This window comes from Pseudophryne corroboree, chromosome 9, assembly GCF_028390025.1.
Source record: "Pseudophryne corroboree isolate aPseCor3 chromosome 9, aPseCor3.hap2, whole genome shotgun sequence".
Lineage (NCBI taxonomy): Eukaryota > Metazoa > Chordata > Amphibia > Anura > Myobatrachidae > Pseudophryne > Pseudophryne corroboree.
In genome coordinates, this window is record NC_086452.1 from 276,652,261 (window position 1) to 276,724,349 (window position 72,089).

Consider the following 72,089-nt stretch of genomic DNA (forward strand, 5'->3'; position numbering starts at 1 on the left):
AGGGTCTTCAGTGATTTTAATATGTCCTTAATATCCACAATCATGTACTGAATGCTCCTTGCCAATATTGGATCTAATCAGGAAACATTATGGTCGACATAGGAATCAGTATCCGTGTCAGTATCAGTGTGTAGTAACTGGGCAAAATAACATTTTTGCGACCCCGCGGGGCCTGAGGGAAAAGAAACATAGCCATGAACATCACAACTATTCTCTACGTCTGTGTCTGGGACACAGATTTATCCAACCTTACTCTGATATTACTGAAACTTTTACCCAGTCAGTTATTGGTGCTGCCAACAGGGCCACCATCATATGTCTGCATTCCTAATATAGTTTCCTCTTGGGACAAACATTCAGCCACCGACATGTTGACACACATGTACCAAGTACCCACAGACACACCGGCTTATGGGGGACAGACCGTCAGTAAATCTGTCAGAGGGACACAGAGGATTTTTCAGCTCACAATTCAGCGCCAAAAGTACACAGTCTGGGAAATAATAAACTCTATAGTGATAGACTTGTAATGCTCTAAAGATGTTCTGGTGAGGTGAGGAAGAAGCCCCGCCGCTGTAATGGCGTGTATCTGTCCCGCTCAGAAATAATTAATTACGCTAGCGGGGTAAGGACAGTGCCCAGGCACTAATGTCCACTTTTTCCAGCCTTTTGTGAGGAATTTATGCTGCCCAGGGTGCCCCCCCCCCCACCGTGCCCTGCACCCTGCAGTGCCTGTGTTTGTGTGGGAGCATGGCGCGCAGCGTTCCGCTCGCTGCTCGGTACCTCAGAATGCCGTCACTGGAGAAGAAGTCTTCTGTTCTTCTGCTACTCACCTGTCTTCTGGCTCTGTAAGGGGGTGACGGCAGGCTGCGGGAGTGTGCATCTAGGCGTACCCAGCGATCAGCACCCTCAGGAGCTAATGGTGTCCTGTCAGCCTGAAGCAGAGCCATTGAACTCACTAGAAGTTTGTCATACTTCTCTCCCCTACGTCCCACGAAGCAGGGAGACTGTTGCCAGCAGCCTCCCTGAAAATAAAAAAAACTAACAAGTCTTTTCAGAGAAACTCAGTAGAGCTCCCCTGTAGTGCATCCAGTATCACTGCGCACAATACTAAAACTGGAGTCTGGAGGAGGGGCATAGAGGGAGGAGACAGTTCACACCCTTTGAAAGTCTTAAAGTGCCCATGTCTCCTGCGGATCCCGTCTATACCCCATGGTTCTTAATGTGACCCCAGCATCCTCTAGGACGTATGAGAAAACAAATAACGCACACACGAGGAGGAGAGAACTAAGGAAGCTATAAGGAGAAGAGGGGAGGGAGGGGGGGTTGAAAGGTAAGGTAGTAAAGGCATATTGGATAAACTACAACCTTATACATATTCATTAATGTACCAGTAGTTAGAAGTAGAAGAGCTCTAACAGAAACCACAAAGCTTATCTAAAGCCACACCACACTGGATATGCCCAATCTCATTTGATTTTTGAAGCAAAGCAGTATTGGACTTTGTTAATACATGGATGGGAGACTGCTTTGTAGTATCAGATTCTTTAGGTGTTTTTAAACTACCAACACCCTTTTCTTGGTACATTTAATTTTTACATGTATTCTTTTATGTACCAGAAGTTAGAAGTAGAAGAGCTGTAACAGAAACCACCAGCTCATCTACAGCCACAGCACACTGGATTTGCCCAATCTCTCCTGATCATGGAAGCTGAGCAGTGTTGGTCCTGGTTTTAGTACCTGGATGGGAGACCACCAGGAAATACCAGGAGCTGTGTGTATTTTTACAATACCAACACCGTTCTCTTGATGCATTCCATTTTGAACCATTGGGGCAGATCTATTAAAAGAAAGAAAGCCAGGGCCAGAACTACCCTATTAAATCGGGCGCTAATAAATTAATTCAAGAAAACACCTGATATAGAATAATTGGTATAATAGCAGCTCCTACAGGGCAACTGGATGCCTTAATCAAAAGATGTATAGTTAATGTTCTATGGAAAACATTTAAGGAGCGCTGATATCAAATAGAAAATCATTTAATAATAAAAACGGTGGAAAAAAAACACTTTAGATGATTAATTTGTAAATTAAAAACATAGGCAGTGCAAATGCATATACATATATAAATAATCACATTCACAATAAAAATGAATTAACTGTAATCGGCTTGTACGCCAATTATATTAATATTGCAGTCCACAATCATAAATTAGGCTGGTGGCATCCGTACTGATAGAGGGATAGGTGAAATGTCTCCACAAGATATTTGAAATTTGTTAGTAGAATTAAGCAAAGGGGTTGTTATAATTGTAGTGTGCTATTGCTCACCCCTAGCATTAGGATCCGTTTTTCACTCGTAGTTGTAAGCGCTGATTCCCGTCAGTAGCAGTTTACGGAGGTGACTCTCAACTTTTGAAGCACCTCAGCAGATCGGGGCTTTTCCAAGCACAGCAGAAAGAGTTGAGCAGCAGTAGATCCAGTAAACGTGATAGAGAGAGATCATCCTAATCCCTCAGTAGCAGTAACGGATGGTCCGTGAGAGTCTCCAGCAGTGGACAAGCAATTAGAATGACCCTCTACGCGTTTCTCCGCCCACAATATCGGCGGTTTCCTCAGGAAGTGTGAATACCCATTTTGGCAGGTGTGGATGTATTTAAGTGGGTATCAGCCAACCAGCTTTAGAGTCTCTTTATTCACACCTGGAGATTGTAATTGGGTTTCACACTATGTTGGGTCATTTGCACAGATTGAGTTCACTGGTTTTAATCAGGTGTAAGCATTATATAGATTCCAAGTAATACTACAAAATAGACTAGAGCAACAGAAATAGTATATAAAAATGTGAACATTGTATTGTCGTTGTCGGTAAAAGGTGTTGAGAATATGTGCATAGATAGTCTAATAAATATATATATATATTTTTGGTATATAAAGAAACTTGCTAAGTGCAAAATAAACTTAGCGCTCCCACATTATAGATTATAGTAAGTTTCATATGGGGGATTAGAGAACATTAACTTGTTGATCATTTTTAATGCATCATAGTTAGATTTTATTTTTTTACTTTATAGTAATCAACATTATTTCATCACCTTTATATCGAAAAACGGCTATTGGCATAAATATGGCATCCCAGAGTTTATACATATAAAAAACCAATATTTATTCTCATGGCTACAATAGCCCAGTGGATAAAGAAACGAACTACGGCCAAAAGGTCACCGGTTCAAGATCGGAACCAAAGAAGATACCCTCACATTTTATTTTCTAGTTTTTTATTATTATTATATGGATGAAGTAACTATTGTTATATAGAGGAAAGAATTATTATACAGAAAAAGACTTCAATTGGTAGAGTAAAAAGGCTCAAATAAAGGCCAGAGCCGCACAAACTAAGGGAAAGTGATCTATAGGAAAGAGACAGAAAGGCATCTTATTTATAGACAGCAGCGGTTTATAGCTCATGTCCTATTATGTGCTATCATTTAGCATGGTTAGAATTCAAAAATAAGACTATTAAAAATAATAATAATAAAAACAATTTTAGTAGTAGTAATAATAATAGTGGTAAATATGGGAGGAAGACCATTAGAGGAGAGGATTGACTTTAATTAAAAAAGGGAAATAATACCTACCCCAATAAAGAGGAAGGTTAATTTATTATAAGAAACTATGACAAACCCACAGAATAGATACATGGGCATCGAAAAGGAGGAGAGGAACACCTACAGCTAATATGTGTGTGGACCCCAAGGACAACAAATACATCTGTATACATCAATATACATCAAGTGCACATGTAAGCCTATGGGTTCACACACATATATATCCACACCCACACAACCCCACAAGAGAAACAGATTCAGATACCATTAAGTTCAATATTTTCATTAAGGCCCATAGGATGTAGAGTTTCTAGATTATAAATCCAGTAAGCTTCTCTATTACAAAGGTGGTTATATCTGTCACCACCTCGTGAAGTTTTGTGGATGTGTTCTATCCCCTGTAGAGATAAGACCCTGCAGTCTCCATCATGAAAGGAATTGACGTGTCGTGGTACACTATGCTTCATTGATTTATTGAGGACCAATCTTCTATGTTCTAGAAACCTAGTATTTAGTTGTCTGGTGGTCCTCCCGACATATTGTACCCCACAATTGCAGGTAATTAGATATATCACAAAAGTCGTTTGACAAGTGATTCGACCCACAATGTCAAAAGTCTTCCCAGTTTTAAATGAAGAGAATTGGTTGCTCTCATTAATGAACCTACAAGTCATGCATCTGGATCTTTTGCATCTTTGGCATCCTGACCTCAGTTTTCCATGTCCAAGGATGGAGGTGGACCCCAACGACCTAGCCCCTGATTTCGAGATGCCAAGACAAGAGCCCAGAGGATCATTTGATCCAACAAAATGGCTGGGAGACAGAAGATTTTGCAGGTTCCTATTTTTCTTAAAGATAATCTTTATTTCCTTTTCTAAGGAGCCTGCCAAGATTTTATCCATTTTGAGTATAGGAAGGCTTTTGTTAAGAATCTTCCTTATCGAGTGCGAAGCACTGTTGTATTTTGAAACAAAAATAGGTTCACTATCTCTAAATTCTAGAGGAGGAAGGGTGTCAATAGCTTTTATTTTTAATAGTTCATCTCTGTTTCTTTGCTGTGTTTCAATGAGAGCTCTATCCAAAACCTCTTGGGGGTAACCTTGATCTAAAAATGACTGAGTTAATTCAATGCTCTGTGTTAGGTAATCAATTTCATTCGAACAGTTTCTTTTGAGTCTCAAATATTGGCTCTTAGGAATATTCGTTACCCATGGGCGATGATGGCAGCTTGAATAATTTAAGAGGGAGCTGCAGTCGATTACAGTTAATTAATTTTTATTGTGAATGTGATTATTTATAGATGTATATGCATTTGCACTGCCTATGTTTTTAATTTACAAATTAATCATCTAAAGTGGTTTTTTTCCACCGTTTTTATTATTAAATGATTTTCTATTTGATATCAGCGCTCCTTAAATGTTTTCCATAGAACATTAACTGCAGATCTATTAAGCCTGGTGAACTGATAAAGTGCAAGGTGATAAAGTAACAGCCAGTCAGCTCCTAACTGTCATTTTTCAAACCCAGCCTGTGACATGGCAATTATGAGCTGATTGGCTGGTACTTTATCACCATGCAAATTATCATTTCACCAGGTTTAATAAATCGGCCGCTTACTCATTTATGTACGAGTAGTTAGAAGTAGAAGAACTCTAACAGAAACCACTAAGCTCATCTACAGCCACACCACACTGTATATGCCCAATATCACCTGATTTTAGGCCTGGTTTGTTCTTGGATGTGAGACCACCTGGGAATACCAGGTGCTGTAGGTAGTTTTATACTACCAACACCGTTCTCTTGATGCATTCTATTTTGAAACTTATTCATTGATGTACCAGTAGTTAGAAGTAGAAGTTAGAAACAGCAAAAATCATCTACAGCAGCATCACACTGGATATGTCCAATCTCATCTGATGTTGGAAGCTAAGCAGTGTTGTGCCTGGTTAGTTATTGGATTTCAGGTCCTGCCTTCTGGTTTGGCCACGGCACCTCAGATATTCACCAAGTCATGGCCATGATGACGACCCTTCACCATCGGTGGACCAGGGAGGAATCTCTCCTCCCGATAAACATTCTGGAATTGCGGGCAGTGTTCAATTCACTGACACTGGCCCTGCCTCTAGTACAGAACAGGCCTGTTCAAGTACAATCGGACAACGCCACCACGGTAGTGTACACAAATCATCAAGGCGGCACTCGAAATTGCATGGCAAAGCTGGAAGTATCAAAAATCCTCAGTTGGGTAGAACGTCATCTGCCAGCAATATCGGCAGTGTTCATTCCCGGAGTCCTCAACTGGGAAGCGGATTTCCTCAGTCGTCAGGACGTTCACGCTGGAGAGTGGAGAGGCCGCAGCAGAAATGTCTGCACTGGTGTCAGTAGGTGACTGAGGCAGGGATGACTGGGAGATAGTGGGTGACTGAAGCATGTATGAGTGGGAGATAGTGGGTGACTGAGGCCGGGGTGACTGGGAGATAGTCAGTGACTAAGGCAGGGGTGATTGGGAGAAAGTGGATGACTGTGGCAGGGGTGACAGGGACAGTAGAAGACTGAGGCAGGGGTGACAGGGATAGTGGGTGACTGAGGCAGGGGTGATAGGGTGACAGTGGGTGACTGAGGCAGGGGTGACAGGGATAGTGGGTGACTGAGGTAGGGGTGATATGGAGATAGTGGTTGACTGAGGCAGGGGTGACAGAGATAGTGGGTGACTAAAGCAGGGGTGACTGGTATAGTGGGTGACTGAGGCAGGGGTCGCAGGTATAGTGGTTAACTGAGGCTGCGGTGACTGTGAGATAGTGGGTAACTGGGGCAGGGGTGACAGGGAAAGTGTGTGACTCGGGCAGGGGTGATAGGGAGATAGTGGGCAGCAGATCACTGCCTCGCTGACAGCAGCACATCCCTGCTTCACTGACAGCAGCACATCCCTGCCTCATTGACCGCAGCACATACCTGCCTCACTTATAGCAGCACATCCCTGCCTTACTGACAGCAGCAGATCACTGCCTCACTGACAGCAGCACATCACTGCTTCACTGACAGCAGCAGATCCCTGCCTCACTGGCAGCAGCAGATCCCTGCCTCACTGGCAGCAGCTGATCCCTGACTCACTGGCAGCAGCAGATCCCTGCCTTACTGACAGCTATATATAGGGCCTAATTCAGACCTGATCTCTGCTGTGCATATTCACACAACAGGAGATCAGGTCTGAAGTGTGTGTGTGTGTGTGTGTGTGTGTGTGTGTGTGTGTGTGTGTGTGTGTGTGTGTGTGTGTGTGTGTGTGTGTGCTGGTGCCGTAGTGCACCGGCACATGCCAGAGATGCGATCAGCATCTCTGCCCAGTGAGCGCCTCTGCCAACACATACTTATCTTGCATATGAGATCTCTTGATCATGAAGATAGTTCTCACAGGGTGAGGTTCATCCATTACATTTTAAAGTAGGAAGGTACAAATTACATATTCAAATTACATATATGTGCTGGATTCAAATGTTTTCCCCCCTTCCTTTCTCAATTGTGCCCATCAGCAGCTATTCTAATGTTGCTGCCAATGGGTGTGACACATTCATTTCTTCTGTGGGGTACACTGGACTCCACAAGGATTCATATTGGGGTGTAGAGTAGGATCTTGATCTGAGGCACCAACAGGCTCAAAGCTTTTGACTGTTCCCAAGATGCTCAGCGCCCCCTGCTCTATAACCTCGCTTCCATGAACAGGGAGCTCAGTTTGTAGTTGGTGCCTTCAGTAGCAGGCCACTTAACAGGGGACTGCCTCAGGCAGCCTATTCTTAGCTATTAATTTTGACAAGAAAAGAAGAACTTTTTTTATAAGAATCTACAAGGGCTGCAGCAGGCTAGGTCTAATAGACATCTTTACTGCAGCTCCATCACTCCCAGCGGCGCAGTATACTCCCGTGCCCTGGTTGCTGGGTCACTGCAGCGGAGGCTCCGGTTTCTTCCTAAGGTCAGTCACACACACACCGCCCTCCGGGATCACGAGGCCGCTGATGAAAGGGAGGTAAGGGGCTTCTGTGCCCACACTATACCGTGATCCAGCGTGGCTGTAGGGGGCGGGCCGTGTGCGCACTGGCGTGAACACTGATTACTGGGCAGCCGCTCCACTAGCCACCAGGGACAGTTAAGGAGCACAGCTCTGGGGGTTTTTCTCCTATATTAACCCCATTTTGTACTACCTGCAGTGCATTGTGATAGGTAATAGAGCCTGATTCAGGTTGGATTGCAATCGCAATAAGCAATCCAACTGCAAAAATTGCTAAGAGCATACGCATGCGCCTGCATTTTCTGTGGCACCCCGCAGATAATGCGATCGCCTCTGACTGTCAATCGGTGCGGGGGGGGAGGGGGGTCAGCAACACTCCATTTCAAAGTCGGAGATGAAGCGGTGCGGGGGCAGGGCTTCAAAATGGGGTCGGCAACGGAGAAACAGGAGGCGTGGTCAGAGCGGCTGCATGACATCACATGCATGACATCACATGCAGCCGCTGCGATCACAAAAATGGTGGCGGCTTCTGCGCACACATACAGTCTGCACCAACAGGAGGCTAACCCATTTTTTATGATCACGCTGAACTGCACTGAGACTGCAATTTCAGCGTGGTCAAGAAGGGAGGCGTCATGCTGGGTGGCCATGCCCTGTGATGGGTGGCCCCAGCATGCGAACCAAAGGATTGCAAATTCTGTTACTTAGCAGAATTTGCAATCCTTACTGAATTAGGCCCATTAATTACAAAATTGTAAACAATATTTGAAGTTTTTCTTCAGGGACTAACACAAAAGATGCTTGGGGCTACTAACACATGGGTAAGCCACGTAAAGCTTCCCATGGGTCAGTGGCATCACAACGGGGTTGCGGCACACACCCGAGTGTCACCCGCCAAGGGGGGTGACACCAAAGTGCCGGCTCTTCTTCAGTGACAGAATATGGGTGTTTCACTGTGACATTACGTGCAACACCCAGTTTCTGTCACTGTGCAGGAGCCAGCACCACTCACACACTAGTCCCCGGGTGCAGCCCCCAACCCCCGGGATACCCGGAGCAACAAAATGGAGATTCAGGCCATGCCCCTACCTATGAGACCATGCCTCCTTTTTACCATTGCGCTGCTTATCTGCGCGCACTGCATTACAATCTCCCTCACCGCCTCTCTGGGTGTCACCAGTGATAGTGACACCTCTGCCATGCTTGTAGCAGCTGGTCCTAAGATCTACGCCTCCAGCCCTGAGTGTTTGCCCTTGTGACTTGTTGATCATCATAGCGAAGCAGATGCTTACAGAAAACTGCAGGGGCTTAGATTGAAAAGAAAAACATTGACGAACCCATCATTTCAGCGACAGGGTCTGCCACACGACTGACTGAAATGACTGGTTGGTTTGGGCCCCCACCAAAAAAGAATCAATCAAATCCACCATCTCAGATCCCTGTGTACTTTCTGGAGGCAATTGCTGGTGAATGTCTCCACGGAGGAATTGATTATAATTCATTTTGATGATCATCATCTTTTCCACATTTTCTGGAAGTAACCTCGTACGCCGATTGCTGACAAGGTGAGCGGCTGCACTAAACACTCTTTCGGAGTACACACTGGAGGGAGGGCAACTTAGGTAGAATAAAGCCAGTTTGTGCAAGGGCCTCCAAATTGCCTCTTTTTCCTGCCAGTATACATACTGACGTGCCTACCTGGATGCAGTCACTCATATAATTCTCCACCATTCTTTCAAAGGTGACAGAATCATATGCAGTGACAGTAGACGACATGTCAGTAATCGTTGCCAGGTCCTTCAGTCCGGACCAGATGTCAGCACTCACTCCAGACTGCCCTGCATCACCGCCAGCGGGTGGGCTCGGAATTCTTAGCCTTTTCCTCGCACCCCCAGTTGCGGGAGAATGTGAAGGAGGAGCTGTTGACGGGTCACGTTCCGCTTGACTTGACAATTTTCTCACCAGCAGGTCTTTGTACCTCTGCAGACTTGTGTCTGCCGGAAAGAGAGATACAATGTAGGCTTTAAATCTAGGATCGAGCACGGTGGCCAAAATGTAGTGCTCTGATTTCAACAGATTGAATCCTGGTTAAGCGAATTAAGGGATCCATCCACAAGTCCCACATGCCTAGTGGAATCACTCTGTTTTAGCTCCTCCTTCAATGTCACCAGCTTCTTCTGCAAAAGCCTGATAGATTGTAATCTCCTACTGACTGGCATTCCTGACAAATACCTCTCTCCACTCCAATCTATCCTCAATGCTGCTGCCCGGCTCATTTTCCTCACCAAACGCACTACGTCCACCTCTCCTCTCTTACTAGTCCTTCACTGGCTCCCCTTCCCTTTCAGAATCCATTTCAAGCTTCTCACACTTGCTTACAAAGCCCTCACCCACTCCTCTCCCATCTACATCTCTGATCTTATCTCGCTTTACACTCCCACCCGTCCTCTTTGCTCTGCTAATGCACGCCGACTCTCCTGCCTACGGATTACTTCCTCCCACTCCTACCTCCAAGATTTTTCACGTGCTGCACCACTTCTCTGGAATTCCCTACCTCTCCCCCTCAGACTCTCCACCTCTCTACAAAACTTCAAATGGGCTCTCAAGACCCACTTCTTCACCAAACCCAGCCAAATCTCATCCTAAACCTCTGTTCCACGCTCTCTATGTACCCCATCTGTCTCACCCCTGTCTGTCTACCCCTCCCCTTTAGAATGTAAGCTCTCACGAGCAGGGCCCTCTTCCCTCATGTGCTTACTCTTTTCTTACTTTAATAATCTTCAGCTGCACCAAATCCAGCAGTCTTCTGCCACCTGATACTTATTCCAGTGTCATCTGCTGATGTAGCTATGTTTATTTACCCTGTACTTGTCCTATATTGTCATCAACTGTAAGTTGCTGTTTTCCTGTTTGATTATTTGTTTATGTACTCTGTAATTGGGCGCTGCGGAACCCTTGTGGCGCCATATAAATAAAGGATAATAATAATAAATAATATAATATGATATAATATATAGCAGTACGGTACAGTAGGCCACTGCTCTACCTACCTCTGTGTCGTCAAGTATACTATCCATCCATACCTGTGGTGCATTTTAGAAAAAAACATGTCTCGGCAGAGCAATCTATAAATCCATCATTTTTCAGACCGCAACAGTGGGTATTGTAATAGTCACCCAATCCATCACTTTTATAGGGTTACATGCACCCACATGCTACAGCCTGTCTCAATAATTTTACTGTCATGGTGTGTGTGTTTGTGTTTTTATTTGGGTATTTTTTGTTGTTGTAGAACTACAGGTACCAGCGAGCCCGTTATTTCCCTGCCTGCTGGTACTTGAGGTTCTCCAAGTACCAGCAAGCGGGGGAAGGCTTGCTGGGCCTTGTAGTTTCACAACAAAAAAACAATATTCTTTTTTTACACATATGGCTATCAGCCCAGCACCCACCACCCAGGGGTGCTGGGGACAGCCTCAGGCTTCACCCTGGCCCTTGGGTGCCTCGAGGGGAGGAACCTCTTGATTTAAGGGGTCCCCACTCCTCCAGGGAACCCCGGCCAGGGGTGACTAGTTGGAGGGGTAATGCCAGGGCCGCAGGGACCTACATAAAAGTGTCCCCCGGCTGTGGCATTATCTCTCTGGCTAGTGGAGCCCGGTGCTGGTTTTAAAAATATGGGGGACCCCTACATTTTTTGTCCCACGTATTTTTGGAACCAGGACCGGTCTAAGAGCCCGGTGCTGGTTGTCTAAATACGGGGAATCCCTGTCCAATTTTCCCCCCATTATTTAAATAACCAGGACCGGCTCAAAGAGCCCGAGGCTGGTTATACTAAGGAGGGGGGACCTCACACATTTTTTTTTAACCCATTCAGACCCTTCTCCTTTAAGTTAATGGAAGCCCTGGACAACAAAATTGCATTCATGTCCTCCTCCCTCACCCTTCCCAGTCCCAGACACTCATTTTTCTTTCTTTAAAAATTTATAATATATCACAAGAACAATGAGCAGGCAGGCAGCGGGCATTGGCGGCATCGGACTGAGATAGAAATTAGTGGTGGAGGGCTGGGTCAGTTGATTGTGGGAGAGTTTGTAAGCCATTGGCGGTGGCAGCGGGTATCGGCTCAGAGGCAGTAGCGGGCATTGGCTAAGGGTCATCGGCAGGATTCAGCGGACATTATGGCTGTAGTGCCTTACTAGCCACTGACCTCACCGCACGCCACTGTGGGACAGATGTAACATGCAGAGAGAGGTAGATTTGGGAGAGGGAATGTCCTAGCATAACTGTTAATTGCAGTGTAATACTGTAATTCAGCTGTGCAGCATTTGTGGCTAAATGTCAAAGAAGCCAGTATTTACCCTGCATGCAAAACTTTCTGCTCAGCGGTTGACCGAAAGTGACCTCACCGCTGACCTGAAAGTTCCCACCATTGGTTACAATGGAGCGCATAGGCGCTACATTGTAACACTGCCGTGTGCCGCCTGTCAGACAGTACAGGAGCACACAGCCGATCAGGAGGGTGCCTCAACGTGGCGCTCCCTGATTGGCTGAAGAAACCCACTTAGACATCAGTCAGAGTGGGTTTCTGGCATTCGGGGAAAGGGGACCCATGTGAAAACATGGGGCCCCTTTCAGTGCGTGGCTCGGGTCTCCGTTTTATTTTTTTAATCAAGTACGTGGATTACAAAAGGATTATCCGAGGAGCCTGGTACCCTGGATCTGGTGAGTATAATTTATTCAACAGGTACCCCATGGATTCTACTGGAGAAGAGAACCGACCTGCGTGTGAACATAAGGTAAGTATGTATGTATGTTTGTGTGGATGGATGTAATAAAACTTTACTTTCAAGGTGTGTGTGTATTGTCTTTTTTTGGGTATTTTTTTAGTAGTAGTACTACAGGTACCAGCGGGCCCGTTTTTCCGCCGCATGCTGGTACTTGTGGTTCTCCAAGTACCAGCATGTGGGGGAGGCTTGCTGGGCCGTGTAGTACTGCTACTAAAAACAATATCTTACACTTTTACAAAAAGGCTATCAGCCCCCCATCCGCAGCCCATTGGATGGGGGGGACAGCCTCGCGCTTCACCCCTGGCCGTTGGGTGGCTGGGGGGGGGGACCCCTTGATTGAAGGGGTCCTTACTCCCCCAGGGTACCCCGGCCAGGGGTGACTAGTTGGATATTTGATGCCACAGCCGCAGGGCACTGTATAAAAGTGACCCCCGGCTGTGGCATTATCTGTCCAGCTAGTGGAGCCCGGTGCTGGTTTTAAAAATACGGGGGACCCCTACGCTTTTTGTCCCCCGTATTTTTGGAACCAGGACCAGGCGCAGAGCCCGATGCTGGTTGCTTAAATATGGGGGAACCCCTGTCATTTTTTTCCCCATATTTCTGCAACCAGGATCGGCTCAAAGAGCCCGAGGCTGGTTATGCTTAGGAGGGGGGACCCCACGCAATTTTTTTTCAACAAATTAACACTTTCCCACCCCTTCCCACTGATATACATGCACGGATCTCATGGATCCGTGCATGCCTATCCAATCACGGCTCAAAAAAGCAGGTCTGTTTTTTTTTAGCACTTTTTTACGAGTTGTATTTTTTCACGGCAGTGTTTTTTTTTTTTTTGCTTTGCACTACTTAGTAAATGACCGAGATTCATACTTAAACAGCCGCGTTTTGACCGATGGTGTATTCATTCGTATTTTTTTTGTTGGACTTGCAAAAAAAAACGAATGGCCTCATCACTGCCGTGATTTCTGCTTAGTAAATTACCGAGATGACACTTTGAAGAAAAAACGGCATCTCAGACAAAATCGGGACCTTAGTAAATATACCCCATTGTGGGTAATTCAGACCTGATCGCTAGGTTGTGTTTTTTGCATCCCTGTGATCAGGTGGTTGCCGCCTACAGCGGAAGGGAAAATTTGCTGTGCAGGTGTGTGATCACATGTGCACAAGAGCTGCACAGCTCAGCACTTACTCAGCCATTGAGGTGACGTCACAAATCCTCCCACAAAACGCCGGGTCCCTCCAGTGTTTTTCCGGACACTCCCTAGAAACATTCAGTTGCCACCCACACAAACACCCTCTTCTTGTCAATCTTCTTGTGATCTCCGGACCGTCGCACCTACGCATTGTGGCGCATACGCATGTGCAGTGCAGACCTGATTGCCCGCTGGGTGAAAATAAATTGAAGCGATCTGGTCTGAATAAGCCCCAATGTCTATTCACGGGAGACAGAGGGGCTGGGGCATGGCCAGCAGCTCACAGAGCACCTATAATGACAAAAATGGGAGACATGGCTCATGATCGCGATATACCTGCGAAGTTACGCCCTCTACTGATTGACAGGCAGAGGCATTCGCATTTTCTGTGGGGCACCCAGAGAAAATGTAGGCACATGCAAAGGATGGACCCTGCGTATATGCCCCCATCCTCTTCATAGTTTTTGCGGTTGGAACGAGCAGTGTGAAAACATCAATCGATGGGGGTAATTCCAAGTTGATCGCAGCAGGAATTTTGTTAGCAGTTGGGCAAAACCATGTGTACTGCAGGGGAGGCAGATATAACATGTGCAGAAAGAGTTAGATTTGGGTGAGTTATTTTGTTTCTGTGCATGGTAAATACTGACTGCTTTATTTTTACACTGCAAATCAGATTGCAGATTGAACACACCACACCCAAATCTAACTCTGGTGGTCATTCAGAGTTGTTCGCTCGGTAATTTTCTTCGCATCGCAGCGATTTTCCGCTTATTGCGCATGCGCAATGTTCGCACTGCGACTGCGCCAAGTAAATTTGCTATACAGTTAGGAATTTTACTCACAGCATTACGAGGTTTTTTCTTCGTTCTGGTAATCGGAGTGTGATTGACAGGAAGTGGGTGTTTCTGGGCGGAAACTGGTCATTTTATGGGCGTGTGGGAAAAAACGCTACAGTTTCTGGGAAAAACGCGGGAGTGGCTGGAGAAACGGAGGAGAGTCTGGGCGAACGCTGGGTGTGTTTGTGACGTCAAACCAGGAACGACAAGCACTGAACTGATCGCACTGGCAGAGTAAGTCTCGAGCTACTCAGAAACTGCACAGAGATGTCTTTTCGCAATATTGCGAATCTTTCGTTCGCAATTTTAAGATGCTAAGATTCACTCCCAGTAGGCGGCGGCTTAGCGTGTGCAATGCTGCTAAAAGCAGCTTGCGAGCAATCAACTCGGAATGAGGGCCTCTCTCTGCACATGTTAAATCTGCCTTCCCTGCAGTGCACATGGGGGGTAATTCTGAGTTGATCGCAGCAGGATTTTTGTTAGCAGTTGGGCAAAACCATGTGCACTGCATTTACGAACAGATGATTTTTTATATAATTTTTAAAATGTTAGTAAATGTGTGTTTTTTTTTCAACCTGGAAGCCCAACATCGATTAAGATCGATCTTAAATAGACCCCTGGGTTTTAAGGATAACCATGGTGGAGTCCAATGGTTAATTCACATTGACCGAAGTTCTAATTAAGTAGTGATGTGCACCGGAAATTTTTCGGGTTTTGTGTTTTGGTTTTGGGTTCGGTTCCGCGGCCGTGTTTTGGGTTCTGACGCGTTTTGGCAAAACATCACCGAAATTTTTTTGTCGGATTCGGGTGTGTTTTGGATTCGGGTGTTTTTTTCAAAAAACCCTAAAAAACAGCTTAAATCATAGAATTTGGGGGTCATTTTGATCACATAGTATTATTAACCTCAATAACCATAATTTCCACTAATTTTCAGTCTATTTTGAACACCTCATACCTCACAATATTATTTTAATTGGTATTTGGTACCGGGGATACAGTACCTCAATCAAGTCTATAGTTGGCTCTGAAATCAGCATTAAACTGGATCCACACTTAGATTATCTGTCCAATTTTTTTTTCTAGTTGAAACAAAATTATGCTAATATGTGGCAGCAAATGACAATTGACCATTTGCTCCCAAACACTGGAAAACATCCAAAGATGGTCATTTAGATAAATTGGTTAAATCCATTTCATTTAGCTAATTTATCCAAACTACCTTTATTGTATCTTTGTGGGTGAATGATGTGTGGGTCAGTGTTGAGGGTGGTGGAGGAGATGGGTAATAGGCACAGCAGGGTGTGGACAGTCAAATAGTGTGCTTAGAGGTTCAGAGTCATTGTATGAGACTCTGGCAACAGTGACTTGATGAGTCTGGTGTCCATAGGGTGGGGCGCACTAACCTTTTTATGCTATTGAAATAGTTCTCCTCCTGACCGACGCAGTTCCTTGCTCCCAGGTTGGTGTATTGTCCTGTTGCGGCGCCTCTCCACTGTGGTCACAGTGAGCTGTGTGGTGTTGCTGGCGCATGCCAATCTCCCCCCAACCTCCCTCTGGCATTTCAGACCTACGTACGCATGATGGGATCTTGTATGATATGCTCGTGTGCTGTAGAGATGAAAGTGGCAGTGAGGAGGCAGATCGTGAGATGGGGAAACTTTGTGGACTGTTAGCGAAGGGGAGCACTGAGCAATCTGAGTTGCAAAGAGGGCAGCAGAAGAGGTTATTACATGTGCACTGGTGACAGGTCCATCCTTGGTGGCCAGCCTCAGTGGTAAAGGGGTACATGAGCTAGTGTCCCTTGGTCAGCCATGTACCATGGCCACCTCCCTACCTCCTATATATTCTCCCTGATCTGTCACTCTGTGACGGTCTGCTGCTGGCACTGGTGTATCGTCCTGCAGCTGCCGTCTCCGCCCATTGCTGTGACTTCCCCCAGAGTTAGCCACACAGAGTGACAGATCTGGGAAAATATATAGGAGATCATTACTTTCACTTGCAGCCTACCTTATGTTTTGCAGCCTAGCATGCTCCTGACCCCTTCTCTCACTAATACTTATACAACATTCATGAACTCATCTTAAGGTTTCTTTATTATTCAGTCACACTGTCTTGGATCCAAACCATTTCCTGTGGCATTGCAGTCAAACAATTGAGCTATTTACCCTTGCATATAAAAGGTATAATCTAAGCTAGAGAATTCTATTTGGAGCTCATCTTGTACTTTGTGAAGAAATAATCAGCATTGTGGCTGAGCAGATATATGGAGTGTGTGGCTGCACACTGCATTGATCTGCTGAGTTGCAATGCTAATAATTTTTTTTTGCAAAGTACCAATAGCTTCATGTAATGTTCACAATTTTTATGCAGGATCAAGTAGCTCAATGGGTAGGGTGTTTGATTAGAATTCAACAGGTTATAGGTTTGAATCCTGGGTATGGTAGTTTGAGGTGTTATTTCTTTATTAATATCAAGGTTCGCTACCTGTGCCGTGTCTTTATTTATCCAAATTGACTATATCAATTAGTCTGATACTGAATTACTGGACACTATGTAATATTAGTTGAATGTATATTAGTAATTCACTTGACAAAATGTCAGAACCTGGCAATAGTTCTGCATATCATACACTTACAGCACTCTTTCCACAATATTTTCCCTTTATTCCAGATCAAATGGTATAATCCCCCACAGTAATTATTCCTGTTATAGTATAGTACAGTATGGTTGCTGGGGACGTCTTTAATGAAAAGAGAGGGAACATCTAATGTGTCTCCTTATGGGTAAAATACTTGCAAGCTAAGTGCTATGAATAGCATCAGCATGTAGATAAATGCTGAGTGTTATGTGAGTAATGCAGATAAATAGGGATATCTAACAATTCACCCACTATTCTATAGAATTATTAGATATCCCTATTTATCTGCATTACTCACCTAACACTCAGCATTTATCTACATGCTGATGCTATTCATAGCACTTAGCTTGCAAGTATTTTACCCATAAGGAGACACATTAGATGTTCCCTCTCTTTTCATTAAAGACGTCCCCAGCAACCATACTGTACTATACTATAACAGGAATAATTACTGTGGGGGATTATACTATTTGATCTGGAATAAAGGGAAAATATTGTAGAAAGAGTGCTGTAAGTGTATGATATGTAGAACTATTGCCAGGTTCTGACATTTGTCAAGTGAATTACTAATATACATTCAACTAATATTACATAGTGTCCAGTAATTCAGTATCAGACTAATTGATATAGTCAATTTGGATCAATAATAAAGACACAACACAGGCAGCGAACCTTGATATTAATAAATGTATTTCCATTTATTATATATGGTAATTACATTATACAAACTTATTGTACTTAATTTCGTGTTTAGACAATTTTAACGAATTTATTATAAGTTGATTTTTAAATCATCATTTGTGCGCCAGCAAAAGAGACATTCTTTTCTCTTCTCCTTTCCTGCATAACATTACTTGTCTCTAATAGCACCCCCGAACGTCCTACAATTAATATTTAATATAACTGATGGACATTTATTGGGGCCTCTTCTTACAAATATTTAGAATTTAATAGCTGGTGCAGAACACATCCCCTTCCCCCCATTCCCTGTATATCTGGATTCACCAAGGAAATGCTGATGCTGACTCCAAGAAGAAAGGGAGTCTCCTACCTATGAAGGTGAAGCCTTGTTTGGCGACGGCCTAGTTAATTTGATCTCGGCAGCTCCCGCAGGTAAGTCAACCTTCTTGCACTATATTCTCTCTCAACGGATAAAGACGCATCATTATCTGATGCAGTCATTTCGGCCCAATAGATATGCAAGAAGTTAAGATTCCCCTTTCTTTGCAGGTAGAGGAAGGAGAAGAGGGAAGAGGTCTGTAGCCTCTTCAAGATTGCAGGAGCAGAGATTGTCCTCTGCTTCTGCCAAATCCACTGCATGACGCTAGGGCTTTCTTGCAGGAGCCCGCACCAGTGGGGGCACGTCTAAAACTCTTCAGTCAGTTCTGGATTCATTCGGACATGGACTCGTGTGTTTTACAAATAGTGTCCCAAGGGTACAAACTGGGGTTTCAAGACGTTCCCCCTCACCGATTGTTCAAATCGGCCTTAGTCAGCAGGGAGAAGGTCTAATACTGAAGCACCCCCAAACAACAAACCAATTCCAACAACTAGTGCAAGCATTCCTGGGGGAAGGCCTGCAGCAGATGGATTTGCATATGGTGATGTCATCCAAGCAGTGGGTCAAAGTTGACTTCAACCCTCGTCTGCATATGAAAAGAGAAAAGGGGTATGCAGGGCATGGCAGCCTTTTGCGGCGCTTGGATGACCCCTAGTTCACATTAAACACCCCCACCCTCCTTCGGGGTGGGGCTCATGTTGGCTATGCCCCAGCCCATGAAGCATTCAAGCTGATTTCTTGCAGCAGCTGGGCACTGTAACAGCTCCAGAGCTGCTCTGTAAGGCACGTAAAAGGGTGTGGGCCCTGCAGCACTACCTGTAGTTTGCATTGTGCATTGGAAGGCACAAAGTAAGCAGATGGGAGGAGAAGTCAGGATAGTGCACGAGGGTATAGAAGGGAGGGGCTCAAGAAAAAAGAAGTGGAAACAGACAGCAAACTAGGCTGGAGAGAGTCCTGAGACAAAGAGATCTGAATTATACGAGAGCCGACCAGGGGAAACACAAATTATGCAGTCAAGTTTCAAACATTTGGGGAAATCGCAGGGGCAGCACACCCAGAGTGCAATGGGTGAGCCTTGCCCTGAGAGAAGCACCTTCATGATCATAGTATCTCACCTGGCAGGTAAGTAGGAGTTGGGCTAGAGCTGGGGAGGGTTGCTGCTCGGGCACCCCCTGTCAAGTGAAGGAGATCCAACTGAGGCAGCACAAGGGAACTCTCGAAAGAAGAACAAGGCTAGAGGAAGATCTGAGACAAATAAATCTGACTTTTACCAGAGCTGACCAGAGGAAAGCACAAACGCAGTCCCCCACTAGCACAAATAATGCAGTCGAGTTTTCCACATTTGGGGAAATCACAGGGGTCAGCATACCCAGAATGCAATGAATGAACCTCACCCTGGGAGAACAATCTTCATGACCATGGTATCTCCTATGCAAAATAAGTATGATTTGGGATAGGGATGGGGAGGGCCGCTGCTCAGGCACATCTCTGTCAAGTAAAGGAGATTCAACTGAGGCAGCACAAGGGAACTCTCATCTGGGGACAACAACTGCAGGGAAAACACATATTTTCAGATGAACATGGGAGGGCAGAAGGCTGCCTAATACTGAAGCACCCCCAAACAACAAACCAAATGCAACAACTAGAGCAAGCATTCCATGGGGATGGCCTGCAGCAGATGGATTTGCATATGGTGATGTCATCCAAGCAGTGGGTCAAAGTTGACTTCAACCCTCGTCTGCATATGAAAAGAGAAAAGGGGTATGCAGGGCATGGCGGCCTTTTGCGGCGCTTGGATGACCCCTAGTTCGCATTAAACACCCCCACCCTCCTTCGGTGTGGGGCTCATGTTGGCCATGCCCCAGCCCCTGAAGCTACCTAAACAAGGGACTCTCTTTCTCACCTACCCAAACTTTTGATAGATTTAGCCTAGAGAAGACCTGAATCTCTTCGCTAGGAAATTACTTTTAAAGAAATTTTTCGCCAAAAGAGAAAATCAAGAAAATCCGCATTCTATCTCTCAGATTCTTACAAAGGAAGACACTGAAGCTCTAGCTATACTGGAGGAACTGGGAGATGTACCATATGAATCACAAGATGATACACATCATACCCCAGCATCAGTATCCTCAAGAAAAGCCACACTGACAAGAAGATCCACTTTTCACCCAGATCCTGCCATCTGCCCACAAGTCAAAGTTTTTATGGATCTTGTGAGCAAAGATCTAGATCATTTAGAAACTAAGAAGAAACACTGTAGATACTATCAGAATTTAAACAATGAACAGAAGAAGGCTCTGAAAGAGATCCAAAGCTGGGACGATACCATTGTCAAACCCTCAGACAAAGGGGGAAATGTGGTCCTCTGGTCTCGTGATAATTACATAAAAGAACTGAATAAACAGCTAAATAATAAGCTATGTTATAAGAAACTTACCTTCAATCCTACAAATGACTTTCTAGAAATATACAAAAAAATGATACAGAGAGTGAAAGACAATGGAATCATCTCTAAAAAGGATTTTGATTTTTTAACAACAGAATTTCCTAGAGTACCAACTCTGTACCTCCTTCCGAAGATCCACAAAGATGAGAACAGCCCACCCGGCAGGCCTATTGTCTCTGGCATAGGAAGCCTGACAGAGAAGGTGAGCATCTTTGTGGACGCACACCTGAGGGATTATGTGACAAGCTTACCATCTTACGTAAGAGACACATCAGATGTCCTTAACAAAATCCAAGATATAATCCTGGACACAGATGTCTACTTAATCACTTTCGATGTGGAAAGCTTATATACAAGCATTAAACATGAATATGGCATCCAGGCAGTAAGATACTTTTTAAGCATGGGCCATCCCTCAGATTTCAATGACTTTCTTCTAACACTTCTGCAGTTCGTACTGACGAAAAATTACTTTGTCTGCAACAATCATTTCTACCTCCAGGTACAGGGCACAGCGATGGGCACAACGTGTGCCCCGACGTACGCTAACCTGTACCTGGGGTGGTGGGAGAGGGAGTATGTATTCCGCGAAGAGAATGACATCTATACCACCCACATAATTATGTGGTTGAGGTATATAAATGACCCTCTAATTATTTGGGGAGGAGACGTTCAAACCTTTAAAAACTTTATGGACAGTCTAAATTCAAACGACCTGAATCTGATGCTCACCTATGAGATGGATAGAAAAAAGGTGAACTTTCTTGACATAACACTCACTCTGGAGGAAGTTGGCCATCTATCCTCAGACCTCTTCCGTAAAAAGACCTCAACAAACAGTATTCTGCACAATGACAGTTCTCATCATCCACCCGTTCTGAAAGGACTACCCAAGGGAGAATTCCTAAGGATGAGGAGAAACTGCTACAAGGACGAAACTTTCTCTATGAGAGCACGTGAATTAGGGGGAAGATTGGAATCCCGAGGATACAGCAAAAATTCCATCAGACGTGCACTATATGAGACCAAGAAATACACTAGAGATGAACTCCTAACACCTAAGAATGTCCAGGGTGGTATGGAAAAGATTCGCTTTATAGGCACTTTCTGTCAGGAATGGAAAGATGTCCAAGGAATTCTGCAGACACACTTGAACGTACTGCATACTAATCCAGATCTAGCTAAGACATTGGGAGAGCGCATTGACATCAGTTGGAGAAGATCCAGAAATTTGAAAGACATTCTGGTGGAAAGTCATCTGAGAACCCCAAAAACAGCCAAAAAAAGAAAAGGGTCATATCCATGCGGTGCTTGTAAAGCCTGTACCGCAATGATACCTACAACCCAATACACGGATAAATTTAACAAAATCTGGAGGATAGACGATTACATAAATTGTGACACACTGGCAATAGTTTACAATTTAACATGCCCATGTAACAAAAGTTATATAGGCAAAACTAAGAGACCACTTAAAAGAAGGATTCTGGAACACATTGGCTCCATCCGGAATGCCGAACATGATCAAAGATTGGCAAGGAACCTAACCCCTATAGCGCGCCATTTTCTGAAATGTCACCAATCCAACCCCAGGGGTTTGGTAGCCTTTGGTATGAAAAGAATTTCTCTTAATATCCGAGGGGGTGACATGGATCGTGAATTACTAAAACAAGAAACAAGGCTAATATTCCTGATGAATACCCTCAGACCTAATGGCTTAAATGAGGAGAATACATACACTGCATTTTTGGAATAAAATGCCCAATTTCTTGCTTGACAATTTTTTACATCTGTGACATGATCACTCCAAATGAACGATTCCAGACTCAAGACGGCCAAATACAAGGAGACTATCTATAATGTCCCTTTAGAACAAGGACAATAGGATCCTGATAAGTACGCAACAGACCATTGCATCCAAGACATGATTTCTCCCCAGTGGGGACTTACAGATAAGAAATTTATATATATCCATCAACGAGTGTAATAAGGAGGAATGAATAACATAGGAATGAGGACACACATGCCCTGATAAGAATCCATCTATAACTATTGACATATATATCAATCATCCTCATCAATGATATTTAAGACCTCAATCTCAGACACTATAGAACATAGAGCACAAGAATCAACATACTTGATAAACAGTACCACGTCTGACATAGGAGATAGAATATATTTTCCTTATTAGGTCTAAACCTATAGATAACTCTATATGGGTAGAACTGTGCTCTGTGAAAGATGCAAATAAAATATAATATAGAATAATAAACAAAAAATACATTCAACCACAAAAGCCTTTGGTAGGATGGATCAATCTTTATGATATTTTTGGCAATTTAGGAATTGATAAACTCACTATCACTATTACCCTATATAGACATACAACTCATCACCATTTCACTTTTCAGTTCTTATCACGTGTTTCGTATCACATCACTTTTTTACTTTTTAGTTTTATTAGAGTGTGGTTTATGAATTTTGGTCACATAAAAATTTTCCCTTCTTTCCCCCCCCCCCCTTTCCTTTTTCATTTCACTGCTCATTTATGAATATACAAATATTAAACAAAAAACTCTTCGTCACAATAGATTATTTGATTTACACAAGAATCTCGAGAAAGAAATGGGATTCCACTCACTTACTTTAATTTTTCTCACTTATAGTTTTATTTCCACATCAGTATAATTATCACCATATTCACACATGAGTTTGAAAATATTAATATTCAACAGTAATATTAATGTAACAATAGTTTAGATAACATAATATAATATGGTCAATTTAGATAGAAATATGAGGTATACAAAAGGAATTTATAATATAACCATATAGGAAATTATTGAGTTAGAATTAAATTATATATATAACTACAAATACAATTGAAATTAATTTTGAAACTACAGGCAATAATTAAATTGACTTATGGTCTTTCATACTGTATGGTGATCTTGATCATATTGGATCATATTGAATTATTACTGGGATTTAAACAGGATGGCTCAACTGATAGAAATGATGGAGATGGACATTTCAGTGTGACTACTACGTCTCAATAAACCTCAACATCAGACACTTTACACATGAGTTATAAATGTTATCTGTATTCATCATTGAATGATGAAGTCTGAGTGTGCACGTATTTAATTCAATTTAACACACTACATTTCAGAATCTATTACACTAAAAAACATCCGGTTAGTGCTGACAACTGATTACAACAATCTTGGGTAAATCTACACATCTCGGTAAACTTGCTGGTCACATGATCGCAATAAACGTCATAGGGAATCGGGGCAGTGATTGGCTCTGATGGTCCGTGTGTCGGTATAAATTTTGGAGCTGGGAGGCAATCTGGTTAGCCTCAGAAGAAGCATTTGCGAAACGTGCGTCAGGCCTCCCTGCGCACAACGGCGTCCGCTATTAACTAAATGCCGGGGCAGTGAACTACACATTAAACACACTCCCGGAGGGGAGAGACTATTTAGACAGACAAATGTGTATGTAGACAGCAATGTGCAACATAGCAATTTAGACAGACAAATATGTATGTAGATAGCAGGGTGCAATGCAGCAATTCAGATAGATAAATGTGTATGTAGATAGCAATATGCAATACAGCAACTTAGATAGACAAATGTGTATGTAGATAGCAACGTGCAATACAGCAATCTAGCAATATAGCAAGACAGCTATTTAGGTGGATATTGAAACATCACACCCCTCGAAGGGTGTACCCACACAGATATATAGTGTGTCTAGACAGCTGTGCCAGTGATCTAATATATCAGTACTTCAGACGGATACTGAGACATCACACCCGTCAAGGAGTGCTATCACACAGACAGAAAGTATGTTTAAACAGATAGTTTAGCAAACAATACATTCATTCAGGTGAAATACGTCCTGAACACAATACAATAACAGCCACCAATAGCTATCTATATTAACAAAAGCTCAGCTCACTAGAGACAGCAACGATACCAATTACTGAGCTATAATTATGATATATGATCTGTGCTGATAATAAAGGATAAACGTTACATAATACTAATAGGAACCGATTTCATTGGAAATAGCAACAATACTGACCACTGAGCTATGGTCAGTGTGCATGATCTGTGTTGATAATAAAGGGTGAATGCTGTATAACCATATTTATTAACAGCAGCTGAGCTCATTTAAGACAGCAGCAATACTGATTACTGAGTTACGGTCAGAGTGTGTGTAACCCGTGTTGATAATGAAGGGCAAATGCAGTGCAATCATACTTATCAATAGGAGCCGAGTCCACTAGAGACAGTAACAATACTGACTAATGTCAGTGTTTATGATCTATGCTGATAATAAAGGACAATTAATAGTAGCCGATCTCCATAAACACAGTAACAACACTGACCACTGAGCTACGGACAGAATGTGTGTAACTTGTGCTGATAATAAAAGATAGACGCTGTGCAATTACATATATTGAAAGCTGTCTGTGCTGACAGGAATCAATTCTATTGGATTAATTACAACATTCAAACACATGCGGGAGTCTATAAGTCACAACCAACCTATGTGATAGTACTGCAGATGAAGAACAGATACGTAAAACAGTAACATCCATTAGACTTGCAGTAATAAAAGAATTCAATCAGTGTATAGAGAGACGGAATGACAGTGATTCTCACTATCTATTACTGTCAGCACACTATAGTATGAGATTTAGTACGTGATACAAAATATAATCAGAGAAGAACATGCACTTCGTCTCATGTCCTTATAGCTGTTTGCATGAGAGGCACTCCTATTCAAACTGTTGCAGAATTATAATACGTACAGCACTGTATGAGTCATAGCAAGATCCCACAACCTGGTCACCAATGAAGGGAATAGATACAGTATAACAACATCAAGCCATAACACTATGTGTGCCAATAGAAGCTGCATCTGTGAAAAACAGCTACACCATTGTAACTTTTTGAGCAACACATAAGCAACAATTAGACTGTGTCACCTCCTACTGACAATAAAGGACACACACTTTGGGAGATCATATTTGCAAATAAGTACTTATGTAAAAGGGACCTAATCCCATCTAATTGATTATAATAAGGAGCAAATCTATAAGTCACAGTTAAACGGTTATGCAACATTGAATCCTTTTTGATTTTCTAGTGACACAAATAAAGAGACCGATACTTTAGGGCTCTCTCTACGTGTAGATTGATTCTTTAGAGATCAGCACAGTGTTTATCCTACACATGGACTGAATGGCAGTCTATTCTACTATATACGATCTATAATAGTCACACTGAGAATATAAAAGTAATAAACAATATATAAACATCCTTAGAAAGTACACAATATACCACTAAAGGCAATAGAAAACAATATATGAATTGCTAGCATTTGCATAACTGCTTATCAATACGAAATAAGATTCGAATCACTGCTGGAGATTACATAACGTCTACCTATAAATACGGAGAGACGTACAGTTATTTGTACACTATACAGGCATACAGAACCTAAAGCCAGGAGGACGCCCTGTGTGCAGGAAGTCATATATTTTAAAGAGTCTTTCTATCCTTTCATCTCTTTATATTTTACTTTATATTTCGCAACGGTTTTATTGATACAAATTAAAAGTTAATTTTTATAACTAGTAGTGTGCATCACAAAAAGGCAACTCTGTTCTCTATCCTTTGTATACATATTAAACTAGGGGTCATCCAAGCTCCACAAAAGGCCGCCATGCCCTGCACGCCCCTTTTCTCTTTAAATATGCAGATGAGGGTTGAAGCCAACTTTGACCCACTGCTTGGATGACATCACCATATGCAAATCCATCTGCTGCAGGCCTTCCCCCAGGAATGCTTGCACTAGTTGTTGCATTTGGTTTGTTGTTTGGGGGTGCTTCAGTATTAGGCAGCCTTCTGCCTTCCCATGTTCATCTGAAAATATGTGTTCTCCCTGCAGTTGTTGTCCCCAGATGAGAGTTCCCTTGTGCTGCCTCAGTTGAATCTCCTTTACTTGACAGAGATGTGCCTGAGCAGCGTCCCTCCCCAGCCCTATCCCAAATCATACTTATTTTGCATAGGAGATACCATGCTCATGAAGATTGTTCTCCCAGGGTGAGGTTCATTCATTGCATTCTGGGTATGCTGACCCCTATGATTTCCCCAAATGTGGTAAACTCGACTGCATTATTTGTGGTAGTGGGGGACTGTGTTTGTGCTTTCCTCTGGTCAGCTCTGGTAAAAGTCAGATTTGTTTCAGATCTTCCTCTAGCCTTGTTCTTCTTTCGAGAGTTTCCTTGTGCTGCCTCAGTTGGATCTCCTTCACTTGACAGGGGGGTGCCCGAGCAGCGACCCTCCCCAGCTCTAGCCCAACTCCTACTTACCTGCCAGGTGAGATACTATGATCATGAAGGTGCTTCTCCCAGGGCAAGGCTCACCCATTGCACTCTGGGTGTGCTTCTCCTGCGATTTCCCCAAATGTGGGAAACTTGACTGCATAATTTGTGTTTCCCCTGGTCGGCTCTCGTATAATTCAGATCTCTTTGTCTCAGGTCTCTCTCCAGCCTAGTTTGCTGTCTGTTTCCACTTCTCTTTTCTTGAGCCGCTTCCTTCTATGCCCTTGCGCACTATCCTGACTTCTCCCGTCTGCTTACTTTGTGCCTTCCAACGCATAATGCGAACTACAGGTAGTGCTGCAGGGCCCACACCCTTTTACTTGCCTTACAGAGCAGCTCTGGAGCTGTTACAGTGCCCAGCTGCTGCAAGAAATCAGCTTGAATGCTTCAGGGGCTGGGGCATAGCCAACATGAGCCCCACACCGAAGGAGGGTGAAGGTGTTTAATGCGAACAAGGGGTCATCCAAGCGCCGCAAAAGGCCGCCATGCCCTGCACGCCCCTTTTCTCTTTTCATATGCAGATGAGGGTTGAAGCCAACTTTGACCCACTGCTTGGATGAAATCACCATATGCAAATCCATCTGCTGCAGGCCTTCCCCCAGGAATGCTTGCACTAGTTGTTGCATTTGGTTTGTTGTTTGGGGGTGCTTCAGTATTAGGCAGCCTTCTGCCCTCCCATGTTCATCTGAAAATATGTGTTCTCCCTGCAGTTGTTGTCCCCAGATGAGAGTTCCCTTGTGCTGCCTCAGTTGAATCTCCTTTACTTGACAGAGATGTGCCTGAGCAGCGGCCCTCCCCAGCCCTATCCCAAATCATACTTATTTTGCATAGGAGATACCATGGTCATGAAGATTGTTCTCCCAGGGTGAGGTTCATTCATTGCATTCTGAGTATGCTGACCCCTGTGATTTCCCCAAATGTGAGAAACTTGAGTGCATTATTTGTGGTAGTGGGGGACTGTGTTTGTGCTTTCCTCTGGTCAGCTCTGGTAAAAGTCAGATTTATTTGTCTCAGATTTCCTCTAGCCTTGTTCTTCATTCGAGAGTTCCCTTGTGCTTCCTCAGTTGGATCTCCTTCACTTGACAGGGGGGTGCCCGAGCAGCGACCCACCCCAGCTCTAGCCCAACTCCTACTTACCTGCCAGGTGAGATACTAAGATCATGAAGGTGCTTCTCCCAGGGCAAGGCTCACCCATTGCACTCTGGGTGGGCTGCCCCTGCGATTTCCCCAAATGTGGGAAACTTGACTGCATAATTTATGTTTCCCCTGGTTGGCTCTCGTATAATTCAGATCTCTTTGTCTCAGATCTCTCTCCAGCCTAGTTTCCTGTCTGTTTCCACTTCTTTTTTCTTGAGCCCCTCCCTTCTATACCCTTGTGCACTATCCTAACTTCTCCTCCCATCTGCTTACTTTGTGCCTTCCAATGCACAATGCAAACTACAGGTAGTGTAGTGCATTTTTCTCCCAAACCAAGGACACTAGAGAGAAAATGTTAAAGCCTCCTGTTAGGCCGTCATCTACACTGCATAGCCCTGAATTAACCAATGTGTATCTCCTTGCAAAAGAAAGATATTGGCAAGGAAATGCTGTCTTGTACTTTTGCATTTTTCTCCCAAACCAAGGACACAAGAGAGAAGCTTTTAAAGCCTCCTCTTAGGCCTTCATCTACACTGCATAGCCCTGGATTTACCAATGTGTATCTCCTTGCAAAAGAAAGAAATTGGCAAGGAAAAGCTGTCTTGTACCTTTGCATTTTTCTCCCAAACCAAGAACACTACAGAAAATTTTTTAAAGCCTCCTGTTAGGCCTTCATATACACTGCATAGCCCTGAATTTACCAATGTGTATCTCCTTGCAAAAGAAAGAAATTGGCAAGGAAAAGCTGTCTTGTACCTTTGCATTTTCTCCCAAACAAAGGACACTAGAGAGAAAATGTTAAAGCCTACTGTTAGGCCTTCAACTTCACTGCATAGCCCTGAATTTACCAATGTGTATCTCCTTGCAAAAGAAAGATATTGGCAAGGAAAAGCTGTCTTGTACCTTTGCATTTTTCTCCCAAACCAAGGACACTAGAGAGAAACTTTAAAAGCCTCCTGTTAGGCCGTCATCTACACTGCATAGCCCTGGATTTACCAATGTGTATCTCCTTGCAAAAGAAAGAAATAGGCAAGGAAAAGCTGTCTTGTACCTTTGCATTTTTCTCCCAAACCAAGAACACTACAGAGAAAATTTTAAAGCCTCCTGTTGGCCTTCATATACACTGCATATCCCTGAATTTACCAATGTGTATCTCCTTGCAAAAGAAAGAAATTGGCAAGGAAAAGCTGTCTTGTACTTTTGCATTTTTCTCCCAAACCAAGGACACTAGAGAGAAAATGTTAAAGCCTACTGTTAGGCCGTCATCTTCACTGCATAGCCCTGAATTTACCAATGTGTATCTCCTTGCAAAAGAAAGATATTGGCAAGGAAAAGCTGTCAAATACCTTTGCATTTTTCTCCCAAACCAAGGACACTAGAGAGAAAATGTTAAAGCCTCCTGTTAGGCCTTCATCTACACTGCATAGCCCTGAATTTACCAATGTGTATCTCCTTGCAAAAGAAAGATATTGGCAAGGAAAAGCTGTCTTGTACCTTTGCATTTTTCTCCCAAACCAAGGACACTAGAGAGAAACGTTTAAAGCCTTCTGTTAGGCCTTCATCTACACTGCATATCCCTAAATTTACCTATGTGTATCTCCTTGCAAAAGAAAGATATTGGCAAGGAAAAGCTGTCTTGTACCTTTGCATTTTTCTCCCAAACCAAGAATAATACAGAGAAAATTTTAAAGCCTCCTGTTAGGCCTTCATATACACTGCATAGCCCTGAATTTACCAATGTGTATCTCCTTGCAAAAGAAAGAAATTGGCAAGGAAAAGCTGTCTTGTACCTTTGCATTTTTCTCCCAAACCAAAGACACTAGAGAGAAAATGCTAAAGCCTACTGTTAGGCCTTCAACTTCACTGCATAGCCCTGAATTTACCAATGTGTATCTCCTTGCAAAAGAAAGATATTGGCAAGGAAAAGCTGTCTTGTACCTTTGCATTTTTCTCCCAAACCAAGGACACTAGAGAGAAACTTTTAAAGCCTCCTGTTAGGCCGTCATCTACACTGCATAGCCCTGGATTTATCAATGTGTACCTCCTTGCAAAAGAAAGATATTGGCAAGGAAATGCTGTCTTGTACTTTAGCATTTTTCTCCCAAACCAAGGACACTAGAGAGAAACTTTTAAAGCCTCCTGTTTGGCCTTCATAAACACTGCATAGCCCTGAATTTACCAATGTGTATCTCCTTGCAAAAGAAAGAAATAGGCAAGGAAAAGCTGTCTTGTACCTTTGCATTTTTCTCCCAAACCAAGAACACTACAGAGAAAATTTTAAAGCCTCCTGTTCGGCCTTCATATACACTGCATAGCCCTGAATTTGCCAATGTGTATCTCCTTGCAAAAGAAAGAAATTGGCAAGGAAAAGCTGTCTTGTACCTTTGCATTTTTCTCCCAAACCAAGGACACTAGAGAGAATATGTTAAAGCCTACTGTTAGGCCTTCATCTTCACTGCATAGCCCTGAATTTACCAATGTGTATCTCCTTGCAAAAGAAAGATATTGGCAAGGAAAAGCTGTCACTTACCTTTGCATTTTTCTCCCAAACCAAGGACACTAGAGAGAAAATGTTAAAGCCTCCTGTTAGGCCTTCATCTACACTGCATAGCCCTGAATTTACCAATGTGTATCTCCTTGCAAAAGAAAGATATTGGCAAGGAAAAGCTGTCTTGTACCTTTGCATTTTTCTCCCAAACTAAGGACACTAGTGAGAACATTTTAAAGCCTCCTGTTAGGCCTTCATCTACACTGCATAGCCCTGAATTTACCAATGTGTATCTCCTTGCAAAATAAAGATATTGGCAAGGAAAAGCTGTCTTGTACCTTTGCATTTTTCTCCCAAACCAAGGACACTAGAGAGAAAATTTTAAAGCCTTCTGTTAGGCCTTCATCTACACTGCATATCCCTTAATTTACCTATGTGTATCTCCTTGCAAAAGAAAGATATTGGCAAGGAAAAGCTGTCTTGTACCTTTGCATTTTTCTCCCAAACCAAGGACACTAAAGAGAAACTTTTAAAGCCTTCTGTTAGGCCTTCATCTACACTGCATATCCCTAAATTTACCTATGTGTATCTCCTTGCAAAAGAAAGATATTGGCAAGGAAAAGCTGTCTTGTACCTTTGCATTTTTCTCCCAAACCAAGAATACTACAGAGAAAATTTTAAAGCCTCCTGTTAGGCCTTCATATACACTGCATAGCCCTGAATTTACCAATGTGTGTCTCCTTGCAAAATAAAGAAATTGGCAAGGAAAAGCTGTCTTGTACCTTTGCATTTTTCTCCCAAACCAAGGACACTAGAGAGAAAATGTTAAAGCCTACTGTTAGGCCTTCAACTTCACTGCATAGCCCTGAATTTACCAATGTGTATCTCCTTGCAAAAGAAAGATATTGGCAAGGAAAAGCTGTCTTGTACCTTTGCATTTTTCTCCCAAACCAAGGACACTAGAGAGAAACTTTTAAAGCCTCCTGTTAGGCCGTCATCTACACTGCATAGCCCTGGATTTACCAATGTGTATCTCCTTGCAAAAGAAAGATATTGGCAAGGAAATGCTGTCTTGTACTTTAGCATTTTTCTCCCAAACCAAGGACACTAGAGAGAAACTTTTAAAGCCTCCTGTTAGGCCTTCATAAACACTGCATAGCCCTGGATTTACCAATGTGTATCTCCTTGCAAAAGAAAGAAATAGGCAAGGAAAAGCTGTCTTGTACCTTTGCATTTTTCTCCCAAACCAAGAACACTACAGAGAAAATTTTAAAGCCTCCTGTTCGGCCTTCATATACACTGCATAGCCCTGAATTTACCAATGTGTATCTCCTTGCAAAAGAAAGATATTGGCAAGGAAAAGCTGTCTTGTACCTTTGCATTTTTCTCCCAAACTAAGGACACTAGTGAGAACATTTTAAAGCCTCCTGTTAGGCCTTCATCTACACTGCATAGCCCTGAATTTACCAATGTGTATCCCCTTGCAAAATAAAGATATTGGCAAGGAAAAGCTGTCTTGTACCTTTGCATTTTTCTCCCAAACCAAGGACACTAGAGAGAAAATTTTAAAGCCTTCTGTTAGGCCTTCATCTACACTGCATATCCCTAAATTTACCTGTGTGTATCTCCTTGCAAAAGAAAGATATTGGCAAGGAAAAGCTGTCAAATACCTTTGCATTTTTCTCCCAAACCAAGGACACTAGAGAGAAACGTTTTAAGCCTTCTGTTAGGCCTTCATCTACACTGCATATCCCTAAATTTACCTATGTGTATCTCCTTGCAAAAGAAAGATATTGGCAAGGAAAAGCTGTCTTGTACCTTTGCATTTTTCTCCCAAACCAAGGACACTAGAGAGAAACGTTTAAAGCCTTCTGTTAGGCCTTCATCTACACTGCATATCCCTAAATTTACCTATGTGTATCTCCTTGCAAAAGAAAGATATTGGCAAGGAAAAGCTGTCTTGTACCTTTGCATTTTTCTCCCAAACCAAGAATACTACAGAGAAAATGTTAAAGCCTACTGTTAGGCCTTCAACTTCACTGCATAGCCCTGAATTTACCAATGTGTATCTCCTTGCAAAAGAAAGATATTGGCAAGGAAAAGCTGTCTTGTACCTTTGCATTTTTCTCCCAAACCAAGGACACTAGAGAGAAACTTTTAAAGCCTCCTGTTAGGCCGTCATCTACACTGCATAGCCCTGGATTTACCAATGTGTATCTCCTTGCAAAAGAAAGATATTGGCAAGGAAATGCTGTCTTGTACTTTAGCATTTTTCTCCCAAACCAAGGACACTAGAGAGAAACTTTTAAAGCCTCCTGTTAGGCCTTCATAAACACTGCATAGCCCTGGATTTACCAATGTGTATCTCCTTGCAAAAGAAAGAAATAGGCAAGGAAAAGCTGTCTTGTACCTTTGCATTTTTCTCCCAAACCAAGAACACTACAGAGAAAATTTTAAAGCCTCCTGTTCGGCCTTCATATACACTGCATAGCCCTGAATTTGCCAATGTGTATCTCCTTGCAAAAGAAAGAAATTGGCAAGGAAAAGCTGTCTTGTACCTTTGCATTTTTCTCCCAAACCAAGGACACTAGAGAGAATATGTTAAAGCCTACTGTTAGGCCTTCATCTTCACTGCATAGCCCTGAATTTACCAATGTGTATCTCCTTGCAAAAGAAAGATATTGGCAAGGAAATGCTGTCAAATACCTTTGCATTTTTCTCCCAAACCAAGGACACTAGAGAGAAAATGTTAAAGCCTCCTGTTAGGCCTTCATCTACAATGTATAGCCCTGAATTTACCAATGTGTATCTCCTTGCAAAAGAAAGATATTGGCAAGGAAAAGCTGTCTTGTACCTTTGCATTTTTCTCCCAAACCAAGGACACTAGAGAGAAAATGTTAAAGCCTACTGTTAGGCCTTCATCTTCACTGCATAGCCCTGAATTTACCAATGTGTATCTCCTTGCAAAAGAAAGAAATTGGCAAGGAAAAGCTGTCAAATACCTTTGCATTTTTCTCCCAAACCAAGGACACTAGAGAGAAAATGTTAAAGCCTCCTGTTAGGCCTTCATCTTCACTGCATAGCACTGATTTTAACAATGTGTATCTCCTTGCAAAAGAAAGATATTGGCAAGGAAAAGCTGTCTTGTACCTTTGCATTTTTCTCCCAAACCAAGAATACTACAGAGAAAATTTTAAAGCCTCCTGTTAGGCCTTCATATACACTGCATAGCCCTGAATTTACCAATGTGTATCTCCTTGCAAAAGAAAGAAATTGGCAAGGAAAAGCTGTCTTGTACCTTTGCATTTTTCTCCCAAACCAAGGACACTAGAGAGAAAATGTTAAAGCCTACTGTTAGGCCTTCAACTTCACTGCATAGCCCTGAATTTACCAATGTGTATCTCCTTGCAAAAGAAAGATATTGGCAAGGAAAAGCTGTCTTGTACCTTTGCATTTTTCTCCCAAACCAAGGACACTAGAGAGAAACTTTTAAAGCCTCCTGTTAGGCCGTCATCTACACTGCATAGCCCTGGATTTACCAATGTGTATCTCCTTGCAAAAGAAAGATATTGGCAAGGAAATGCTGTCTTGTACCTTTGCATTTTTCTCCCAAACCAAGAACACTACAGAGAAAATTTTTAAGCCTCCTGTTCGGCCTTCATATACACTGCATAGCCCTGAATTTACCAATGTGTATCTCCTTGCAAAAGAAAGAAATTGGCAAGGAAAAGCTGTCTTGTACCTTTGCATTTTTCTCCCAAACCAAGGACACTAGAGAGAAAATGTTATGTTAAAGCCTACTGTTAGGCCTTCATCTTCACTGCATAGCCCTGAATTTACCAATGTGTATCTCCTTGCAAAAGAAAGATATTGGCAAGGAAAAGCTGTCAAATACCTTTGCATTTTTCTCCCAAACCAAGGACACTAGAGAGAAAATGTTAAAGCCTCCTGTTAGGCCTTCATCTACACTGCATAGCCCTGAATTTACCAATGTGTATCTCCTTGCAAAAGAAAGATATTGGCAAGGAAAAGCTGTCTTGTACCTTTGCATTTTTCTCCCAAACTAAGGACACTAGTGAGAACATTTTAAAGCCTCCTGTTAGGCCTTCATCTACACTGCATAGCCCTGAATTTACCAATGTGTATCTCCTTGCAAAATAAAGATATTGGCAAGGAAAAGCTGTCTTGTACCTTTGCATTTTTCTCCCAAACCAAGGACACTAGAGAGAAAATTTTAAAGCCTTCTGTTAGGCCTTCATCTACACTGCATATCCCTAAATTTACCTATGTGTATCTCCTTGCAAAAGAAAGATATTGGCAAGGAAAAGCTGTCAAATACCTTTGCATTTTTCTCCCAAACCAAGGACACTAGAGAGAAAATGTTAAAGCCTCCTGTTAGGCCTTCATCTACACTGCATAGCCCTGAATTTACCAATGTGTATCTCCCTGCAAAAGAAAGATATTGGCAAGGAAAAGCTGTCTTGTACCTTTGCATTTTTCTCCCAAACCAAGGACACTAGAGAGAAACGTTTAAAGCCTTCTGTTAGGCCTTCATCTACACTGCATATCCCTAAATTTACCTATGTGTATCTCCTTGCAAAAGAAAGATATTGGCAAGGAAAAGCTGTCTTGTACCTTTGCATTTTTCTCCCAAACCAAGAATACTACAGAGAAAATTTTAAAGCCTCCTGTTAGGCCTTCATATACACTGCATAGCCCTGAATTTACCAATGTGTATCTCCTTGCAAAAGAAAGAAATTGGCAAGGAAAAGCTGTCTTGTACCTTTGCATTTTTCTCCCAAACCAAGGACACTAGAGAGAAAATGTTAAAGCCTACTGTTAGGCCTTCAACTTCACTGCATAGCCCTAAATTTACCAATGTGTATCTCCTTGCAAAAGAAAGATATTGCCAAGGAAAAGCTGTCTTGTACCTTTGCATTTTTCTCCCAAACCAAGGACACTAGAGAGAAACTTGTAAAGCCTCCTGTTAGGCCGTCATCTACACTGCATAGCCCTGGATTTACCAATGTGTATCTCCTTGCAAAAGAAAGATATTGGCAAGGAAATGCTGTCTTGTACTTTAGCATTTTTCTCCCAAACCAAGGACACTAGAGAGAAACTTTTAAAGCCTCCTGTTAGGCCTTCATAAACACTGCATAGCCCTGGATTTACCAATGTGTATCTCCTTGCAAAAGAAAGAAATAGGCAAGGAAAAGCTGTCTTGTACCTTTGCATTTTTCTCCCAAACCAAGAACACTACAGAGAAAATTTTAAAGCCTCCTGTTCGGCCTTCATATACACTGCATAGCCCTGAATTTACCAATGTGTATCTCCTTGCAAAAGAAAGAAATTGGCAAGGAAAAGCTGTCTTGTACCTTTGCATTTTTCTCCCAAACCAAGGACACTAGAGAGAAAATGTTAAAGCCTACTGTTAGGCCTTCATCTTCACTGCATAGCCCTGAATTTACCAATGTGTATCTCCTTGCAAAAGAAAGATATTGGCATGGAAAAGCTGTCTTGTACCTTTGCATTTTTCTCCCAAACCAAGGACACTAGAGAGAAAATGTTAAAGCCTCCTGTTAGGCCTTCATCTACACTGCATAGCCCTGAATTTACCAATGTGTATCTCCTTGCAAAAGAAAGATATTGGCAAGGAAAAGCTGTCTTGTACCTTTGCATTTTTCTCCCAAACTAAGGACACTAGTGAGAACATTTTAAAAGCCTCCTGTTAGGCCTTCATCTACACTGCATAGCCCTGAATTTACCAATGTGTATCCCCTTGCAAAATAAAGATATTGGCAAGGAAAAGCTGTCTTGTACCTTTGCATTTTTCTCCCAAACCAAGGACACTAGAGAGAAAATTTTAAAGCCTTCTGTTAGGCCTTCATCTACACTGCATATCCATAAATTTACCTATGTGTATCTCCTTGCAAAAGAAAGATATTGGCAAGGAAAAGCTGTCAAATACCTTTGCATTTTTCTCCCAAACCAAGGACACTAGAGAGAAAATGTTAAAGCCTCCTGTTAGGCCTTCATCTACACTGCATAGCCCTGAATTTACCAATGTGTATCCCCTTGCAAAAGAAAGATATTGGCAAGGAAAAGCTGTCTTGTACCTTTGCATTTTTCTCCCAAACCAAGAATACTACAGAGAAAATTTTAAAGCCTCCTGTTAGGCCTTCATATACACTGCATAGCCCTGAATTTACCAATGTGTATCTCCTTGCAAAAGAAAGAAATTGGCAAGGAAAAGCTGTCTTGTACCTTTGCATTTTTCTCCCAAACCAAGGACACTAGAGAGAAAATGTTAAAGCCTACTGTTAGGCCTTCAACTTCACTGCATAGCCCTGAATTTACCAATGTGTATCTCCTTGCAAAAGAAAGATATTGCCAAGGAAAAGCTGTCTTGTACCTTTGCATTTTTCTCCCAAACCAAGGACACTAGAGAGAAACTTGTAAAGCCTCCTGTTAGGCCGTCATCTACACTGCATAGCCCTGGATTTACCAATGTGTATCTCCTTGCAAAAGAAAGATATTGGCAAGGAAATGCTGTCTTGTACTTTAGCATTTTTCTCCCAAACCAAGGACACTAGAGAGAAACTTTTAAAGCCTCCTGTTAGGCCTTCATAAACACTGCATAGCCCTGGATTTACCAATGTGTATCTCCTTGCAAAAGAAAGAAATAGGCAAGGAAAAGCTGTCTTGTACCTTTGCATTTTTCTCCCAAACCAAGGACACTAGAGAGAAAATGTTAAAGCCTACTGTTAGGCCTTCATCTTCACTGCATAGCCCTGAATTTACCAATGTGTATCTCCTTGCAAAAGAAAGATATTGGCAAGGAAAAGCTGTCAAATACCTTTGCATTTTTCTCCCAAACCAAGGACACTAGAGAGAAAATGTTAAAGCCTCCTGTTAGGCCTTCATCTACACTGCATAGCCCTGAATTTACCAATGTGTATGTCCTTGCAAAAGAAAGATATTGGCAAGGAAAAGCTGTCTTGTACCTTTGCATTTTTCTCCCAAACTAAGGACACTAGTGAGAACATTTTAAAGCCTCCTGTTAGGCCTTCATCTACACTGCATAGCCCTGAATTTACCAATGTGTATCCCCTTGCAAAATAAAGATATTGGCAAGGATAAGCTGTCTTGTACCTTTGCATTTTTCTCCCAAACCAAGGACACTAGAGAGAAAATTTTAAAGCCTTCTGTTAGGCCTTCATCTACACTGCATATCCCTAAATTTACCTATGTGTATCTCCTTGCAAAAGAAAGATATTGGCAAGGAAAAGCTGTCAAATACCTTTGCATTTTTCTCCCAAACCAAGGACACTAGAGAGAAAATGTTAAAGCCTCCTGTTAGGCCTTCATCTACACTGCATAGCCCTGAATTTACCAATGTGTATCTCCTTGCAAAAGAAAGATATTGGCAAGGAAAATCTGTCTTGTACCTTTACATTTTTCTCCCAAACCAAGGACACTAGAGAGAAACGTTTAAAGCCTTATGTTAGGCCTTCATCTACACTGCATATCCCTAAATTTACCTATGTGTATCTCCTTGCAAAAGAAAGATATTGGCAAGGAAAAGCTGTCTTGTACCTTTGCATTTTTCTCCCAAACCAAGAATACTACAGAGAAAATTTTAAAGCCTCCTGTTAGGCCTTCATATACACTGCATAGCCCTGAATTTACCAATGTGTATCTCCTTGCAAAAGAAAGAAATTGGCAAGGAAAAACTGTCTTGTACCTTTGCATTTTTCTCCCAAACCAAGGACACTAGAGAGAAAATGTTAAAGCCTACTGTTAGGCCTTCAACTTCACTGCATAGCCCTGAATTTACCAATGTGTATCCCCTTGCAAAAGAAAGATATTGGCAAGGAAAAGCTGTCTTGTACCTTTGCATTTTTCTCCCAAACCAAGGACACTAGAGAGAAACTTTTAAAGCCTCCTGTTAATCCGGCATCTACACTGCATAGCCCTGGATTTACCAATGTGTATCTCCTTGCAAAAGAAAGATATTGGCAAGGAAATGCTGTCTTGTACTTTAGCATTTTTCTCCCAAACCAAGGACACTAGAGAGAAACTTTTAAAGCCTCCTGTTAGGCCTTCATAAACACTGCATAGCCCTGGATTTACCAATGTGTATCTCCTTGCAAAAGAAAGAAATAGGCAAGGAAAAGCTGTCTTGTACCTTTGCATTTTTCTCCCAAACCAAGAACACTACAGAGAAAATTTTAAAGCCTCCTGTTCGGCCTTCATATACACTGCATAGCCCTGAATTTGCCAATGTGTATCTCCTTGCAAAAGAAAGAAATTGGCAAGGAAAAGCTGTCTTGTACCTTTGCATTTTTCTCCCAAACCAAGGACACTAGAGAGAATATGTTAAAGCCTACTGTTAGGCCTTCATCTTCACTGCATAGCCCTGAATTTACCAATGTGTATCTCCTTGCAAAAGAAAGAAATTGGCAATGAAAAGCTGTCAAATACCTTTGCATTTTTCTCCCAAACCAAGGACACTAGAGAGAAATTGTTAAAGCCTCCTGTTAGGCCTTCATCTTCACTGCATAGCCCTGATTTTAACAATGTGTATCTCCTTGCAAAAGAAAGATATTGGCAAGGAAAAGCTGTCTTGTACCTTTGCATTTTTCTCCCAAACCAAGAATACTACAGAGAAAATTTTAAAGCCTCCTGTTAGGCCTTCATATACACTGCATAGCCCTGAATTTACCAATGTGTATCTCCTTGCAAAAGAAAGAAATTGGCAAGGAAAAGCTGTCTTGTACCTTTGCATTTTTATCCCAAACCAAGGACACTAGAGAGAAAATGTTAAAGCCTACTGTTAGGCCTTCAACTTCACTGCATAGCCCTGAATTTACCAATGTGTATCCCCTTGCAAAAGAAAGATATTGGCAAGGAAAAGCTGTCTTGTACCTTTGCATTTTTCTCCCAAACCAAGGACACTAGAGAGAAACTTTTAAAGCCTCCTGTTAGGCCGTCATCTACACTGCATAGCCCTGGATTTACCAATGTGTATCTCCTTGCAAAAGAAAGATATTGGCAAGGAAATGCTGTCTTGTACTTTAGCATTTTTCTCCCAAACCAAGGACACTAGAGAGAAACTTTTAAAGCCTCCTGTTAGGCCTTCATAAACACTGCATAGCCCTGGATTTACCAATGTGTATCTCCTTGCAAAAGAAAGAAATAGGCAAGGAAAAGCTGTCTTGTACCTTTGCATTTTTCTCCCAAACCAAGGACACTAGAGAGAAACTTTTAAAGCCTCCTGTTAGGCCTTCATAAACACTGCATAGCCCTGGATTTACCAATGTGTATCTCCTTGCAAAAGAAAGAAATAGGCAAGGAAAAGCTGTCTTGTACCTTTGCATTTTTCTCCCAAACCAAGAACACTACAGAGAAAATTTTAAAGCCTCCTGTTCGGCCTTCATATACACTGCATAGCCCTGAATTTGCCAATGTGTATCTCCTTGCAAAAGAAAGAAATTGGCAAGGAAAAGCTGTCTTGTACCTTTGCATTTTTCTCCCAAACCAAGGACACTAGAGAGAATATGTTAAAGCCTACTGTTAGGCCTTCATCTTCACTGCATAGCCCTGAATTTACCAATGTGTATCTCCTTGCAAAAGAAAGATATTGGCAAGGAAATGCTGTCAAATACCTTTGCATTTTTCTCCCAAACCAAGGACACTAGAGAGAAAATGTTAAAGCCTCCTGTTAGGCCTTCATCTACAATGTATAGCCCTGAATTTACCAATGTGTATCTCCTTGCAAAAGAAAGATATTGGCAAGGAAAAGCTGTCTTGTACCTTTGCATTTTTCTCCCAAACCAAGGACACTAGAGAGAAAATGTTAAAGCCTACTGTTAGGCCTTCATCTTCACTGCATAGCCCTGAATTTACCAATGTGTATCTCCTTGCAAAAGAAAGAAATTGGCAAGGAAAAGCTGTCAAATACCTTTGCATTTTTCTCCCAAACCAAGGACACTAGAGAGAAAATGTTAAAGCCTCCTGTTAGGCCTTCATCTTCACTGCATAGCACTGATTTTAACAATGTGTATCTCCTTGCAAAAGAAAGATATTGGCAAGGAAAAGCTGTCTTGTACCTTTGCATTTTTCTCCCAAACCAAGAATACTACAGAGAAAATTTTAAAGCCTCCTGTTAGGCCTTCATATACACTGCATAGCCCTGAATTTACCAATGTGTATCTCCTTGCAAAAGAAAGAAATTGGCAAGGAAAAGCTGTCTTGTACCTTTGCATTTTTCTCCCAAACCAAGGACACTAGAGAGAAAATGTTAAAGCATACTGTTAGGCCTTCAACTTCACTGCATAGCCCTGAATTTACCAATGTGTATCTCCTTGCAAAAGAAAGATATTGGCAAGGAAAAGCTGTCTTGTACCTTTGCATTTTTCTCCCAAACCAAGGACACTAGAGAGAAACTTTTAAAGCCTCCTGTTAGGCCGTCATCTACACTGCATAGCCCTGGATTTACCAATGTGTATCTCCTTGCAAAAGAAAGATATTGGCAAGGAAATGCTGTCTTGTACCTTTGCATTTTTCTCCCAAACCAAGAACACTACAGAGAAAATTTTTAAGCCTCCTGTTCGGCCTTCATATACACTGCATAGCCCTGAATTTACCAATGTGTATCTCCTTGCAAAAGAAAGAAATTGGCAAGGAAAAGCTGTCTTGTACCTTTGCATTTTTCTCCCAAACCAAGGACACTAGAGAGAAAATGTTATGTTAAAGCCTACTGTTAGGCCTTCATCTTCACTGCATAGCCCTGAATTTACCAATGTGTATCTCCTTGCAAAAGAAAGATATTGGCAAGGAAAAGCTGTCAAATACCTTTGCATTTTTCTCCCAAACCAAGGACACTAGAGAGAAAATGTTAAAGCCTCCTGTTAGGCCTTCATCTACACTGCATAGCCCTGAATTTACCAATGTGTATCTCCTTGCAAAAGAAAGATATTGGCAAGGAAAAGCTGTCTTGTACCTTTGCATTTTTCTCCCAAACTAAGGACACTAGTGAGAACATTTTAAAGCCTCCTGTTAGGCCTTCATCTACACTGCATAGCCCTGAATTTACCAATGTGTATCTCCTTGCAAAATAAAGATATTGGCAAGGAAAAGCTGTCTTGTACCTTTGCATTTTTCTCCCAAACTAAGGACACTAGAGAGAAAATGTTATGTTAAAGCCTACTGTTAGGCCTTCATCTTCACTGCATAGCCCTGAATTTACCAATGTGTATCTCCTTGCAAAAGAAAGATATTGGCAAGGAAAAGCTGTCAAATACCTTTGCATTTTTCTCCCAAACCAAGGACACTAGAGAGAAAATGTTAAAGCCTCCTGTTAGGCCTTCATCTACACTGCATAGCCCTGAATTTACCAATGTGTATCTCCTTGCAAAAGAAAGATATTGGCAAGGAAAAGCTGTCTTGTACCTTTGCATTTTTCTCCCAAACTAAGGACACTAGTGAGAACATTTTAAAGCCTCCTGTTAGGCCTTCATCTACACTGCATAGCCCTGAATTTACCAATGTGTATCTCCTTGCAAAATAAAGATATTGGCAAGGAAAAGCTGTCTTGTACCTTTGCATTTTTCTCCCAAACCAAGGACACTAGAGAGAAAATGTTAAAGCCTCCTGTTAGGCCTTCATCTTCACTGCATAGCACTGATTTTAACAATGTGTATCTCCTTGCAAAAGAAAGATATTGGCAAGGAAAAGCTGTCTTGTACCTTTGCATTTTTCTCCCAAACCAAGAATACTACAGAGAAAATTTTAAAGCCTCCTGTTAGGCCTTCATATACACTGCATAGCCCTGAATTTACCAATGTGTATCTCCTTGCAAAAGAAAGAAATTGGCAAGGAAAAGCTGTCTTGTACCTTTGCATTTTTCTCCCAAACCAAGGACACTAGAGAGAAAATGTTAAAGCATACTGTTAGGCCTTCAACTTCACTGCATAGCCCTGAATTTACCAATGTGTATCTCCTTGCAAAAGAAAGATATTGGCAAGGAAAAGCTGTCTTGTACCTTTGCATTTTTCTCCCAAACCAAGGACACTAGAGAGAAACTTTTAAAGCCTCCTGTTAGGCCGTCATCTACACTGCATAGCCCTGGATTTACCAATGTGTATCTCCTTGCAAAAGAAAGATATTGGCAAGGAAATGCTGTCTTGTACCTTTGCATTTTTCTCCCAAACCAAGAACACTACAGAGAAAATTTTTAAGCCTCCTGTTCGGCCTTCATATACACTGCATAGCCCTGAATTTACCAATGTGTATCTCCTTGCAAAAGAAAGAAATTGGCAAGGAAAAGCTGTCTTGTACCTTTGCATTTTTCTCCCAAACCAAGGACACTAGAGAGAAAATGTTATGTTAAAGCCTACTGTTAGGCCTTCATCTTCACTGCATAGCCCTGAATTTACCAATGTGTATCTCCTTGCAAAAGAAAGATATTGGCAAGGAAAAGCTGTCAAATACCTTTGCATTTTTCTCCCAAACCAAGGACACTAGAGAGAAAATGTTAAAGCCTCCTGTTAGGCCTTCATCTACACTGCATAGCCCTGAATTTACCAATGTGTATCTCCTTGCAAAAGAAAGATATTGGCAAGGAAAAGCTGTCTTGTACCTTTGCATTTTTCTCCCAAACTAAGGACACTAGTGAGAACATTTTAAAGCCTCCTGTTAGGCCTTCATCTACACTGCATAGGCCTGAATTTACCAATGTGTATCTCCTTGCAAAATAAAGATATTGGCAAGGAAAAGCTGTCTTGTACCTTTGCATTTTTCTCCCAAACCAAGGACACTAGAGAGAAAATGTTATGTTAAAGCCTACTGTTAGGCCTTCATCTTCACTGCATAGCCCTGAATTTACCAATGTGTATCTCCTTGCAAAAGAAAGATATTGGCAAGGAAAAGCTGTCAAATACCTTTGCATTTTTCTCCCAAACCAAGGACACTAGAGAGAAAATGTTAAAGCCTCCTGTTAGGCCTTCATCTACACTGCATAGCCCTGAATTTACCAATGTGTATTTCCTTGCAAAAGAAAGATATTGGCAAGGAAAAGCTGTCTTGTACCTTTGCATTTTTCTCCCAAACTAAGGACACTAGTGAGAACATTTTAAAGCCTCCTGTTAGGCCTTCATCTACACTGCATAGCCCTGAATTTACCAATGTGTATCTCCTTGCAAAATAAAGATATTGGCAAGGAAAAGCTGTCTTGTACCTTTGCATTTTTCTCCCAAACCAAGGACACTAGAGAGAAAATTTTAAAGCCTTCTGTTAGGCCTTCATCTACACTGCATATCCCTAAATTTACCTATGTGTATCTCCTTGCAAAAGAAAGATATTGGCAAGGAAAAGCTGTCAAATACCTTTGCATTTTTCTCCCAAACCAAGGACACTAGAGAGAAAATGTTAAAGCCTCCTGTTAGGCCTTCATCTACACTGCATAGCCCTGAATTTACCAATGTGTATCTCCCTGCAAAAGAAAGATATTGGCAAGGAAAAGCTGTCTTGTACCTTTGCATTTTTCTCCCAAACCAAGGACACTAGAGAGAAACGTTTAAAGCCTTCTGTTAGGCCTTCATCTACACTGCATATCCCTAAATTTACCTATGTGTATCTCCTTGCAAAAGAAAGATATTGGCAAGGAAAAGCTGTCTTGTACCTTTGCATTTTTCTCCCAAACCAAGAATACTACAGAGAAAATTTTAAAGCCTCCTGTTAGGCCTTCATATACACTGCATAGCCCTGAATTTACCAATGTGTATCTCCTTGCAAAAGAAAGAAATTGGCAAGGAAAAGCTGTCTTGTACCTTTGCATTTTTCTCCCAAACCAAGGACACTAGAGAGAAAATGTTAAAGCCTACTGTTAGGCCTTCAACTTCACTGCATAGCCCTAAATTTACCAATGTGTATCTCCTTGCAAAAGAAAGATATTGCCAAGGAAAAGCTGTCTTGTACCTTTGCATTTTTCTCCCAAACCAAGGACACTAGAGAGAAACTTGTAAAGCCTCCTGTTAGGCCGTCATCTACACTGCATAGCCCTGGATTTACCAATGTGTATCTCCTTGCAAAAGAAAGATATTGGCAAGGAAATGCTGTCTTGTACTTTAGCATTTTTCTCCCAAACCAAGGACACTAGAGAGAAACTTTTAAAGCCTCCTGTTAGGCCTTCATAAACACTGCATAGCCCTGGATTTACCAATGTGTATCTCCTTGCAAAAGAAAGAAATAGGCAAGGAAAAGCTGTCTTGTACCTTTGCATTTTTCTCCCAAACCAAGAACACTACAGAGAAAATTTTAAAGCCTCCTGTTCGGCCTTCATATACACTGCATAGCCCTGAATTTACCAATGTGTATCTCCTTGCAAAAGAAAGAAATTGGCAAGGAAAAGCTGTCTTGTACCTTTGCATTTTTCTCCCAAACCAAGGACACTAGAGAGAAAATGTTAAAGCCTACTGTTAGGCCTTCATCTTCACTGCATAGCCCTGAATTTACCAATGTGTATCTCCTTGCAAAAGAAAGATATTGGCAAGGAAAAGCTGTCAAATACCTTTGCATTTTTCTCCCAAATCAAGGACACTAGAGAGAAAATGTTAAAGCCTCCTGTTAGGCCTTCATCTACACTGCATAGCCCTGAATTTACCAATGTGTATCTCCTTGCAAAAGAAAGATATTGGCAAGGAAAAGCTGTCTTGTACCTTTGCATTTTTCTCCCAAACTAAGGACACTAGTAAGAACATTTTAAAGCCTCCTGTTAGGCCTTCATCTACACTGCATAGCCCTGAATTTACCAATGTGTATCCCCTTGCAAAATAAAGATATTGGCAAGGATAAGCTGTCTTGTACCTTTGCATTTTTCTCCCAAACCAAGGACACTAGAGAGAAAATTTTAAAGCCTTCTGTTAGGCCTTCATCTACACTGCATATCCCTAAATTTACCTATGTGTATCTCCTTGCAAAAGAAAGATATTGGCAAGGAAAAGCTGTCAAATACCTTTGCATTTTTCTCCCAAACCAAGGACACTAGAGAGAAAATGTTAAAGCCTCCTGTTAGGCCTTCATCTACACTGCATAGCCCTGAATTTACCAATGTGTATCTCCTTGCAAAAGAAAGATATTGGCAAGGAAAATCTGTCTTGTACCTTTACATTTTTCTCCCAAACCAAGGACACTAGAGAGAAACGTTTAAAGCCTTATGTTAGGCCTTCATCTACACTGCATATCCCTAAATTTACCTATGTGTATCTCCTTGCAAAAGAAAGATATTGGCAAGGAAAAGCTGTCTTGTACCTTTGCATTTTTCTCCCAAACCAATACTACAGAGAAAATTTTAAAGCCTCCTGTTAGGCCTTCATATACACTGCATAGCCCTGAATTTACCAATGTGTATCTCCTTGCAAAAGAAAGAAATTGGCAAGGAAAAACTGTCTTGTACCTTTGCATTTTTCTCCCAAACCAAGGACACTAGAGAGAAAATGTTAAAGCCTACTGTTAGGCCTTCAACTTCACTGCATAGCCCTGAATTTACCAATGTGTATCCCCTTGCAAAAGAAAGATATTGGCAAGGAAAAGCTGTCTTGTACCTTTGCATTTTTCTCCCAAACCAAGGACACTAGAGAGAAACGTTTAAAGCCTCCTGTTAATCCGGCATCTACACTGCATAGCCCTGGATTTACCAATGTGTATCTCCTTGCAAAAGAAAGATATTGGCAAGGAAATGCTGTCTTGTACTTTAGCATTTTTCTCCCAAACCAAGGACACTAGAGAGAAACTTTTAAAGCCTCCTGTTAGGCCTTCATAAACACTGCATAGCCCTGGATTTACCAATGTGTATCTCCTTGCAAAAGAAAGAAATAGGCAAGGAAAAGCTGTCTTGTACCTTTGCATTTTTCTCCCAAACCAAGAACACTACAGAGAAAATTTTAAAGCCTCCTGTTCGGCCTTCATATACACTGCATAGCCCTGAATTTGCCAATGTGTATCTCCTTGCAAAAGAAAGAAATTGGCAAGGAAAAGCTGTCTTGTACCTTTGCATTTTTCTCCCAAACCAAGGACACTAGAGAGAATATGTTAAAGCCTACTGTTAGGCCTTCATCTTCACTGCATAGCCCTGAATTTACCAATGTGTATCTCCTTGCAAAAGAAAGAAATTGGCAATGAAAAGCTGTCAAATACCTTTGCATTTTTCTCCCAAACCAAGGACACTAGAGAGAAATTGTTAAAGCCTCCTGTTAGGCCTTCATCTTCACTGCATAGCCCTGATTTTAACAATGTGTATCTCCTTGCAAAAGAAAGATATTGGCAAGGAAAAGCTGTCTTGTACCTTTGCATTTTTCTCCCAAACCAAGAATACTACAGAGAAAATTTTAAAGCCTCCTGTTAGGCCTTCATATACACTGCATAGCCCTGAATTTACCAATGTGTATCTCCTTGCAAAAGAAAGAAATTGGCAAGGAAAAGCTGTCTTGTACCTTTGCATTTTTATCCCAAACCAAGGACACTAGAGAGAAAATGTTAAAGCCTACTGTTAGGCCTTCAACTTCACTGCATAGCCCTGAATTTACCAATGTGTATCCCCTTGCAAAAGAAAGATATTGGCAAGGAAAAGCTGTCTTGTACCTTTGCATTTTTCTCCCAAACCAAGGACACTAGAGAGAAACTTTTAAAGCCTCCTGTTAGGCCGTCATCTACACTGCATAGCCCTGGATTTACCAATGTGTATCTCCTTGCAAAAGAAAGATATTGGCAAGGAAATGCTGTCTTGTACTTTGCATTTTTCTCCCAAACCAAGGACACTAGAGAGAAACTTTTAAAGCCTCCTGTTAGGCCTTCATAAACACTGCATAGCCCTGGATTTACCAATGTGTATCTCCTTGCAAAAGAAAGAAATAGGCAAGGAAAAGCTGTCTTGTACCTTTGCATTTTTCTCCCAAACCAAGGACACTAGAGAGAAACTTTTAAAGCCTCCTGTTAGGCCTTCATAAACACTGCATAGCCCTGGATTTACCAATGTGTATCTCCTTGCAAAAGAAAGAAATAGGCAAGGAAAAGCTGTCTTGTACCTTTGCATTTTTCTCCCAAACCAAGAACACTACAGAGAAAATTTTAAAGCCTCCTGTTCGGCCTTCATATACACTGCATAGCCCTGAATTTGCCAATGTGTATCTCCTTGCAAAAGAAAGAAATTGGCAAGGAAAAGCTGTCTTGTACCTTTGCATTTTTCTCCCAAACCAAGGACACTAGAGAGAATATGTTAAAGCCTACTGTTAGGCCTTCATCTTCACTGCATAGCCCTGAATTTACCAATGTGTATCTCCTTGCAAAAGAAAGATATTGGCAAGGAAATGCTGTCAAATACCTTTGCATTTTTCTCCCAAACCAAGGACACTAGAGATAAAATGTTAAAGCCTCCTGTTAGGCCTTCATCTACAATGTATAGCCCTGAATTTACCAATGTGTATCTCCTTGCAAAAGAAAGATATTGGCAAGGAAAAGCTGTCTTGTACCTTTGCATTTTTCTCCCAAACCAAGGACACTAGAGAGAAAATGTTAAAGCCTACTGTTAGGCCTTCATCTTCACTGCATAGCCCTGAATTTACCAATGTGTATCTCCTTGCAAAAGAAAGAAATTGGCAAGGAAAAGCTGTCAAATACCTTTGCATTTTTCTCCCAAACCAAGGACACTAGAGAGAAAATGTTAAAGCCTCCTGTTAGGCCTTCATCTTCACTGCATAGCACTGATTTTAACAATGTGTATCTCCTTGCAAAAGAAAGATATTGGCAAGGAAAAGCTGTCTTGTACCTTTGCATTTTTCTCCCAAACCAAGAATACTACAGAGAAAATTTTAAAGCCTCCTGTTAGGCCTTCATATACACTGCATAGCCCTGAATTTACCAATGTGTATCTCCTTGCAAAAGAAAGAAATTGGCAAGGAAAAGCTGTCTTGTACCTTTGCATTTTTCTCCCAAACCAAGGACACTAGAGAGAAAATGTTAAAGCCTACTGTTAGGCCTTCAACTTCACTGCATAGCCCTGAATTTACCAATGTGTATCTCCTTGCAAAAGAAAGATATTGGCAAGGAAAAGCTGTCTTGTACCTTTGCATTTTTCTCCCAAACCAAGGACACTAGAGAGAAACTTTTAAAGCCTCCCGTTAGGCCGTCATCTACACTGCATAGCCCTGGATTTACCAATGTGTATCTCCTTGCAAAAGAAAGATATTGGCAAGGAAATGCTGTCTTGTACCTTTGCATTTTTCTCCCAAACCAAGAACACTACAGAGAAAATTTTTAAGCCTCCTGTTCGGCCTTCATATACACTGCATAGCCCTGAATTTACCAATGTGTATCTCCTTGCAAAAGAAAGAAATTGGCAAGGAAAAGCTGTCTTGTACCTTTGCATTTTTCTCCCAAACCAAGGACACTAGAGAGAAAATGTTATGTTAAAGCCTACTGTTAGGCCTTCATCTTCACTGCATAGCCCTGAATTTACCAATGTGTATCTCCTTGCAAAAGAAAGATATTGGCAAGGAAAAGCTGTCAAATACCTTTGCATTTTTCTCCCAAACCAAGGACACTAGAGAGAAAATGTTAAAGCCTCCTGTTAGGCCTTCATCTACACTGCATAGCCCTGAATTTACCAATGTGTATCTCCTTGCAAAAGAAAGATATTGGCAAGGAAAAGCTGTCTTGTACCTTTGCATTTTTCTCCCAAACTAAGGACACTAGTGAGAACATTTTAAAGCCTCCTGTTAGGCCTTCATCTACACTGCATAGCCCTGAATTTACCAATGTGTATCTCCTTGCAAAATAAAGATATTGGCAAGGAAAAGCTGTCTTGTACCTTTGCATTTTTCTCCCAAACTAAGGACACTAGAGAGAAAATGTTATGTTAAAGCCTACTGTTAGGCCTTCATCTTCACTGCATAGCCCTGAATTTACCAATGTGTATCTCCTTGCAAAAGAAAGATATTGGCAAGGAAAAGCTGTCAAATACCTTTGCATTTTTCTCCCAAACCAAGGACACTAGAGAGAAAATGTTAAAGCCTCCTGTTAGGCCTTCATCTACACTGCATAGCCCTGAATTTACCAATGTGTATCTCCTTGCAAAAGAAAGATATTGGCAAGGAAAAGCTGTCTTGTACCTTTGCATTTTTCTCCCAAACTAAGGACACTAGTGAGAACATTTTAAAGCCTCCTGTTAGGCCTTCATCTACACTGCATAGCCCTGAATTTACCAATGTGTATCTCCTTGCAAAATAAAGATATTGGCAAGGAAAAGCTGTCTTGTACCTTTGCATTTTTCTCCCAAACCAAGGACACTAGAGAGAAAATGTTAAAGCCTCCTGTTAGGCCTTCATCTTCACTGCATAGCACTGATTTTAACAATGTGTATCTCCTTGCAAAAGAAAGATATTGGCAAGGAAAAGCTGTCTTGTACCTTTGCATTTTTCTCCCAAACCAAGAATACTACAGAGAAAATTTTAAAGCCTCCTGTTAGGCCTTCATATACACTGCATAGCCCTGAATTTACCAATGTGTATCTCCTTGCAAAAGAAAGAAATTGGCAAGGAAAAGCTGTCTTGTACCTTTGCATTTTTCTCCCAAACCAAGGACACTAGAGAGAAAATGTTAAAGCCTACTGTTAGGCCTTCAACTTCACTGCATAGCCCTGAATTTACCAATGTGTATCTCCTTGCAAAAGAAAGATATTGGCAAGGAAAAGCTGTCTTGTACCTTTGCATTTTTCTCCCAAACCAAGGACACTAGAGAGAAACTTTTAAAGCCTCCCGTTAGGCCGTCATCTACACTGCATAGCCCTGGATTTACCAATGTGTATCTCCTTGCAAAAGAAAGATATTGGCAAGGAAATGCTGTCTTGTACCTTTGCATTTTTCTCCCAAACCAAGAACACTACAGAGAAAATTTTTAAGCCTCCTGTTCGGCCTTCATATACACTGCATAGCCCTGAATTTACCAATGTGTATCTCCTTGCAAAAGAAAGAAATTGGCAAGGAAAAGCTGTCTTGTACCTTTGCATTTTTCTCCCAAACCAAGGACACTAGAGAGAAAATGTTATGTTAAAGCCTACTGTTAGGCCTTCATCTTCACTGCATAGCCCTGAATTTACCAATGTGTATCTCCTTGCAAAAGAAAGATATTGGCAAGGAAAAGCTGTCAAATACCTTTGCATTTTTCTCCCAAACCAAGGACACTAGAGAGAAAATGTTAAAGCCTCCTGTTAGGCCTTCATCTACACTGCATAGCCCTGAATTTACCAATGTGTATCTCCTTGCAAAAGAAAGATATTGGCAAGGAAAAGCTGTCTTGTACCTTTGCATTTTTCTCCCAAACTAAGGACACTAGTGAGAACATTTTAAAGCCTCCTGTTAGGCCTTCATCTACACTGCATAGCCCTGAATTTACCAATGTGTATCTCCTTGCAAAATAAAGATATTGGCAAGGAAAAGCTGTCTTGTACCTTTGCATTTTTCTCCCAAACTAAGGACACTAGAGAGAAAATGTTATGTTAAAGCCTACTGTTAGGCCTTCATCTTCACTGCATAGCCCTGAATTTACCAATGTGTATCTCCTTGCAAAAGAAAGATATTGGCAAGGAAAAGCTGTCAAATACCTTTGCATTTTTCTCCCAAACCAAGGACACTAGAGAGAAAATGTTAAAGCCTCCTGTTAGGCCTTCATCTACACTGCATAGCCCTGAATTTACCAATGTGTATCTCCTTGCAAAAGAAAGATATTGGCAAGGAAAAGCTGTCTTGTACCTTTGCATTTTTCTCCCAAACTAAGGACACTAGTGAGAACATTTTAAAGCCTCCTGTTAGGCCTTCATCTACACTGCATAGCCCTGAATTTACCAATGTGTATCTCCTTGCAAAATAAAGATATTGGCAAGGAAAAGCTGTCTTGTACCTTTGCATTTTTCTCCCAAACCAAGGACACTAGAGAGAAAATGTTAAAGCCTCCTGTTAGGCCTTCATCTTCACTGCATAGCACTGATTTTAACAATGTGTATCTCCTTGCAAAAGAAAGATATTGGCAAGGAAAAGCTGTCTTGTACCTTTGCATTTTTCTCCCAAACCAAGAATACTACAGAGAAAATTTTAAAGCCTCCTGTTAGGCCTTCATATACACTGCATAGCCCTGAATTTACCAATGTGTATCTCCTTGCAAAAGAAAGAAATTGGCAAGGAAAAGCTGTCTTGTACCTTTGCATTTTTCTCCCAAACCAAGGACACTAGAGAGAAAATGTTAAAGCATACTGTTAGGCCTTCAACTTCACTGCATAGCCCTGAATTTACCAATGTGTATCTCCTTGCAAAAGAAAGATATTGGCAAGGAAAAGCTGTCTTGTACCTTTGCATTTTTCTCCCAAACCAAGGACACTAGAGAGAAACTTTTAAAGCCTCCTGTTAGGCCGTCATCTACACTGCATAGCCCTGGATTTACCAATGTGTATCTCCTTGCAAAAGAAAGATATTGGCAAGGAAATGCTGTCTTGTACCTTTGCATTTTTCTCCCAAACCAAGAACACTACAGAGAAAATTTTTAAGCCTCCTGTTCGGCCTTCATATACACTGCATAGCCCTGAATTTACCAATGTGTATCTCCTTGCAAAAGAAAGAAATTGGCAAGGAAAAGCTGTCTTGTACCTTTGCATTTTTCTCCCAAACCAAGGACACTAGAGAGAAAATGTTATGTTAAAGCCTACTGTTAGGCCTTCATCTTCACTGCATAGCCCTGAATTTACCAATGTGTATCTCCTTGCAAAAGAAAGATATTGGCAAGGAAAAGCTGTCAAATACCTTTGCATTTTTCTCCCAAACCAAGGACACTAGAGAGAAAATGTTAAAGCCTCCTGTTAGGCCTTCATCTACACTGCATAGCCCTGAATTTACCAATGTGTATCTCCTTGCAAAAGAAAGATATTGGCAAGGAAAAGCTGTCTTGTACCTTTGCATTTTTCTCCCAAACTAAGGACACTAGTGAGAACATTTTAAAGCCTCCTGTTAGGCCTTCATCTACACTGCATAGCCCTGAATTTACCAATGTGTATCTCCTTGCAAAATAAAGATATTGGCAAGGAAAAGCTGTCTTGTACCTTTGCATTTTTCTCCCAAACCAAGGACACTAGAGAGAAAATGTTATGTTAAAGCCTACTGTTAGGCCTTCATCTTCACTGCATAGCCCTGAATTTACCAATGTGTATCTCCTTGCAAAAGAAAGATATTGGCAAGGAAAAGCTGTCAAATACCTTTGCATTTTTCTCCCAAACCAAGGACACTAGAGAGAAAATGTTAAAGCCTCCTGTTAGGCCTTCATCTACACTGCATAGCCCTGAATTTACCAATGTGTATTTCCATGCAAAAGAAAGATATTGGCAAGGAAAAGCTGTCTTGTACCTTTGCATTTTTCTCCCAAACTAAGGACACTAGTGAGAACATTTTAAAGCCTCCTGTTAGGCCTTCATCTACACTGCATAGCCCTGAATTTACCAATGTGTATCTCCTTGCAAAATAAAGATATTGGCAAGGAAAAGCTGTCTTGTACCTTTGCATTTTTCTCCCAAACCAAGGACACTAGAGAGAAAATTTTAAAGCCTTCTGTTAGGCCTTCATCTACACTGCATATCCCTAAATTTACCTATGTGTATCTCCTTGCAAAAGAAAGATATTGGCAAGGAAAAGCTGTCAAATACCTTTGCATTTTTCTCCCAAACCAAGGACACTAGAGAGAAAATGTTAAAGCCTCCTGTTAGGCCTTCATCTACACTGCATAGCCCTGAATTTACCAATGTGTATCTCCCTGCAAAAGAAAGATATTGGCAAGGAAAAGCTGTCTTGTACCTTTGCATTTTTCTCCCAAACCAAGGACACTAGAGAGAAACGTTTAAAGCCTTCTGTTAGGCCTTCATCTACACTGCATATCCCTAAATTTACCTATGTGTATCTCCTTGCAAAAGAAAGATATTGGCAAGGAAAAGCTGTCTTGTACCTTTGCATTTTTCTCCCAAACCAAGAATACTACAGAGAAAATTTTAAAGCCTCCTGTTAGGCCTTCATATACACTGCATAGCCCTGAATTTACCAATGTGTATCTCCTTGCAAAAGAAAGAAATTGGCAAGGAAAAGCTGTCTTGTACCTTTGCATTTTTCTCCCAAACCAAGGACACTAGAGAGAAAATGTTAAAGCCTACTGTTAGGCCTTCAACTTCACTGCATAGCCCTAAATTTACCAATGTGTATCTCCTTGCAAAAGAAAGATATTGCCAAGGAAAAGCTGTCTTGTACCTTTGCATTTTTCTCCCAAACCAAGGACACTAGAGAGAAACTTGTAAAGCCTCCTGTTAGGCCGTCATCTACACTGCATAGCCCTGGATTTACCAATGTGTATCTCCTTGCAAAAGAAAGATATTGGCAAGGAAATGCTGTCTTGTACTTTAGCATTTTTCTCCCAAACCAAGGACACTAGAGAGAAACTTTTAAAGCCTCCTGTTAGGCCTTCATAAACACTGCATAGCCCTGGATTTACCAATGTGTATCTCCTTGCAAAAGAAAGAAATAGGCAAGGAAAAGCTGTCTTGTACCTTTGCATTTTTCTCCCAAACCAAGAACACTACAGAGAAAATTTTAAAGCCTCCTGTTCGGCCTTCATATACACTGCATAGCCCTGAATTTACCAATGTGTATCTCCTTGCAAAAGAAAGAAATTGGCAAGGAAAAGCTGTCTTGTACCTTTGCATTTTTCTCCCAAACCAAGGACACTAGAGAGAAAATGTTAAAGCCTACTGTTAGGCCTTCATCTTCACTGCATAGCCCTGAATTTACCAATGTGTATCTCCTTGCAAAAGAAAGATATTGGCAAGGAAAAGCTGTCAAATACCTTTGCATTTTTCTCCCAAACCAAGGACACTAGAGAGAAAATGTTAAAGCCTCCTGTTAGGCCTTCATCTACACTGCATAGCCCTGAATTTACCAATGTGTATCTCCTTGCAAAAGAAAGATATTGGCAAGGAAAAGCTGTCTTGTACCTTTGCATTTTTCTCCCAAACTAAGGACACTAGTAAGAACATTTTAAAGCCTCCTGTTAGGCCTTCATCTACACTGCATAGCCCTGAATTTACCAATGTGTATCCCCTTGCAAAATAAAGATATTGGCAAGGATAAGCTGTCTTGTACCTTTGCATTTTTCTCCCAAACCAAGGACACTAGAGAGAAAATTTTAAAGCCTTCTGTTAGGCCTTCATCTACACTGCATATCCCTAAATTTACCTATGTGTATCTCCTTGCAAAAGAAAGATATTGGCAAGGAAAAGCTGTCAAATACCTTTGCATTTTTCTCCCAAACCAAGGACACTAGAGAGAAAATGTTAAAGCCTCCTGTTAGGCCTTCATCTACACTGCATAGCCCTGAATTTACCAATGTGTATCTCCTTGCAAAAGAAAGATATTGGCAAGGAAAATCTGTCTTGTACCTTTACATTTTTCTCCCAAACCAAGGACACTAGAGAGAAACGTTTAAAGCCTTATGTTAGGCCTTCATCTACACTGCATATCCCTAAATTTACCTATGTGTATCTCCTTGCAAAAGAAAGATATTGGCAAGGAAAAGCTGTCTTGTACCTTTGCATTTTTCTCCCAAACCAAGAATACTACAGAGAAAATTTTAAAGCCTCCTGTTAGGCCTTCATATACACTGCATAGCCCTGAATTTACCAATGTGTATCTCCTTGCAAAAGAAAGAAATTGGCAAGGAAAAACTGTCTTGTACCTTTGCATTTTTCTCCCAAACCAAGGACACTAGAGAGAAAATGTTAAAGCCTACTGTTAGGCCTTCAACTTCACTGCATAGCCCTGAATTTACCAATGTGTATCCCCTTGCAAAAGAAAGATATTGGCAAGGAAAAGCTGTCTTGTACCTTTGCATTTTTCTCCCAAACCAAGGACACTAGAGAGAAACTTTTAAAGCCTCCTGTTAATCCGGCATCTACACTGCATAGCCCTGGATTTACCAATGTGTATCTCCTTGCAAAAGAAAGATATTGGCAAGGAAATGCTGTCTTGTACTTTAGCATTTTTCTCCCAAACCAAGGACACTAGAGAGAAACTTTTAAAGCCTCCTGTTAGGCCTTCATAAACACTGCATAGCCCTGGATTTACCAATGTGTATCTCCTTGCAAAAGAAAGAAATAGGCAAGGAAAAGCTGTCTTGTACCTTTGCATTTTTCTCCCAAACCAAGAACACTACAGAGAAAATTTTAAAGCCTCCTGTTCGGCCTTCATATACACTGCATAGCCCTGAATTTGCCAATGTGTATCTCCTTGCAAAAGAAAGAAATTGGCAAGGAAAAGCTGTCTTGTACCTTTGCATTTTTCTCCCAAACCAAGGACACTAGAGAGAATATGTTAAAGCCTACTGTTAGGCCTTCATCTTCACTGCATAGCCCTGAATTTACCAATGTGTATCTCCTTGCAAAAGAAAGAAATTGGCAATGAAAAGCTGTCAAATACCTTTGCATTTTTCTCCCAAACCAAGGACACTAGAGAGAAATTGTTAAAGCCTCCTGTTAGGCCTTCATCTTCACTGCATAGCCCTGATTTTAACAATGTGTATCTCCTTGCAAAAGAAAGATATTGGCAAGGAAAAGCTGTCTTGTACCTTTGCATTTTTCTCCCAAACCAAGAATACTACAGAGAAAATTTTAAAGCCTCCTGTTAGGCCTTCATATACACTGCATAGCCCTGAATTTACCAATGTGTATCTCCTTGCAAAAGAAAGAAATTGGCAAGGAAAAGCTGTCTTGTACCTTTGCATTTTTATCCCAAACCAAGGACACTAGAGAGAAAATGTTAAAGCCTACTGTTAGGCCTTCAACTTCACTGCATAGCCCTGAATTTACCAATGTGTATCCCCTTGCAAAAGAAAGATATTGGCAAGGAAAAGCTGTCTTGTACCTTTGCATTTTTCTCCCAAACCAAGGACACTAGAGAGAAACTTTTAAAGCCTCCTGTTAGGCCGTCATCTACACTGCATAGCCCTGGATTTACCAATGTGTATCTCCTTGCAAAAGAAAGATATTGGCAAGGAAATGCTGTCTTGTACTTTAGCATTTTTCTCCCAAACCAAGGACACTAGAGAGAAACTTTTAAAGCCTCCTGTTAGGCCTTCATAAACACTGCATAGCCCTGGATTTACCAATGTGTATCTCCTTGCAAAAGAAAGAAATAGGCAAGGAAAAGCTGTCTTGTACCTTTGCATTTTTCTCCCAAACCAAGGACACTAGAGAGAAACTTTTAAAGCCTCCTGTTAGGCCTTCATAAACACTGCATAGCCCTGGATTTACCAATGTGTATCTCCTTGCAAAAGAAAGAAATAGGCAAGGAAAAGCTGTCTTGTACCTTTGCATTTTTCTCCCAAACCAAGAACACTACAGAGAAAATTTTAAAGCCTCCTGTTCGGCCTTCATATACACTGCATAGCCCTGAATTTGCCAATGTGTATCTCCTTGCAAAAGAAAGAAATTGGCAAGGAAAAGCTGTCTTGTACCTTTGCATTTTTCTCCCAAACCAAGGACACTAGAGAGAATATGTTAAAGCCTACTGTTAGGCCTTCATCTTCACTGCATAGCCCTGAATTTACCAATGTGTATCTCCTTGCAAAAGAAAGATATTGGCAAGGAAATGCTGTCAAATACCTTTGCATTTTTCTCCCAAACCAAGGACACTAGAGATAAAATGTTAAAGCCTACTGTTAGGCCTTCATCTACAATGTATAGCCCTGAATTTACCAATGTGTATCTCCTTGCAAAAGAAAGATATTGGCAAGGAAAAGCTGTCTTGTACCTTTGCATTTTTCTCCCAAACCAAGGACACTAGAGAGAAAATGTTAAAGCCTACTGTTAGGCCTTCATCTTCACTGCATAGCCCTGAATTTACCAATGTGTATCTCCTTGCAAAAGAAAGAAATTGGCAAGGAAAAGCTGTCAAATACCTTTGCATTTTTCTCCCAAACCAAGGACACTAGAGAGAAAATGTTAAAGCCTCCTGTTAGGCCTTCATCTTCACTGCATAGCACTGATTTTAACAATGTGTATCTCCTTGCAAAAGAAAGATATTGGCAAGGAAAAGCTGTCTTGTACCTTTGCATTTTTCTCCCAAACCAAGAATACTACAGAGAAAATTTTAAAGCCTCCTGTTAGGCCTTCATATACACTGCATAGCCCTGAATTTACCAATGTGTATCTCCTTGCAAAAGAAAGAAATTGGCAAGGAAAAGCTGTCTTGTACCTTTGCATTTTTCTCCCAAACCAAGGACACTAGAGAGAAAATGTTAAAGCCTACTGTTAGGCCTTCAACTTCACTGCATAGCCCTGAATTTACCAATGTGTATCTCCTTGCAAAAGAAAGATATTGGCAAGGAAAAGCTGTCTTGTACCTTTGCATTTTTCTCCCAAACCAAGGACACTAGAGAGAAACTTTTAAAGCCTCCTGTTAGGCCGTCATCTACACTGCATAGCCCTGGATTTACCAATGTGTATCTCCTTGCAAAAGAAAGATATTGGCAAGGAAATGCTGTCTTGTACCTTTGCATTTTTCTCCCAAACCAAGAACACTACAGAGAAAATTTTTAAGCCTCCTGTTCGGCCTTCATATACACTGCATAGCCCTGAATTTACCAATGTGTATCTCCTTGCAAAAGAAAGAAATTGGCAAGGAAAAGCTGTCTTGTACCTTTGCATTTTTCTCCCAAACCAAGGACACTAGAGAGAAAATGTTATGTTAAAGCCTACTGTTAGGCCTTCATCTTCACTGCATAGCCCTGAATTTACCAATGTGTATCTCCTTGCAAAAGAAAGATATTGGCAAGGAAAAGCTGTCAAATACCTTTGCATTTTTCTCCCAAACCAAGGACACTAGAGAGAAAATGTTAAAGCCTCCTGTTAGGCCTTCATCTACACTGCATAGCCCTGAATTTACCAATGTGTATCTCCTTGCAAAAGAAAGATATTTACAAGGAAAAGCTGTCTTGTACCTTTGCATTTTTCTCCCAAACTAAGGACACTAGTGAGAACATTTTAAAGCCTCCTGTTAGGCCTTCATCTACACTGCATAGCCCTGAATTTACCAATGTGTATCTCCTTGCAAAATAAAGATATTGGCAAGGAAAAGCTGTCTTGTACCTTTGCATTTTTCTCCCAAACCAAGGACACTAGAGAGAAAATTTTAAAGCCTTCTGTTAGGCCTTCATCTACACTGCATATCCCTAAATTTACCTATGTGTATCTCCTTGCAAAAGAAAGATATTGGCAAGGAAAAGCTGTCAAATACCTTTGCATTTTTCTCCCAAACCAAGGACACTAGAGAGAAAATGTTAAAGCCTCCTGTTAGGCCTTCATCTACACTGCATAGCCCTGAATTTACCAATGTGTATCTCCCTGCAAAAGAAAGATATTGGCAAGGAAAAGCTGTCTTGTACCTTTGCATTTTTCTCCCAAACCAAGGACACTAGAGAGAAACGTTTAAAGCCTTCTGTTAGGCCTTCATCTACACTGCATATCCCTAAATTTACCTATGTGTATCTCCTTGCAAAAGAAAGATATTGGCAAGGAAAAGCTGTCTTGTACCTTTGCATTTTTCTCCCAAACCAAGAATACTACAGAGAAAATTTTAAAGCCTCCTGTTAGGCCTTCATATACACTGCATAGCCCTGAATTTACCAATGTGTATCTCCTTGCAAAAGAAAGAAATTGGCAAGGAAAAGCTGTCTTGTACCTTTGCATTTTTCTCCCAAACCAAGGACACTAGAGAGAAAATGTTAAAGCCTACTGTTAGGCCTTCAACTTCACTGCATAGCCCTAAATTTACCAATGTGTATCTCCTTGCAAAAGAAAGATATTGCCAAGGAAAAGCTGTCTTGTACCTTTGCATTTTTCTCCCAAACCAAGGACACTAGAGAGAAACTTGTAAAGCCTCCTGTTAGGCCGTCATCTACACTGCATAGCCCTGGATTTACCAATGTGTATCTCCTTGCAAAAGAAAGATATTGGCAAGGAAATGCTGTCTTGTACTTTAGCATTTTTCTCCCAAACCAAGGACACTAGAGAGAAACTTTTAAAGCCTCCTGTTAGGCCTTCATAAACACTGCATAGCCCTGGATTTACCAATGTGTATCTCCTTGCAAAAGAAAGAAATAGGCAAGGAAAAGCTGTCTTGTACCTTTGCATTTTTCTCCCAAACCAAGAACACTACAGAGAAAATTTTAAAGCCTCCTGTTCGGCCTTCATATACACTGCATAGCCCTGAATTTACCAATGTGTATCTCCTTGCAAAAGAAAGAAATTGGCAAGGAAAAGCTGTCTTGTACCTTTGCATTTTTCTCCCAAACCAAGGACACTAGAGAGAAAATGTTAAAGCCCACTGTTAGGCCTTCATCTTCACTGCATAGCCCTGAATTTACCAATGTGTATCTCCTTGCAAAAGAAAGATATTGGCAAGGAAAAGCTGTCAAATACCTTTGCATTTTTCTCCCAAACCAAGGACACTAGAGAGAAAATGTTAAAGCCTCCTGTTAGGCCTTCATCTACACTGCATAGCCCTGAATTTACCAATGTGTATCTCCTTGCAAAAGAAAGATATTGGCAAGGAAAAGCTGTCTTGTACCTTTGCATTTTTCTCCCAAACTAAGGACACTAGTGAGAACATTTTAAAAGCCTCCTGTTAGGCCTTCATCTACACTGCATAGCCCTGAATTTACCAATGTGTATCCCCTTGCAAAATAAAGATATTGGCAAGGAAAAGCTGTCTTGTACCTTTGCATTTTTCTCCCAAACCAAGGACACTAGAGAGAAAATTTTAAAGCCTTCTGTTAGGCCTTCATCTACACTGCATATCCCTAAATTTACCTATGTGTATCTCCTTGCAAAAGAAAGATATTGGCAAGGAAAAGCTGTCAAATACCTTTGCATTTTTCTCCCAAACCAAGGACACTAGAGAGAAAATGTTAAAGCCTCCTGTTAGGCCTTCATCTACACTGCATAGCCCTGAATTTACCAATGTGTATCCCCTTGCAAAAGAAAGATATTGGCAAGGAAAAGCTGTCTTGTACCTTTGCATTTTTCTCCCAAACCAAGAATACTACAGAGAAAATTTTAAAGCCTCCTGTTAGGCCTTCATATACACTGCATAGCCCTGAATTTACCAATGTGTATCTCCTTGCAAAAGAAAGAAATAGGCAAGGAAAAGCTGTCTTGTACCTTTGCATTTTTCTCCCAAACCAAGAACACTACAGAGAAAATTTTAAAGCCTCCTGTTCGGCCTTCATATACACTGCATAGCCCTGAATTTACCAATGTGTATCTCCTTGCAAAAGAAAGAAATTGGCAAGGAAAAGCTGTCTTGTACCTTTGCATTTTTCTCCCAAACCAAGGACACTAGAGAGAAAATGTTAAAGCCTACTGTTAGGCCTTCATCTTCACTGCATAGCCCTGAATTTACCAATGTGTATCTCCTTGCAAAAGAAAGATATTGGCAAGGAAAAGCTGTCAAATACCTTTGCATTTTTCTCCCAAACCAAGGACACTAGAGAGAAAATGTTAAAGCCTCCTGTTAGGCCTTCATCTACACTGCATAGCCCTGAATTTACCAATGTGTATCTCCTTGCAAAAGAAAGATATTGGCAAGGAAAAGCTGTCTTGTACCTTTGCATTTTTCTCCCAAACTAAGGACACTAGTGAGAACATTTTAAAAGCCTCCTGTTAGGCCTTCATCTACACTGCATAGCCCTGAATTTACCAATGTGTATCCCCTTGCAAAATAAAGATATTGGCAAGGAAAAGCTGTCTTGTACCTTTGCATTTTTCTCCCAAACCAAGGACACTAGAGAGAAAATTTTAAAGCCTTCTGTTAGGCCTTCATCTACACTGCATATCCCTAAATTTACCTATGTGTATCTCCTTGCAAAAGAAAGATATTGGCAAGGAAAAGCTGTCAAATACCTTTGCATTTTTCTCCCAAACCAAGGACACTAGAGAGAAAATGTTAAAGCCTCCTGTTAGGCCTTCATCTACACTGCATAGCCCTGAATTTACCAATGTGTATCCCCTTGCAAAAGAAAGATATTGGCAAGGAAAAGCTGTCTTGTACCTTTGCATTTTTCTCCCAAACCAAGAATACTACAGAGAAAATTTTAAAGCCTCCTGTTAGGCCTTCATATACACTGCATAGCCCTGAATTTACCAATGTGTATCTCCTTGCAAAAGAAAGAAATTGGCAAGGAAAAGCTGTCTTGTACCTTTGCATTTTTCTCCCAAACCAAGGACACTAGAGAGAATATGTTAAAGCCTACTGTTAGGCCTTCATCTTCACTGCATAGCCCTGAATTTACCAATGTGTATCTCCTTGCAAAAGAAAGATATTGGCAAGGAAAAGCTGTCTTTTACCTTTGCATTTTTCTCCCAAACCAAGGACACTAGAGAGAAACGTTTAAAGCCTTCTGTTAGGCCTTCATCTACACTGCATATCCCTAAATTTACCTATGTGTATCTCCTTGCAAAAGAAAGATATTGGCAAGGAAAAGCTGTCTTGTACCTTTGCATTTTTCTCCCAAACCAAGAATACTACAGAGAAAATTTTAAAGCCTCCTGTTAGGCCTTCATATACACTGCATAGCCCTGAATTTACCAATGTGTATCTCCTTGCAAAAGAAAGAAATTGGCAAGGAAAAGCTGTCTTGTACCTTTGCATTTTTCTCCCAAACCAAGGACACTAGAGAGAAAATGTTAAAGCCTACTGTTAGGCCTTCAACTTCACTGCATAGCCCTAAATTTACCAATGTGTATCTCCTTGCAAAAGAAAGATATTGCCAAGGAAAAGCTGTCTTGTACCTTTGCATTTTTCTCCCAAACCAAGGACACTAGAGAGAAACTTGTAAAGCCTCCTGTTAGGCCGTCATCTACACTGCATAGCCCTGGATTTACCAATGTGTATCTCCTTGCAAAAGAAAGATATTGGCAAGGAAATGCTGTCTTGTACTTTAGCATTTTTCTCCCAAACCAAGGACACTAGAGAGAAACTTTTAAAGCCTCCTGTTAGGCCTTCATAAACACTGCATAGCCCTGGATTTACCAATGTGTATCTCCTTGCAAAAGAAAGAAATAGGCAAGGAAAAGCTGTCTTGTACCTTTGCATTTTTCTCCCAAACCAAGAACACTACAGAGAAAATTTTAAAGCCTCCTGTTCGGCCTTCATATACACTGCATAGCCCTGAATTTACCAATGTGTATCTCCTTGCAAAAGAAAGAAATTGGCAAGGAAAAGCTGTCTTGTACCTTTGCATTTTTCTCCCAAACCAAGGACACTAGAGAGAAAATGTTAAAGCCCACTGTTAGGCCTTCATCTTCACTGCATAGCCCTGAATTTACCAATGTGTATCTCCTTGCAAAAGAAAGATATTGGCAAGGAAAAGCTGTCAAATACCTTTGCATTTTTCTCCCAAACCAAGGACACTAGAGAGAAAATGTTAAAGCCTCCTGTTAGGCCTTCATCTACACTGCATAGCCCTGAATTTACCAATGTGTATCTCCTTGCAAAAGAAAGATATTGGCAAGGAAAAGCTGTCTTGTACCTTTGCATTTTTCTCCCAAACTAAGGACACTAGTGAGAACATTTTAAAAGCCTCCTGTTAGGCCTTCATCTACACTGCATAGCCCTGAATTTACCAATGTGTATCCCCTTGCAAAATAAAGATATTGGCAAGGAAAAGCTGTCTTGTACCTTTGCATTTTTCTCCCAAACCAAGGACACTAGAGAGAAAATTTTAAAGCCTTCTGTTAGGCCTTCATCTACACTGCATATCCCTAAATTTACCTATGTGTATCTCCTTGCAAAAGAAAGATATTGGCAAGGAAAAGCTGTCAAATACCTTTGCATTTTTCTCCCAAACCAAGGACACTAGAGAGAAAATGTTAAAGCCTCCTGTTAGGCCTTCATCTACACTGCATAGCCCTGAATTTACCAATGTGTATCCCCTTGCAAAAGAAAGATATTGGCAAGGAAAAGCTGTCTTGTACCTTTGCATTTTTCTCCCAAACCAAGAATACTACAGAGAAAATTTTAAAGCCTCCTGTTAGGCCTTCATATACACTGCATAGCCCTGAATTTACCAATGTGTATCTCCTTGCAAAAGAAAGAAATAGGCAAGGAAAAGCTGTCTTGTACCTTTGCATTTTTCTCCCAAACCAAGAACACTACAGAGAAAATTTTAAAGCCTCCTGTTCGGCCTTCATATACACTGCATAGCCCTGAATTTACCAATGTGTATCTCCTTGCAAAAGAAAGAAATTGGCAAGGAAAAGCTGTCTTGTACCTTTGCATTTTTCTCCCAAACCAAGGACACTAGAGAGAAAATGTTAAAGCCTACTGTTAGGCCTTCATCTTCACTGCATAGCCCTGAATTTACCAATGTGTATCTCCTTGCAAAAGAAAGATATTGGCAAGGAAAAGCTGTCAAATACCTTTGCATTTTTCTCCCAAACCAAGGACACTAGAGAGAAAATGTTAAAGCCTCCTGTTAGGCCTTCATCTACACTGCATAGCCCTGAATTTACCAATGTGTATCTCCTTGCAAAAGAAAGATATTGGCAAGGAAAAGCTGTCTTGTACCTTTGCATTTTTCTCCCAAACTAAGGACACTAGTGAGAACATTTTAAAAGCCTCCTGTTAGGCCTTCATCTACACTGCATAGCCCTGAATTTACCAATGTGTATCCCCTTGCAAAATAAAGATATTGGCAAGGAAAAGCTGTCTTGTACCTTTGCATTTTTCTCCCAAACCAAGGACACTAGAGAGAACATTTTAAAGCCTTCTGTTAGGCCTTCATCTACACTGCATATCCCTAAATTTACCTATGTGTATCTCCTTGCAAAAGAAAGATATTGGCAAGGAAAAGCTGTCAAATACCTTTGCATTTTTCTCCCAAACCAAGGACACTAGAGAGAAAATGTTAAAGCCTCCTGTTAGGCCTTCATCTACACTGCATAGCCCTGAATTTACCAATGTGTATCCCCTTGCAAAAGAAAGATATTGGCAAGGAAAAGCTGTCTTGTACCTTTGCATTTTTCTCCCAAACCAAGAATACTACAGAGAAAATTTTAAAGCCTCCTGTTAGGCCTTCATATACACTGCATAGCCCTGAATTTACCAATGTGTATCTCCTTGCAAAAGAAAGAAATTGGCAAGGAAAAGCTGTCTTGTACCTTTGCATTTTTCTCCCAAACCAAGGACACTAGAGAGAATATGTTAAAGCCTACTGTTAGGCCTTCATCTTCACTGCATAGCCCTGAATTTACCAATGTGTATCTCCTTGCAAAAGAAAGATATTGGCAAGGAAAAGCTGTCTTTTACCTTTGCATTTTTCTCCCAAACCAAGGACACTAGAGAGAAACGTTTAAAGCCTTCTGTTAGGCCTTCATCTACACTGCATATCCATAAATTTACCTATGTGTATCTCCTTGCAAAAGAAAGATATTGGCAAGGAAAAGCTGTCTTGTACCTTTGCATTTTTCTCCCAAACCAAGAATACTACAGAGAAAATTTTAAAGCCTCCTGTTAGGCCTTCATATACACTGCATAGCCCTGAATTTACCAATGTGTATCTCCTTGCAAAAGAAAGAAATTGGCAAGGAAAAGCTGTCTTGTACCTTTGCATTTTTCTCCCAAACCAAGGACACTAGAGAGAAAATGTTAAAGCCTACTGTTAGGCCTTCAACTTCACTGCATAGCCCTGAATTTACCAATGTGTATCTCCTTGCAAAAGAAAGATATTGCCAAGGAAAAGCTGTCTTGTACCTTTGCATTTTTCTCCCAAACCAAGGACACTAGAGAGAAACTTGTAAAGCCTCCTGTTAGGCCGTCATCTACACTGCATAGCCCTGGATTTACCAATGTGTATCTCCTTGCAAAAGAAAGATATTGGCAAGGAAATGCTGTCTTGTACTTTAGCATTTTTCTCCCAAACCAAGGACACTAGAGAGAAACTTTTAAAGCCTCCTGTTAGGCCTTCATAAACACTGCATAGCCCTGGATTTACCAATGTGTATCTCCTTGCAAAAGAAAGAAATAGGCAAGGAAAAGCTGTCTTGTACCTTTGCATTTTTCTCCCAAACCAAGAATACTACAGAGAAAATTTTAAAGCCTCCTGTTAGGCCTTCATATACACTGCATAGCCCTGAATTTACCAATGTGTATCTCCTTGCAAAAGAAAGAAATTGGCAAGGAAAAGCTGTCTTGTACCTTTGCATTTTTCTCCCAAACCAAGGACACTAGAGAGAAAATGTTAAAGCCTACTGTTAGGCCTTCAACTTCACTGCATAGCCCTGAATTTACCAATGTGTATCCCCTTGCAAAAGAAAGATATTGGCAAGGAAAAGCTGTCTTGTACCTTTGCATTTTTCTCCCAAACCAAGGACACTAGAGAGAAACTTGTAAAGCCTCCTGTTAGGCCGTCATCTACACTGCATAGCCCTGGATTTACCAATGTGTATCTCCTTGCAAAAGAAAGATATTGGCAAGGAAATGCTGTCTTGTACTTTAGCATTTTTCTCCCAAACCAAGGACACTAGAGAGAAACTTTTAAAGCCTCCTGTTAGGCCTTCATAAACACTGCATAGCCCTGGATTTACCAATGTGTATCTCCTTGCAAAAGAAAGAAATAGGCAAGGAAAAGCTGTCTTGTACCTTTGCATTTTTCTCCCAAACCAAGAACACTACAGAGAAAATTTTAAAGCCTCCTGTTCGGCCTTCATATACACTGCATAGCCCTGAATTTACCAATGTGTATCTCCTTGCAAAAGAAAGAAATTGGCAAGGAAAAGCTGTCTTGTACCTTTGCATTTTTCTCCCAAACCAAGGACACTAGAGATAAAATGTTAAAGCCCACTGTTAGGCCTTCATCTTCACTGCATAGCCCTGAATTTACCAATGTGTATCTCCTTGCAAAAGAAAGATATTGGCAAGGAAAAGCTGTCAAATACCTTTGCATTTTTCTCCCAAACCAAGGACACTAGAGAGAAAATGTTAAAGCCTCCTGTTAGGCCTTCATCTACACTGCATAGCCCTGAATTTACCAATGTGTATCTCCTTGCAAAAGAAAGATATTGGCAAGGAAAAGCTGTCTTGTACCTTTGCATTTTTCTCCCAAACTAAGGACACTAGTGAGAACATTTTAAAAGCCTCCTGTTAGGCCTTCATCTACACTGCATAGCCCTGAATTTACCAATGTGTATCCCCTTGCAAAATAAAGATATTGGCAAGGAAAAGCTGTCTTGTACCTTTGCATTTTTCTCCCAAACCAAGGACACTAGAGAGAAAATTTTAAAGCCTTCTGTTAGGCCTTCATCTACACTGCATATCCCTAAATTTACCTATGTGTATCTCCTTGCAAAAGAAAGATATTGGCAAGGAAAAGCTGTCAAATACCTTTGCATTTTTCTCCCAAACCAAGGACACTAGAGAGAAAATTTTAAAGCCTCCTGTTAGGCCTTCATCTACACTGCATAGCCCTGAATTTACCAATGTGTATCCCCTTGCAAAAGAAAGATATTGGCAAGGAAAAGCTGTCTTGTACCTTTGCATTTTTCTCCCAAACCAAGAATACTACAGAGAAAATTTTAAAGCCTCCTGTTAGGCCTTCATATACACTGCATAGCCCTGAATTTACCAATGTGTATCTCCTTGCAAAAGAAAGAAATAGGCAAGGAAAAGCTGTCTTGTACCTTTGCATTTTTCTCCCAAACCAAGAACACTACAGAAAAAATTTTAAAGCCTCCTGTTCGGCCTTCATATACACTGCATAGCCCTGAATTTACCAATGTGTATCTCCTTGCAAAAGAAAGAAATTGGCAAGGAAAAGCTGTCTTGTACCTTTGCATTTTTCTCCCAAACCAAGGACACTAGAGAGAAAATGTTAAAGCCTACTGTTAGGCCTTCATCTTCACTGCATAGCCCTGAATTTACCAATGTGTATCTCCTTGCAAAAGAAAGATATTGGCAAGGAAAAGCTGTCAAATACCTTTGCATTTTTCTCCCAAACCAAGGACACTAGAGAGAAAATGTTAAAGCCTCCTGTTAGGCCTTCATCTACACTGCATAGCCCTGAATTTACCAATGTGTATCTCCTTGCAAAAGAAAGATATTGGCAAGGAAAAGCTGTCTTGTACCTTTGCATTTTTCTCCCAAACTAAGGACACTAGTGAGAACATTTTAAAAGCCTCCTGTTAGGCCTTCATCTACACTGCATAGCCCTGAATTTACCAATGTGTATCCCCTTGCAAAATAAAGATATTGGCAAGGAAAAGCTGTCTTGTACCTTTGCATTTTTCTCCCAAACCAAGGACACTAGAGAGAAAATTTTAAAGCCTTCTGTTAGGCCTTCATCTACACTGCATATCCCTAAATTTACCTATGTGTATCTCCTTGCAAAAGAAAGATATTGGCAAGGAAAAGCTGTCAAATCCCTTTGCATTTTTCTCCCAAACCAAGGACACTAGAGAGAAAATGTTAAAGCCTCCTGTTAGGCCTTCATCTACACTGCATAGCCCTGAATTTACCAATGTGTATCCCCTTGCAAAAGAAAGATATTGGCAAGGAAAAGCTGTCTTGTACCTTTGCATTTTTCTCCCAAACCAAGAATACTACAGAGAAAATGTTAAAGCCTCCTGTTAGGCCTTCATATACACTGCATAGCCCTGAATTTACCAATGTGTATCTCCTTGCAAAAGAAAGAAATTGGCAAGGAAAAGCTGTCTTGTACCTTTGCATTTTTCTCCCAAACCAAGGACACTAGAGAGAATATGTTAAAGCCTACTGTTAGGCCTTCATCTTCACTGCATAGCCCTGAATTTACCAATGTGTATCTCCTTGCAAAAGAAAGATATTGGCAAGGAAAAGCTGTCTTGTACCTTTGCATTTTTCTCCCAAACCAAGGACACTAGAGAGAAACGTTTAAAGCCTTCTGTTAGGCCTTCATCTACACTGCATATCCATAAATTTACCTATGTGTATCTCCTTGCAAAAGAAAGATATTGGCAAGGAAAAGCTGTCTTGTACCTTTGCATTTTTCTCCCAAACCAAGAATACTACAGAGAAAATTTTAAAGCCTCCTGTTAGGCCTTCATATACACTGCATAGCCCTGAATTTACCAATGTGTATCTCCTTGTAAAAGAAAGAAATTGGCAAGGAAAAGCTGTCTTGTACCTTTGCATTTTTCTCCCAAACCAAGGACACTAGAGAGAAAATGTTAAAGCCTACTGTTAGGCCTTCAACTTCACTGCATAGCCCTGAATTTACCAATGTGTATCTCCTTGCAAAAGAAAGATATTGCCAAGGAAAAGCTGTCTTGTACCTTTGCATTTTTCTCCCAAACCAAGGACACTAGAGAGAAACTTGTAAAGCCTCCTGTTAGGCCGTCATCTACACTGCATAGCCCTGGATTTACCAATGTGTATCTCCTTGCAAAAGAAAGATATTGGCAAGGAAATGCTGTCTTGTACTTTAGCATTTTTCTCCCAAACCAAGGACACTAGAGAGAAACTTTTAAAGCCTCCTGTTAGGCCTTCATAAACACTGCATAGCCCTGGATTTACCAATGTGTATCTCCTTGCAAAAGAAAGAAATAGGCAAGGAAAAGCTGTCTTGTACCTTTGCATTTTTCTCCCAAACCAAGAACACTACAGAGAAAATTTTAAAGCCTCCTGTTCGGCCTTCATATACACTGCATAGCCCTGAATTTACCAATGTGTATCTCCTTGCAAAAGAAAGAAATTGGCAAGGAAAAGCTGTCTTGTACCTTTGCATTTTTCTCCCAAACCAAGGACACTAGAGAGAAACTTTTAAAGCCTCCTGTTAGGCCTTCATCTACACTGCATAGCCCTGAATTTACCAATGTGTATCTCCTTGCAAAAGAAAGATATTGGCAAGGAAAAGCTGTCTTGTACCTTTGCATTTTTCTCCCAAACTAAGGACACTAGTAAGAACATTTTAAAGCCTCCTGTTAGGCCTTCATCTACACTGCATAGCCCTGAATTTACCAATGTGTATCCCCTTGCAAAATAAAGATATTGGCAAGGATAAGCTGTCTTGTACCTTTGCATTTTTCTCCCAAACCAAGGACACTAGAGAGAAAATTTTAAAGCCTTCTGTTAGGCCTTCATCTACACTGCATATCCCTAAATTTACCTATGTGTATCTCCTTGCAAAAGAAAGATATTGGCAAGGAAAAGCTGTCAAATACCTTTGCATTTTTCTCCCAAACCAAGGACACTAGAGAGAAAATGTTAAAGCCTCCTGTTAGGCCTTCATCTACACTGCATAGCCCTGAATTTACCAATGTGTATCTCCTTGCAAAAGAAAGATATTGGCAAGGAAAATCTGTCTTGTACCTTTACATTTTTCTCCCAAACCAAGGACACTAGAGAGAAACGTTTAAAGCCTTATGTTAGGCCTTCATCTACACTGCATATCCCTAAATTTACCTATGTGTATCTCCTTGCAAAAGAAAGATATTGGCAAGGAAAAGCTGTCTTGTACCTTTGCATTTTTCTCCCAAACCAAGAATACTACAGATAAAATTTTAAAGCCTCCTGTTAGGCCTTCATATACACTGCATAGCCCTGAATTTACCAATGTGTATCTCCTTGCAAAAGAAAGAAATTGGCAAGGAAAAACTGTCTTGTACCTTTGCATTTTTCTCCCAAACCAAGGACACTAGAGAGAAAATGTTAAAGCCTACTGTTAGGCCTTCAACTTCACTGCATAGCCCTGAATTTACCAATGTGTATCCCCTTGCAAAAGAAAGATATTGGCAAGGAAAAGCTGTCTTGTACCTTTGCATTTTTCTCCCAAACCAAGGACACTAGAGAGAAACTTTTAAAGCCTCCTGTTAATCCGTCATCTACACTGCATAGCCCTGGATTTACCAATGTGTATCTCCTTGCAAAAGAAAGATATTGGCAAGGAAATGCTGTCTTGTACTTTAGCATTTTTCTCCCAAACCAAGGACACTAGAGAGAAACTTTTAAAGCCTCCTGTTAGGCCTTCATAAACACTGCATAGCCCTGGATTTACCAATGTGTATCTCCTTGCAAAAGAAAGAAATAGGCAAGGAAAAGCTGTCTTGTACCTTTGCATTTTTCTCCCAAACCAAGAACACTACAGAGAAAATTTTAAAGCCTCCTGTTCGGCCTTCATATACACTGCATAGCCCTGAATTTGCCAATGTGTATCTCCTTGCAAAAGAAAGAAATTGGCAAGGAAAAGCTGTCTTGTACCTTTGCATTTTTCTCCCAAACCAAGGACACTAGAGAGAATATGTTAAAGCCTACTGTTAGGCCTTCATCTTCACTGCATAGCCCTGAATTTACCAATGTGTATCTCCTTGCAAAAGAAAGAAATTGGCAATGAAAAGCTGTCAAATACCTTTGCATTTTTCTCCCAAACCAAGGACACTAGAGAGAAAATGTTAAAGCCTCCTGTTAGGCCTTCATCTTCACTGCATAGCCCTGATTTTAACAATGTGTATCTCCTTGCAAAAGAAAGATATTGGCAAGGAAAAGCTGTCTTGTACCTTTGCATTTTTCTCCCAAACCAAGAATACTACAGAGAAAATTTTAAAGCCTCCTGTTAGGCCTTCATATACACTGCATAGCCCTGAATTTACCAATGTGTATCTCCTTGCAAAAGAAAGAAATTGGCAAGGAAAAGCTGTCTTGTACCTTTGCATTTTTATCCCAAACCAAGGACACTAGAGAGAAAATGTTAAAGCCTACTGTTAGGCCTTCAACTTCACTGCATAGCCCTGAATTTACCAATGTGTATCCCCTTGCAAAAGAAAGATATTGGCAAGGAAAAGCTGTCTTGTACCTTTGCATTTTTCTCCCAAACCAAGGACACTAGAGAGAAACTTTTAAAGCCTCCTGTTAGGCCGTCATCTACACTGCATAGCCCTGGATTTACCAATGTGTATCTCCTTGCAAAAGAAAGATATTGGCAAGGAAATGCTGTCTTGTACTTTAGCATTTTTCTCCCAAACCAAGGACACTAGAGAGAAACTTTTAAAGCCTCCTGTTAGGCCTTCATAAACACTGCATAGCCCTGGATTTACCAATGTGTATCTCCTTGCAAAAGAAAGAAATAGGCAAGGAAAAGCTGTCTTGTACCTTTGCATTTTTCTCCCAAACCAAGAACACTACAGAGAAAATTTTAAAGCCTCCTGTTCGGCCTTCATATACACTGCATAGCCCTGAATTTGCCAATGTGTATCTCCTTGCAAAAGAAAGAAATTGGCAAGGAAAAGCTGTCTTGTACCTTTGCATTTTTCTCCCAAACCAAGGACACTAGAGAGAATATGTTAAAGCCTACTGTTAGGCCTTCATCTTCACTGCATAGCCCTGAATTTACCAA

General features: G+C 41.1%; 6 non-coding genes across 6 annotated transcripts; 4 read left to right on the forward strand and 2 right to left on the reverse strand.

The window, feature by feature from the left end:
* Positions 1–19,086: 19,086 nt before the first annotated feature.
* LOC134959258 (U1 spliceosomal RNA) lies at positions 19,087–19,249 on the reverse strand. The gene has a single exon (XR_010187321.1). It is a non-coding gene; the product is annotated as a U1 spliceosomal RNA (small nuclear RNA).
* A 151-nt stretch (positions 19,250–19,400) lies between these two features.
* On the reverse strand, positions 19,401–19,564 carry LOC134959199 (U1 spliceosomal RNA). Its single transcript, XR_010187272.1, has one exon. It is a non-coding gene; the product is annotated as a U1 spliceosomal RNA (small nuclear RNA).
* Positions 19,565–26,639: 7,075 nt separating this feature from the next.
* Positions 26,640–26,803, forward strand: LOC134959208 (U1 spliceosomal RNA). Its single transcript, XR_010187281.1, has one exon. It is a non-coding gene; the product is annotated as a U1 spliceosomal RNA (small nuclear RNA).
* Positions 26,804–26,951: 148 nt separating this feature from the next.
* Positions 26,952–27,114, forward strand: LOC134959233 (U1 spliceosomal RNA). The gene has a single exon (XR_010187307.1). It is a non-coding gene; the product is annotated as a U1 spliceosomal RNA (small nuclear RNA).
* A 671-nt stretch (positions 27,115–27,785) lies between these two features.
* On the forward strand, positions 27,786–27,949 carry LOC134959206 (U1 spliceosomal RNA). The gene has a single exon (XR_010187279.1). It is a non-coding gene; the product is annotated as a U1 spliceosomal RNA (small nuclear RNA).
* Positions 27,950–28,100: 151 nt separating this feature from the next.
* Positions 28,101–28,263, forward strand: LOC134959251 (U1 spliceosomal RNA). The gene has a single exon (XR_010187317.1). It is a non-coding gene; the product is annotated as a U1 spliceosomal RNA (small nuclear RNA).
* Positions 28,264–72,089: the final 43,826 nt, after the last annotated feature.